Source organism: Pleurodeles waltl, chromosome 3_1 (assembly GCF_031143425.1).
Source record: "Pleurodeles waltl isolate 20211129_DDA chromosome 3_1, aPleWal1.hap1.20221129, whole genome shotgun sequence".
Lineage (NCBI taxonomy): Eukaryota > Metazoa > Chordata > Amphibia > Caudata > Salamandridae > Pleurodeles > Pleurodeles waltl.
This window is the reverse complement of record NC_090440.1, coordinates 751606060-751678148: the sequence shown is the minus strand read 5'-3', so window position 1 is coordinate 751678148 and position 72089 is coordinate 751606060.

The following is a 72089-nucleotide window of genomic DNA, read 5'->3' as shown; positions in this document are numbered from 1 at the left end:
ACTGTGTCCCTGTTGTCAATGTCTTCTTCCTCTGCTTCCTCCTCATCACTGTCCACAGGCTCCACAGCTGCCACAACACTGTCATCTGGACCATCCTCTTGCAGAAAAGGCACCTGTCGTCGCAAAGCCAAGTTGTGAAGCATACAGCAGGCCACGATGATCTGGCACACCTTCTTTGGTGAGTAGAATAGGGATCCACCTGTCATATGGAGGCACCTGAACCTGGCCTTCAGGAGGCCGAAGGTCCGTTTGATCACCCTCCTAGTCCTCCCATGTGCCTCATTGTAGCGTTCCTCTGCCCTTGTCCTGGGATTCCTCACTGGGATCAGTAGCCATGACAGGTTGGGGTAACCAGAGTCCCCTTATAGCCACACCCGGTGCCTCTGGAGTTGACCCATCACATAAGGGATGCTGCTATTCCGCAGGATGTAGGCGTCATGCACTGAGCCAGGGAACATAGCATTTACCTGGGAGATGTACTGGTCTGCCAAACATACCATCTGTACATTCATCGAATGATAACTCTTCCGGTTCCTGTACACCTGTTCACTCCTGTGGGGGGGACCAGAGCTACATGGGTCCCATCAATGGCAGCGATGATGTTGGGGATATGTCCAAGGGCATAGAAGTCACCTTTAACTGTAGCCAAATCCTCCACTTGAGGGAAAACGATGTAGCTCTGCATGTGTTTCAGAAGGGCAGACAACACTCTGGACAACACGTTGGAAAACATAGGCTGGGACATCCCTGATGCCATGGCCACTGTTGTTTGAAATGACCCACTTGCAAGGAAATGGAGCACTGATAGCACCTGCACTTGAGGGGGGATCCCTGTGGGATGGCGGATTGCTGACATCAGGTCAGGCTCCAACTGGGCACACAGTTACTGGATTGTGGCACGGTCAAACCTGTAGGTGATGATCAAATGTCTTTCCTCCATTGTCGACAGGTCCACCAGCGGTCGGTACACCGGAGGATTCCGCCATCTCCTCACATGTCCCAGCAGACGGTGCCTAGGAATGACAACAGCGACCACAGAGTCAAACAACTCAGAGGTATGTACCCACAGTCTACACAGAACACCATTCATACACAAAATGTGGCCTGAATTTGTGTTGTGCGACAAGGCCTAGGTCTGTGTGACGCAGTTGGTAATTAGGGCATGTGGGCCCCTGAAATGGCGGCTGCCTGACCTCTAAAGTGGGACAATAGGATGTGAGGTAACTGCGCTGACGTTGTACACTGTCGCGGTAGGCGGTCGAAGACCGCGGCGCAATGCTGCATTGGTTAACATTGGACCCTATGGGTCCCAGGAGCCAATGACGAAGTACGCCGGCGGTGATGTTACGCACCGCAGCGGACGTGACCGCCGCGGATGTGACTGCCATTTTCTATCTGTTGAATCACTCGATACCTGATCTTCGACAGGAGAGGACCTACACTGCAAGTGCTGCTGTGACCTCGGTCTGGAAGAGACTATGGCTCGTGCGTCTGGGGAAAGGGCCCCTGCCTTCACTGCAGAGGAGTTGGAGAAGCCCATCGACGGGGTCCTCCCCCAGTACACGCTACTCTACGGTCCTCCAGACCAACAGGTAAGTACACAGGGAGCATGTTGTATGGGCTATGCCTGTGTGGAGAGGGCTGGTTGTAAGAATGAAGGGGGCACAGTTCTGCTTGCATGATGGACTGTGAATGCATGAGCCACATGGCAAGGGTAGGGATGTGGGCCACTCACTTAGACGGTGCAGTTGTTAATTACTTCTCTTCTTCCCCTGTACATGTCAAGTAGGTCAGCGCCCACCAGAAGAAGGATATTTGGCGTGCCATTGCCAAGGACGTCCGGACCCTGGGGGTCCACCACAGACGGAGCACCTACTGCCGGAAAAGATGGGAGGACATTCGCCGCTGAAGCAAGAAGACGGCGGAGGCTCAGCTGGGGATGGCCTCCCAACGTGGGAGGGGTGCCCGTCAAACCATGACCCCCTGATGTTCCGGATCCTGGCGGTCGCCTACCCTGAGTTGGATGGGCGCTTGAGGGCATCACAGCAGACACAAGGGGGTGAGTGCAACATCATTCTGCTGACTTTGCGCGCAGTGGAGGTGTCTGGGTGGGGGAGGAGGGCTGTGGGTTTCCCTAGGCCAGGGCGAGTTCCGTAGGCTAGGCCCCTCCGTAATGCAGGCCATGTGGCACCCCACCCCACCTCTGTAGAGTGCCAAGTACAGGTATTCATGCCCCTGTGTCATCTATGTGTGCAGATGTCGTCCATAGCCTTGTAGGCCATATCCCAGGAATTGCATCTGTAGAGCCCAACAGCGCGACGTAGTGCAGGGGGCTGCTGTGTCTGTATTGTCCGCAAACGGTAGCGGTAAGCCATGCACTCAACCTGTCTTTCTTCTGTCGTCCCCCCCCTTTGTTTGGTCTCCCTGTTCTTGTGTGCATCAGCATCATCAGGCGGAGGTACAGTGGCACCGGAGCACGAGGGAGCTGCATCCCACATGGCCATTGAGGGCCACACCACGGACTCAGAATACACCAGTGGGACGGAGGGCGAGGGGAGCACCATGGCGGTCACAGGATCTGCAACCAGCGACACGGACTCGTCCTCCGATGGGAGCTCCCTTGTGGTGGCGGCAAAATCTGTGCCCCCCACTTCTACATGTACAGCCACCACCCCCCCTACCAGCACCGCCCTCCCAGCAGCCCCTCAGCGTGTGCCCCGTGCCCGCTCACCCAGGAGGGTGGGCATCACCTTCGCCCCAGGCACCTCAGCCCCTGCCCCTGTCACCTCTGCTGCCCTCAGTGAGGAGGCCATTGACCTCCTCAGGTCACTCACTGTTGGGCAGTCTACCATTTTGAATGCCATCCAGGGTGTAGAAAGGGAATTGCAACACACTAATGCATTCCTGGAGGGCATTCATTCTGGTCAGGCTGCCCTTCATCTAACCCTGCAAACTCTGGCCTCAGCACTGATGGCAGCCATTGTCCCTGTGTCTAGCCTCCCCCCTCCAACTTCCTCCACTTCGACCCAATCCCCTGTACCTCTGCCTATCCCAAGCACACCATCAGACCAGCCTGCACACACCTACCACACAAGGGAAGCTCAGGCAAACATAAGCACCACACATCCCACAGGCACTCACGCAAGCATCACACACATAAGGACACACCAACATCCACTGCCTCCACTGTGTTCCCCTCCTCGTCGTCTCCCTCCTCCCTCCCAGTCTCATCTACACTCACACCTGCATGCACTACCACTACAGCCACTACGTCCCACACCAGCACACCCACCACCACACCCCGCTCACGTGCACTCACCACCCCACTACCATTTACACGTTCCCTGTGTCCTCTCCCAGTGTGTCTGTGACGCCCCCTCCGAAGATACACAAACGCACCCACCCAACAGCCATCCACCTCACGACAGCCTCCAGCCCATGCACCTGCACCCAAATCCACAAAACTTACACCTCCTACAACCACCACCTCTTCCTCCACTCCCAAACCCCCTCCATCTACCCATCCCAGTGTCTCCCAAAAACTTTTCCTGGCCCCCCTTAGCCTATTTCCCACCACCACCCCCCCTCCAACTCATAGGTCCCGTACTAGCACCTCAGCCAAACAATCTCCGGGACCAGTGGTGCCTGTTGTTACAGGTATGTGGAGTGCACCGGCCACCAGGACAGCCAGTGTGGCACGGAGCCACAGCACAGCCAGTCCCCTCCCCTGTGAAGCACCAGAAGTTGGACAGTGCCCGGCGGGAGAGGGGGAAGACTCCAGCCAGCAAAGCCGCTCACAAGGGTCCCGTGGGGAGTGTCGACTCAGCTGTGACTCCTCCCAAGGTGGGGAAGGGGCTGAAGAAATCTCCAAAGTCTGGGAGGAGCAGCACGGCGGAGAGGACCGCCATCATCCCCGCTGCCCAGGAGGCCACCGCCAGCCCCATCGTCACTGGCCAGGAGGCTACCGCCAGAGTCACTGTCCAGGAGGCTAGCCCCATCGTCACTGGCCAGGAGGCCAGAGTCACTGCCCAGGAGGCCAGCCCCATCGTCACTGGCCAGGAGGCCACTGCCAGAGTCACTGCCCAGGAGGCCAGCCCCATCGTCACTGCCCAGGAGGCCACCGCCAGCCCCAGAGACACTGGCCAGGAGGCCACCGCCAGCCACAGCCCAGTTGACCCATGAAGGACCGCCAGCCACAACCCAGCTGGGCAATGAAGGACTGCCTTGGCAAGCACCGCTGAACAGGCCAGGGACCGCTGTACAGGGCAAAGACCGCCATGGAATGCACCGCTGAACAGGTCTGACACTGGCAACGCAAGCACCGCTGAATAGGCCAGGGACCGCTGAACAGGGCAAAGACCGCCATGGAATGCACTGCTAGCCCATTTGCAGCAGGGGCAGTGACGCAATTGGGACCATCACGGGGTGAGAGCTGCACTCTGGGCACCAGTCCCCCTCCAGCACCAGTGGAGACTGTTATCCACTTGAGAGACTGTGGCTTTGCACTCCCCAGGATATGGCTGTGGGCAACCCCCCCACTGTAGAGACTTGAGAGACTGTGGCTTTGCACTCCCCAGGATATGGCAGTGGGCAACCCACCCACTGTAGAGACTTGAGAGACTGTGGCTTTGCACTCCCCAGAATGGTCCAGTGGGCAACCCACCCACTGTAGAGACTTGAGAGACTGTGGCTTTGCACTCCCCAGGATACATCAATGGGCATGGAGCCCCCTTGTGGATCTGGCGTGGTGCACTCATCCGGCTGAGGTGCCCCCCCCCTTCCCTTCCCCCTGAGGTGCCTGTTGTATTTCTATCAGATGCCCCAGCAGTGTTCTCTCCGTTTTGATCAGGTATCTTGTTTGGGCCTCGCCCATGCATTTTGGGCCCAGTGGTCCACGGACAATGAATGGTGCATTACCTGCACTACTAATCGTGGTGTATTTTTTGTTTAATGTGTTTCCTGTATTTTGATATATTACAATGGTTCAACTCATTTCCTTTTGTCTTTGCATTCTTCCGGGGGCGTTGGGGGTTGTTACTGTAATGTATAGATATGCATTGGTGTGTGTGTTGTAGTGTGTTGTAGTGGGTGAGGATCGGTGGGGGTTGGGATGTTGGATGTGTGTGTCCCTGTGTTTTTGCCTCCCCCCTCCCCTATGTCGTAGGTGCAGTACTCACTGGGCTCTTCGCCGCCGGCGTTGATGATCCTTGTATAGGAGCAGGAAGACTATCGCTGGCAGAAAATGGAGTTCCGGCTCCATGTTGTCCTGCTTCCTCGTGGGATGTGTGGAGGTGAGCGTTTTCCCCTTGAAATGGCTGTTTCCGGCGTGTTTTTATCTGCAGTGAATCCGCCCCGGAAAAGGTGGCGGATTGGTAGGTTGTGATACTGTGGGCGGTATATTGTCTTCCGCCTGTCTGTTGGCGGTGACCGCCGCGCTGTTTGTCTGTACCGCCGTGGCGGTCGGAGTGTTAAAGTGGCTGTCTTTGTTGGCGGTTTCCGCCACGGTCATAATTCCAAATTTTTTACCGGCGGCCTGTTGGCGGTCTTACCGCCGCTTTAACACCGTCCGCCAGGGTTGTAATGACCACCTATGTGTGCATTGGCACTGCTATTCGTTGCCACAGGGCTTGTGTTCTAACCCTAAAGGATATTGGTAACATTGGTTTTAACTATCCTGTAACACCAGTGTAGATGGTGCAAAAAAAGCCCTGTGGCATGGAAATTAAAAAACATACTCACAATTGCAGTGTGTATTTACACCACCTGAGGGATAATATGTTCTGCTCATCTAATCTGCCGGGATTTTTTGCTTTTTGATTTCCTGGTTTTTGACCTTTTTGACCTTGAACTGTGGACTGCACAAGTTTACAGCAAGTCTACCTTTTAAGGTAAGGCAGCTGTGATGCATCAAGGGTAAGGGGTACTTGGCTGGTTACACATTAAGAGCTGCATGTGTGAGACTCCTGTCATGTCTTGCCCTGTAACTCTGCACAGGTTGCCTTATGCAACGGAAACGCTGCAGGATTGGATATTGACCTGAGCAAGGCATCATAATGTTTGTGTACACTCATAGGTAAAGTCCGTGTGGTTTACTGTCTTGTCTGCAGTAACATTCCATTGTACACCTAAGAAGAAGACTGTTTTAGAGGGTGGCTTTGCTTCCTTTTGGCCTACAGAGACCCATGACATATGTAATTGGGGTGGAATCTGTATGCAAAAAGCCAAATATGACAGTTCCAATAAGATATCTGTACACCTTATGGGTCATTCAGGATTGCCATACTTCTCTTGCTCAGCTCAGGATCAGAACCCATGCCTTTTATCACCCTGATGTGCCAGGTTAATTACATTTCTCTCTAGTAGCAGGAACAAACACCTAGCCATAAAAAAGAAGCAATTAACAGTGCTTCACTCAGATCCTGAGGAGGAAAGGGGTGGGGAAGAATGATCGGCATCAATCAATCAGCAGTCATACTGTACCAGGGATGAACAAGATCAAGTCCACTGCACAAATGAGGGTGCCCAGACCTCTGGAGCCAACACATGAGGGGACACCCTTTGAAGATTTGGTGGGGATGGTCCTGGCAGTGATGTCAGTGAGGTAGAGAGCTGAGGCCCTCAGTACATATGTGACAAGTGACTCCTGGGTGATTCCGTTTTGAAATCTGCCAGCGGGCTGTGCAAGAGGGTTGTGGCACCCCAGGATGGGCCAGAGGTGCCTAGTTTCTGGAACTTTCCACCCCCATTTGAAAGATCCTGCTGTAGAGGGAAAGCTCTCTCTTAGTTGTGTTTTTCTGCTGGACACTAGGACTGGAGGAAGCAGCCATGGGCAGATGGATGTCATCTGGAAGAAGGACTCTAATGTCAATTTACCCTCAGACCAGTGGGTCTCTTCCCAGGACCAGGGAAGTTGGCCTCCTTATGCCACTTGAGGACTAGTAGAGGGAAAGACTGGGCTTCTACACATAGGAGCTCAAGAGAAATCCAAGGACAACAGCTTGTACAGGTAGTCAGTGGAACTATCTTCCTACAAAATATGACACCTGGGAGGCTTGAAGATCTCAGGAAAGCCATCAGAAATAAAACTAAAAGTGAGCTCAAGATGGAAAAAAACAGCCCACCCAGGCCCAAGATATGTGCTGGAGAAATAGTTGACCTTTAATGCCCCAGAGATTGGAGTGCATGGAGCTCCACTGCCAGCTTATAAAATCCTTTGGGGTGGGCCAGAGCCAGTGGGTTGCCACAAATTTTCAGCTCTGGGAGGGGGCATGCATGGTCCCACCCGCTCTTCAGAGACCTGGAGGCCCGGGCATCCTAACCCCCAGGGCATGCTACAGACAGTGGGTATGGGCCCAATATCTGGACCCCCACCACCAGAGGAAATCAGATGAGCGCCATCATATCTCACATGAATGAAGGAGAAGGGGCCCAGGACTCCATCCCTGGGCCTGCCACCATTCAGGGAGTGTCACCACACTCTGCCCAGTAGTGGCAGGTCTGCTTTCCTCCCTGTGCCCATGTCCAGGAGAAGCAAACATTCATCGCAATGATCAGTGTCCTGCTCACAGGAGCGGGCAGGACAGAAGGAGTTGCCAAGTCCTGTGGCAACAGGGAGGAGCGAAACTTGCTTTGGAGCTGGTAAGACAGTGAAGGGTGGGCTCCCTTGACTTCCCCTTGACTTCCCCCGATGTCTTGCAGTAAGGGGGTGCCCGGGTAGGACCTGACAGCCTTCCCAGATAAAAAAGGAAAAGCCATGTGGCTCAAGAAGAAAAAAAAGAAACAACATAAAGGAAGACAGCCGCTCATCAATATGACCTTTCCCAGGGGAGCACTCCATAATGCCCTTGAGGCTTTACCTTGCCAAGCCATTTCTGTTATCTGTAGTTGCCTCAGGACAGTGGGGACATCACCAATGATGTAACAACGGTGCAGAGGAGCTACAAGAGCATCTCAGCTCCCCCAAAAGAACTGAGAGAGAAGGAACTGGAAGAGTTGACCATAACTGTGAAGGGTCAAAGGAATTGTGACCAACCCAGGTTTGCCTTCCAATTTCTAGCACCCCGCAGGCTGAAGCTCTGCAGCTGGGAGTGCAGCATCCACTAGCAGCTAAGCCTATGGCTACAGGTTTTGTGGCCTAAAGGTTGTAATAAAAGTTCTCAGAGATATAATTCATATTGAAAACACTTTCCTCAGAATTTTCTTCTTGACAGTCTTCAAAGTATTATCTACCTTGAGTTAAAATGCTTTATTAATACTGGCAGTGATTCAGGTGCTGCAAAGTGTTACTAATGGTGATGCAAGCACCTCAATGCAATTCCCAATTACTCATGATAAGTGATTTAGGGAGTGTCTACTACTGGTAATGCAGGGATGTCATGCATTATTTCTGATAATGTGGACTCATGGTTGCAATGCTTGATTAGTCACAATAGGTACACAGACATTATGGTTACTAGAGTCAGTGTTGTAATGAGATGTTTCCTCAATATGTGATCCTAATCTTGTGATGTGACAACATTGACCTACTGAGAACTGGCACCCCCTTATAGTTAGGCATCATGTGGATCCTGAATGGGGTGCACTGTGAATGTTGGGGTCATGAGCCATTTAGGGGTCAAATGTAACATTGCCAGAGGTATTTCCATCAGCCTTGTGTACATATTTGTAAATTATTGCGTAGTATTGAGTAGTGTGTATGGAATGAATCGACTTTTCCTTTTACAAATGACAAAGCACAGACTGGACAATTACATATTGAGGGTTATCATTGCATGTCAGTGAATGGTGATTACTAGCCCACACCACCTCCGTTGAGTAGGCCTTAGTCTTTTCTGCTCCACTGCCCTGAAAGAGTCAAGATCTACAATTGGGTGTTTAGTTTGGTGGAAGGCAAATATGGACCTATTTCATGCGCAGGCCACATAACTAATGGCCAGTTTCCTTACACCACGCACATATATTACAAAAATGTATGCCTGCCAGGTGTTGGGCTGCAGTTTAAATGGTGTGCAGTGACACATGGACCAGAAATGGGCCTTTGCAATTTAGGGAAAGCTTATTTTTATATTCATCTGTCTCCATTAAGCAGGGTTTATCCAAACTGTGGGTTACATCCCACTGCCGCGTGCTTGTGAGCCGATTTTTGGTCGGTTGTGAAAGTTCAAGCAATAAATAAAGATGTCTTTTAATTCTGTGATAATCGTGTCACAGTTTCTCTGTTTCGAAGACAGAGGTTACATGTCAGGCTATGTCTTCAGGCAAATTGCTGCTTATATTTTAACATGGGGATTGGTGGTTACAAACTCCGCTCAATTTGCGATCAGAGAAAGGCAGGTAAAGTTGAGTCAGTCTTGCAGAGTTACAGAGTATGTGAAAGGGCTGCAGGTGGTTATTTTTTTATAACAAACGACAACATGTAAATACCTGTAAAAGGAACTAGACACATTCAGCAGTTAGAAAAGCAAAAATAAAGGACTTTTTTTTTGTAATTCTGAAGGGTGATGGAAACAAAGATTGTATTAGGATCGAAACAAGTTAAGAAATTTTACTTGGTGCACAAATGATAAATATTCAGTGAAACCTGAATTCTATAAATAATCATTTGTGTGCAATAGAGTTTTATCAGTAAAACTGTATGTCTGTGCTAATTTAGTGGCCATTTCAAGGAAAATGTGCTGTCCATAAATGACAGAGTGCTACAACATGATGCACAAATTACAGTGAAAAATTACCTACCTTGTAATCATTAAAGCTAAGTGGGATGCAGAAGTTTGGTGTTCTCAAAATAGCGCCATGGTTCTAGAAAATTTGGGAACCACTTTTGTGAGCCCAAAGGGCCTAATTTGACAATTCCTTCATGTAGTAGGACAAATAATATAGCAGGTATTGCTGAGCTCTTTACTCTGAAATATATAAGCAAATGGATATAAGCCTAGAACTCTTTGAGGACAAGATTTCGTTAAGAAAATGATGCATTGATAGTATGGTTTGCAATTGGAGCATCACCATAGGAGAACTAAACACATTCCAAAAATGGATAGCTAATCAAACCAATGTCATAAAGTTTTCCCTACAAAGTCAATATCCTGGAATTAAGAAATAGGCATGAAGTCAGAAACATGTTCAAACCCCAAAGATAGGGACACCTTAGTCCGTTTCTGAATCTACCATCGTAATAGCCTATTGGAAAATCTGTCATGTCAATTTCTTCACATTCATAGGAACTGCACAAAGGGAGATGCCTATTTCAAAAAAGCAGAGGAACAGTTTCAGAATATATAAAAAATAAGCTGTGGCAAGTCTTTTCCTGTTATAATCATCATACAATCAAAAATATACTTTATTTTGTATGTGTTACAACTTTTTAGGAGGTGCCTAATTATTGACACATTCTTAACACATTTGCATAAACACAGCAGAAATACATCTTTGATCTGACAAGACAAAAGAGCCTCAGGAAAGTCTTACTAAGAGCACAATAGGACAGAAAAAAACATCAACAGCTGGGTCTGACAATGGTCTTATCAACAAAATCAAAAGAGTAGTGGCCCTAAGGATAGCCAGACACCACACCCCTAATATATTACTCTTCCAAGAGACTAATTTGGCTAATTATTTTGTTCTGATCTTGTGCCCAGAGTCCTAAAACCAGTAACAGTGGGTCAGAAAAAAATAGGAAGGAGGCAAAAAGTTTGGGGATGACCCAAATAGGGCCAAGTTCAACAGCCACTTCTCAAGTAATAGTAAAAAGAAGGTAAAAGAGAGGGTGGAGCAGTAATATTCAGCATTTTTTAATTAAAGATGAAACACATCAAAAAACTGAAAGATTAAAGTAATTAATACCCCAATCAGAAAGACTGAGCAAGGAACACAGTTAGCAAGAAAATGCACCACGCTTTTCCAGAGAAATGAGTCAATACGAGGAGTGCATGAGATAATGCGAACACAATATCACACCCACATCCATAGCAGTATGATCACCAGAACACTGCCGTTTGGTGTGATACGCACCTGTCTAGTGTGCGTATCACTGTTTTTTATAGAACAACACAATACACCGATGCAGTTTCTGTAATACACATATATAGTGTGCTACACATGTTTAGCATGGTTATCACTGTTTTGGAGAAGAGCAATAAATGTGATGCGATGTCTTGCTGCAGTTTCAAAAGGGTACGTATCACTGTTGTAAAGTAAAGTGGCTGTGTCACGGTGTACAGATAGTAAAGACACACTCCTAGTACATAGGTGAGCATATCGCTGCAAGATAAAACATCTGTGATATAACAAACATAAAGTTTAAGAAATTGCCTCCAAGTGCGCATTTCACTTTGCAAAGATGGCAAAGACACGCACTGTTAAAACATTTCCGGCAAGAGAGCGTGTCACTGTAGAAAATCGAAGGCCATACTTCTTTAGTATGAGTGAGCGCCTCACTGTCGGATAAACGTCTGCGCTCTGGCCGTTCTTTAGCAAAGGAAAATAAAGTTACTCATAGTAACCTAGACTTAGACTGCATGTTGAATTATATTCGGGATTTTCACGAAGGCAGTCAATGAATATGCTTAAACCATAGATAAGGGCATTTAGAGGGCATCGGCTCAAGGTATGGGGGAATAGAATGGCACACATGAGGTGGGTTGTGGCAATGGGTCCAGTGTGCATGAGAGTAAGTTGCAGGTCATATTGTTGTTGGTCGAGACCTTGGATGGCAGGACATTGACGACCATGACTCTCATATCGAGGGTTACTGTGCATAGGAGAAAAATATGCAAGTGACGTCAAGAGAAGAGGAGGGCAGTAATGTATACATAGAGAGTTATGCTGCGTATGGATGCCTGAGAAGTAAAATGGGTGAGGCCTGGCAACGAACATCACGTTTGTGCTTATGACAAGATCTTTTACATGATTATTGGGAACTGTCAGGGAAAGATACACCAAGAGCGGACAATTTGAGTGTCACTGTGCTGAAACAAACAGCACACGCAAGATATTGAAGGAGCTAGTATAAAGGAATCGAAGCACAACACACACATTGTGCACACAATATTAGCAATATAACATTATTGCTTGTAACCATGGAATGTATAACACTAAACATCAGCATGTTGGACTGAGCTCACAGGGAATAAAGGAATGCATAGTTACTAGGCTCATAGATAGAGATTCTATCACAGTAATAGAGACAGCGCAAGAACTCAGCAGTCAGATTTTGAGTTTGTTCCATCCTCATATTTGTGTTGGAGCAAGCATCTCCAAAGGTGTGCCTACATGAAGTGTGCATTCCAAATCTGCTTCATTGCTTGTCCTTGATGCCCGAGCAATGCTACACTACCTCTGAATGCCCTGGATGCAGTTTGTTACAGCAGCTCTAGCAAGAAAAATAAAGAAACTATAATCTGTGGGTAGAGGCACAGCCATAATTGTGCATCAGATGCCAAAAGCCTAGACACCTTTAAGAGTTCCCAGTACAGCTACTACAGTCCTAAATTTCTGTTAAAGGGGACATAAGCCATGTTACCCATTTATAATGCTTTAGAACTCACAAGGCCTAGGTGTAACACACAACAGCGAAACCAGCCTAATTTTTACACTGGTTTGCCCCTAAAGGGACAAGAGATCCACTTCACAGAATAGGCAAATGTAAATTCTTCCTATGGTAAAAGACTGATTGTTAATAAAAGTTCAAGATTTCAATAATTAGTCAAGGAAAAAGCTGCATATATCAATTAATCCACGCTCTGTTATAATATGTATTAAATATCTTAATAAATGGTGAAAATAGACTATTGTTAAACACTTTGCAAATATTATTGTATAAAAACTGATTTGTCTCTGCACATGAGTCTGTACATTAATTAACTCAGCTCTAGTTTGCTCCATCATTATTCCACTAAGGCTAAACAGCACATTAATAAGATGTTAAAAGCTTTATGTGGGAGACCAAAATTGTAAGAAAGTGGAATATTAATTGGTGTATATATGAGTACGCACAAAAATAAAAGCACAAACCTATGAGGATAAAGCACAATTTTGATAATTTAAGCTTCAGCTCAACCCCCTAGTAGCTATGCCACAGAGCAAACAGGTTTAACTTAGGACAATGCATAAAGTATTTTGCAGTAACAACTAAAAAGTCAAAACACAATACAATAAAAAATCCCACAACTAATTTAGAAAAATAGTGGAAAGAAATTAATGAGTAAAATGACATCACAACGACCCAAATTCTAGAAAGAGGAAACTGACATATGATTTTTTTCAAAACAAATGTAAGGCAAAAAGCTCCATGAAAATCAAAGCGACAATCAGTAGTCACTGTACTGCACCTGTGGCTGATCAGACCCTAGGTACAATTTAATTGCGTGTTGTATACACCAAGTTAGTTAGTGCCGGTCAAAAAAGTTACCTTCTGACTAAAGACCTGATTACAAGAACTGCTGTCTGACCGCCAGACATTTAGAATGGCTGTCGGACCACAACAAGACTGCCACAACCACCAGGATCACAGATCCCATGGTTGCAGCGGTGCGGAAATCCATGGTCAATCACAGTGGTGATGGCGTCGGCAACGCTGTGCTGCTCATGACTTGCCCTTCAGATGACCTTTCCATGGTAGAGACAACGCCATGAAAAGATTGGCAGAACGGCAGAGACGGGGCCACAGGGAGGCCCCTGCACAGTCCATGCCCATGTTGGGGGCAGTGCAGTGCTCCCACTGTCAGTACAGTCAGAATGCCCACTGTCTGCACTGGCAACCGTGCTCATTCTGGCTGTGTTGGTGGTGCAGACAGTGTGGCGGCATTGGCCTCAGCTCTCCCTTAGAGCCTAAACCAATGGCAGCACATGGTCTGCGCCATCCAGCCCAGCGAGGAACATCATAATATGGCAGTCAGCAGGCCGCCGGCTTGGCAGCGTCCTCCCAGCTGCCATATTGGTGGTCGGATTGCCAAAATCGTAATCAGCCCCTTAGTCTCTCAAATGAAAGTTTAAATCCTCCAGCCAGCAAGGTTGCAGGCTACATCTGTTGAAGTCATCTCAAAGCTGGATCGCATTGGATGGAGTCCTACTAAAGAAGTTGGTTTTGGCAGAGAAAACTGTGAGAAGGAGAAACTCAGATTTTACAGCCGTCAAATTCCTGATGACAGGCAGAAACCTGTCACGTCTTAGCCGGTCCAGATTTCTACTTTTGGCCTTATTCTGTTTTATGGAGCTCAAAATCCTCCATTGGGGGAAACTGAAGCTGTATGTGATAAAGTAGCTTTGAAATCAGACACATTTGCTGTCGGGTCCAGCTGATGCGCTGGAATTCATGTAGCAGCTCCTCTTGGCCACTAATTGGCTCCTGGGACATCAGGGGCCACACACATTGGCAAATTTTCACCCAAGCAGAGATGTAGTTCTGCTGAGAATTTCAGAAAAAAAGGCTTCTGCCGACTTTTTTGTGTACTGTAGATACACAGGAGGTCAGGCAGCTAACTCTTGAAGTCCATTACTTAGTCCTGGGTACATGTGGGAGCAGGCCCAGCCCTTCAGGTCTCCACACATGACTAAAACAGCTGGTGCAGTCCTCTTTAGTTTTTCTATAGGGTCAACAAGTGTTCTAATGAGCTGAGTTCAGGTGCCAGCTTTCTAGGTTTTACTAGCCAATGAGAATTAAGTTCCCAATGGCACTCTTGCCACTTTTGCAGCACTTCTTGTTTATCTTACAGTGAACTATCCCATAGTGCAGTATTATGAGGTAAAACCAACATGAGAGAATCTTTTGCCCCTGAAAGGAGCTGGTGTGTCAGCCAGGGGTATGTTTAGGGAAATGAGCAGTCCTCTCCTCTTCAGCGACAAAACAGGTTTTGTGACCAGCTTCCCCTTCCACTAGGATAGTGCCAAACTGGCAACAGTTAGCCTATGGAAAAAGGCTTCTCTTCCCCAGGCCTCCCTTAACACTTAACTATTAATGGACAGGCCTCACACTGGTGACTTTCAAGTTAATGAAGTTCCTGAACTATCACCATTGTCCTGCAAGAACTGATATCTGCTGCATACTTCACACTCAGGTCTTTCAGCAAAAAAAAGGCTATGTAGATGTGTGTGATATTTCTATAATTTGCTTTCATGTAATTACAAGAAATTATGGCAACGTGGGAAATTAGAAGTAATTGCATGAAAAGTAATAGACCTGGCATCCTTAGGGTGGTCATCCTCAACTTTGTGCCTGCCTCCCTCCACTTTTCTAATGCTGTTTTTGCTAGTTTTAGGACTCTGCACGCTTTATCACTGCTAACAAGTGCTAAAGTGCATATGATCTCTTCCTACAAACATGGTAACATTGTTGGTTCATACATATTTGATTTCCTTCTAAGTCCCTAGTAAAGCGCACTACATGTGCTCAGGGCCTGTAAATGGAATGCTACTAGTAGGCCTGCAGCACTGGTTGTGCCACCCACATAAGCAACCCCTTCACTATGCATCAGGCCTACCATTGCAAGGCCTGTGTGTGCAGTTTCACTGCCACTTTGACTTGGCATTTAAATGTACTTGCCAAGTCCTAACCTCCCCTTTTTCTACATATAAGTCACCCTAAGGTAGGCCCTAGGTAACCCATAGGGCAGGGTGCTATGTAGTTAAAAGGCAGGACATGTACATGGGTGGTTTATATATCCTGTTAGTGGAAAAGTCCTAAATTGGTTTTCCACTACTGTTTGGGCTGCTCCTGTCAGAGGATAGCATTATGGCTACCCTCATATACTGTTTGAGTGGTACATTCTGATCATAATAGGTTAACCATGTCATATTTAGTTTTACTAGAATGGTAAGGAAAAATCATGCTTATTGGTGAGGTTGGATTTTATATTGGTATTTTAGAAATGCCACTTTTAGAAAGCGAGCATTTCTCTGCACTTAAAATCCATCTGTGCTTTACAGCCTGTATCCAATCCACGTCTGGGCTGGTTGACAGCTCCCTTGTGCATTTCACCCAGACAACCACAAACACAGGATGCTTAGTCACACCTGCACTCATCTGCATACTGAATGAGTCTTCCTGGGATGGGAGGGTGGAGGGCCTGACACTTACATTTCAAAGGCTTGTAGCCTGCTCTCAGACAATGGACTGCCAACTGGGACCCTGACAGACAGATCTGTACTGAAAGGGGACATTGTGCACTTCAAAACCACTCTTTGAAGTCTCCCCCACTTCAAAGGCATTTTTAGGTATATAAACTTGGTCTCTGACCCCACCAACTCAGGCACATTTAAGGACCTGAACCTGCAACCTGTCAAGAGGAACTGCCTGGCTGCCCAAAGGTTTCATCTGGACTGCTTTGCCGAGAAGGACTGCTGCCTGCTGTTTCCCTGCTTGCCTGCTACCCTCTGACTTTGCGGAGAAGTGCTCTCTAAGTGCTTGGGTTAAGCTTTCCTCCTGTTTTCTGAAGCCTCAGGGCCAAAAAGACTTCATCTCTTCAAGAAATTCCTTGTGCAGCGAAAATCGACGCGCAGCCTTCTGTAAATGACATACAGTTGTGGTGCGACTGAGAAATCGCTGCACAGCTGAAACGGAACAACACAGTCCAACGTACTGAATGAATATTCGACACAGCGTTTGCCTTACGACTGGAAATTCAATGCCCAGTCCTACCTGATCGATGCACAGCCGAACCGCAATGATGCAGCCTGACTTCCAGAGTGAAGAATCAAAGCAGCACCTGTTGTGCGACAGAAAATTTGACACATCGCCATACCGGATCGACGCAACATCTGTGACTTCGTCCCACACACCCAGGATATCCACACATCGTCCCTGGGTGTCAAAAATATCCTCTCATCGCAGTGAGGAACCAAGACTGCGTGCTGGAAATCTACGCAAATCCCCTGGCAGCATGGGAAGAAATGATGCATTGTCTCTGCCTTGCCGGAAATTCTGAAGCACACCCTATTTTTCTACGCATCTCCTCCTCCTAATTAAGTGAAAAAGGCAAACTTTGGGGAATTTCATGTAACGAGCATAACATGAAGTTCCCAATTTTAATCAGTTCCACCAGTGCAAGTTAAATTTCACAAAGGTCGAGGCTAGGTCATTGTTTCTGTGCTGGGAGCCATTTCCACACCTCATTAAGTAGAAGCGTTTGTTGGCCATCTGCCAGCAGGCTAACTCTCTCTTGCCACCTGGAGGTTCCGACAGGTAAAGTGTGACTTTTTAAATGACACTTTTTAAAAATATTTACTATCTAATGAATGGGTTTGTTAATAAATATTAAACATAGTGGTTTGCCTCTGTAGTTCATCTCATTCCGAAGTTAGCAGACTTGTTATTTTATCTGAATGTTTGTGTATCTCATAGGACAGTTACAGCCCTAACTGTGAAAATAGCTCCTGGGGCTATTTACTGTAGGTACATGTCAACATTAAATTACATATGTATAACTTTTAAATAATAGGAACACTACCTTGTGGGCTACAAGTCATTCTTAGGGGTGACATATTTAATATTTGAAAGTAGAGTTCTTCGCTATGCAGTGCTATTTACCCCAAATATTACATCACTTGTGACATCATTTATAACATCATTAAAAATATCAATGTAACATAAGCAGTCAAATTACTGATGAGAAAACTATCCATGGCGGGGGTGCAAGTTATTATTACCTTAGGGCACAAGTTATAATTACTTGAAATAACTCTAACAGCTGAATTTCTATGGTTTTGTACAGTGAAAATGTGAGTATAATGTCCCTGTTACCTTTGGTTTTTCAAGTGAATTTCTGTGGTTTTTAATTCTGTTTCCTAAGTATAACATCCCTGTAACTTTTGTTTTTTAAGCATATATATATATATATATGTATATATATATATATAGATATATAGATAGATATATAAATAACCAAATAATTCAAAATAAAAAAATAAACAAATAATAATAACAGATACATTTAAACAATAATAGGAAAAGACTAACAATAATATATTACTATTCCCACTCCACAGTGTAGATTAGGGAAAACACTGGACTTTGGAGGGGCAAGATTTACTATTTCCACTCCTGTCTCTGCAACAGTAGGGAAAACACTGGACTTCAGAGGGGTAAAATTTACTATTCCCACTCCAGTCTGTACAACAGTGGGGAAAGTATGAGACAGTGGAGGAATTAGCTTTACTATTCCCCCTCCAGTCTATGCAACAGTAGGGAAAGCATTGGACTACCGAAAAGTACAATTTACTATTCCTACTCCAGTTCATGCAACAGTAGGGAAAGCGTTGGACCTCCGAAGAGTACAATTTACTATTCCCACTCCAGTCAGTCCAGCATTTAGGAAATGGTTTAGACTTCGGAGGTGTAACATTTTCTATTCCCACTCCAGTCTGTGTAATAGTAGGGAAATCGTTGGACCTCGGAAGGGTAGAATGTACTGTTCCCACTACAGTTTGTGCAACAGTAGGGAAAACGTTGGACTTTGGAGGGGTTAAATTTACTATTCCCACTCTAGTCTGTGCAAGGGTAGGGAAAGCGTTAGACCTCCGAAGTGTACAATTTACTGTTCTCACTTCAGTTTGTGCAACAGTAGGGTAAGCGTTGAACCTCTGAAGGGTAAAATTTACTATTCCCATTACAGTTTGTGCAACAGTAGGTAAAACACTGGACTTTGGAGGGGTTACCTTTACTATTCCCATTTCAGTCTGTGCAGCAGTAGGGAAAAAGTAGGGAGAGTATAGCACCTCAGAAGGGTACAATTTACTATTCCCACTCCAGTTTATGCAACAGTAGGGAAAGTACTGGACCTCCCAGTTGGGGTGGAGAACTTTGTACATAAAAAGGATACAACACCCCCATCTTTTTATGTGCAGAGTGTGCCACCCCGACACAAAGACCTCACACTTGTAAACTTATGATTAAAATGCAGTTCTGTGAATTTCAAAAATGTAAACGTACACAACAGTGTAAGTTTACCTTTGTCAATCAGGCCCCAATGATTTAAGTGGTTGTGGGACGACTGAATTTATGAACATGTATTATGAGGCATAAAGTACTGTGCATTATTAGGATATTGCTAGTTACCTTTGAGTTCAATGACCTTATAAAGAAATTCACCCTATGACATCATTGCTCTACATGGAACTAATTAGTGATTTGCAATATCATTATAATGAGCGGCCGGAGCTACTTTATCTAATGCATGAAACTGATTTTCGATCTTCACCTCAGCAGAGGCTCTGAGCATGCCATTATCATGGATGGAAAATGTATCAGCCAACCTTGCTGTAAGTCTTCTACAAATGGTGGCCTTTGCCGCAGAAATATGATTATATTTCTTTAATGAACACACCCACCCTTTGCTCCTAGTCTAGGCAAGAAGAAAAATAAAGAAACAACATAAAGTAAGACAGTGGCTCTCCACAGAGCAGCGGAAGAGCTGCTCATCACTATGACCATTCCAAGAGGAGCACCCTATAATGCCCTGTGGGACCTTTCGTTGCCAAGCCATTTCTGTTAGCTGTGGTGGCCTCAGGAAAGCGGGGACACCACCAATGATGTAGCAATGGTGCAGAGATGGTACAAGAGCATCACAACTCCCCTGAAGGAACCCAGAGAGAAGCTACTGGAAGAAGTGACCCTATGTTTGAAGGGTCAAAGGTATTTGGGACCAACCCAGGACTGCCTTCCAATTTCTAGCACTTCCCAGGATGAAGGTCTACAGCTGGGAGTGCAGCACCCTCTAGATGATAAGGCTATGGCTACAGGTTCTGTGGACTAAAGGTTGTGATGAATGTTCCTACAGAAATAATTCGTATTGAAAACACTTTGCTCTGAAATGTTCTTCCTGACAGTCTTCAAAGTATTATCTACCTTGAGTTACAATGCTTTATTAATACTGATAGTGATTCAGATGCTAAATGTATTATAAATGATGATGCAAGCACCTCATTGCAATGCCCGATTACTCATGATAAGTGCTTTAGGGGATGTCTTGTCTTACTACTGGTAAAGCAGGGATGTCATGCATTATTATTGATAATGTGGACTCATGGTTGCAATGCTTGATTAGTCACAATAGCAGAAGGAGTATGGTTACTAGAGTCAGTGATGTAATGACATGTGTCCTTAATATATGATCCGAATCTTAGAATGTGACAACATTGACCTACTGAGAACTGGCACCCCCATATAGTTAGGTATCAAATGGTACCTGAATGGGCCATTGCAATTTAGGGAAAGCTTATTTTTATATTCATACATCTCCCATAAAGCAGGGTTTATCCAAACTGTGGGTTAAAATCCACTGGTGCGTCATGAGCTGATTTTTGGTGGGTTGTGAAAGTCCAAGCAATAAATAAAAATGCCTTTAAATTATGTAATTATCTTGTCACATTTTCTATGCTTCAAAGACTGAGGTTAAATGTCAGACAAATTGCTGCTTATATTTTCACATGGGATTGGTGGTTACTAACTCCTCTCACTCTGCAGTCAGGGAAAGGCAAGTAAAGTGAAGTCAATCTTGTAGGGGTACAGAGTATGTGAAAGGGCTGTATGAGGTGATTTTTGTGTAACAAACAACATGTAAACACCTGTAAAGTGAACTGTACATATTCAGCAGTTAGGAAAGCAAAAATAAAGGACATTTTCCTGTAATTCTGAAGTGTGATGGAAACAAAGATGTTAATTGGTTTGAAACAAGTTAAGACATTTCATTTGTTGGTGCACAATTGATAAATATCTAGTGAAACCCAACTTCCATACATAATCATTTGTGTGCAATATAGTTTTATCAGTAAAACTGTCTAATTTAGTGGCCATTTCAAGGAAAATGTGCTGTTGGTAAATGACGGTGTGCTCCCACACGATGCATTAACTACAGTAAAAAATCACCCACCTAGTATCCAGTAAATGTAGGTGGTGCGAAAATGTTGGGTGTTCTTAAAATTGTGCCATGGTTCTAGAAAGTTTGGGAAGCACTGCTCTATAGTGTCCATTGTGAGCCCAAAGGGCCTCATTTGACAATTCCTTCACGTGCTAAGACAAATAATACAACAGGTATTGCTGAGCTCTTTATGGTGAAATATATAAGCAAATTGATATTTTCCTAGAACTCTTGAAGGACAAGATTGTGTTCAGAAAATGGTGCACTGATAGTATGGTTTGCAATTGGATTGTCACCATAGAAGAAATAAACACATTCCAAGAATGGATAGATTGTCAAACCAATGACATACAATGTTCCTTACAAACAAAGTCAATATCCTGGAATTAAGAAGAAGGCATGAAGACAGAAACATGTTGAAACCCCACAGATAGGGACACCTTACTCAGATCCTCAATCCACAATCGTATTAGCCTGTAGGAAAATGTTTTCACATTCATAGGAACTGCAAAAAGGAGATGCCTATTTAAAAAATGCACAGGAACAGTTTCAGAATCTATGAAAAAGAAGCTATGTCAAGTCTGTTCCTGTTGTAATCATCATACAATCAAAAAGATACTTAATTTTGTATGTGTCACAACTTTTGAGGAACTCTCTAATTATTGACAAATTCTTAACACACTTGACACTCCACAGCAGAGACACATCTTTGATCTGAAAAGACAAAAGAGCCTCAGGAAAGTCTTACTAAGAGCACAAGAGGACACAAAAACACATCAACAGCTGGATCTGACAATGGTGTTTTCAACAAAATCAAAAGAGGAGTGGTCCTAAAGATAGCCAGACACCACACCCCTAATATATTATTCCTTCAAGAGACTAATTTGGCTAATTCTTTTGATCTGATCTTTAGTCATCATTATATGCTAACCAATATGATTCACTGAGTTTTTCAAAAAGATTCAGAGGAATTGTTTGCCCCCTAAGTAGTTCTCCATCTTCTGGATACCAGTCAATACGTGCAACATCAAGCTGATCATTTGTGGTCTCAAGATCCCTACTGAAGCACCTATCACATATTTAAATGTTGACTCTCCACTTCTAGCTTCTGCAGCCATCCTATTGATCCTTGGTCACACTGTTACTAGATTTAAATTAGTAGTAATATGGTGTATGTTACATCTTGCTTCTAATGTCCATACCTTTTTCTCAAGGTCAGATTTGATCTTCTACATGTAGTGTACTTCCACCTGGGATCAGAAGTAGAGATTCTTATCCTTGGCATTGATTACCAGCCTCCAATAATGCCATCTTTTCAATCTCAAGTGACCCTAGGAGGTGGATCAGGAAGCTAAATGCATGATGAATATTAACTGATAACTTTGCCCCATACATCCTGGAGAGAACTAAGGGGCAGATTTAAAAGCCCCTAGGGCCACCTTAGCACCGCCATAACATCAATTTTATGACGCTAAGGTGGCACTGAAGTGGAATTTTTCCCACACCATATTTACAAAGTGGCACAATGCATACATTGTACCACTTTCTAAACCCTTGTGCCCCATTACACCTGTGCCAGGTATAATGTATGCTAGAGGGAGTTCCCCTGTTGGGGGGGGGGTCAAAAATGGCCCAAAGAAACATAAGAGATTCCATTATTTATAATGGGTACCCTATGTACTCTGCAGGAGTAGCTGCAAGATTCTGGTGCTACTCCTGCAGAGTACATCAATAGTAGCAAATAAATTGCACTGTTGCCTCCTACCCTGCACCATGGTGTGCCGTATTTTAAATACACCGCACACATGATGATGGTAGGGGGGTGCTAAGGGACACAAGGAAATGGCGCTGCACAAGGTACAGCACACTTTTCTTAAGTCTGCCCCGAGTGAGAGAAAATAGTAAACATGGAACCACATCTACTGGCATTACAGGCAATAGAACAAATACTTTGCAGGCAGTAGAACAAGATACTTTTCTAGCACTAGAAGTGGCCCAAATCTCACTGCATCTGAACCAAAGAGTTTGACATCAATGGTTTCTGTCCCAGAACTGAGTAGATGAATGCAGAGAGAAGGGAAGTAGGCACCTTCATTGACAGTGCAATTTGGAAGATGTTTTTCATCACAAAAGAGAAATTAATTCTACAAACATGGTTCTCCTTGTCAACTGACATGAGGTAATTGAGGAATTCACTTCCTTTTACAAACACTTCCAAAGACAACAAAACATACTGAATCACATTAAATAGGCAGCAGTTCTTGAGAAATTCTACAGATCACATTGACAAGATGAGCTGTGTGGGGGAGGCTGTTAAGGCCATCTTCCAACTGTCATCGAAATAAACCCTCAGTCCAAATGGCCTGCACATTGAAATTTGTAAAAGCCTAACATCTAAGTTGCTTGTTTCTTGAGAGGGATCCTTATGAAGGTAACAAAGAAACAGAACATATCTCATATGGGAGAGAAGTATTTTTCAGTGGACTTCTAACGTCCACTAATCCGGTAGAGTAATTTGTCTCCTATAGGCTTATATCCCTAATGGAAAAAAAGATAAGATTCTTGGTAAATTTGTGTGCAAGCATTTTCTTTCTTATATTTAGTCCCTTATGCATACAGACCAAAGTGGATTCATGCCCGTTTGCTTCACTTGACATAATATGAGGCATTTATGCAATGCAGTTGTGAAGTCAAGTCACTTGATGGGCTATTGGCACTTCTTTTATTTGATTTGATTGTATAGTTTGGAAATATGTTGTAGTGGGTCTCGTGGAGTAGACCTTCAATGTTATCATATGTTCATCTACTTTAAATGCAACCAGTTGCAAGGATACTGGTTGATAACACCTTGCCCTTTCCTTCCCCAGAGAGATTGGCTCTAGAGAGGGTTGTTATTTCCTCCCTTTGTTACTTGTCTTAGCCATATAGCCTCTGGACGTAGAGCCTCTTGATAAGTTGCTGAAGGAACATGATGACATTTCAGACTTTTAATGGACAACAGGGTGGAGAATCATGTTGCTTTGTATGCTGATATCCACTGGCATCAGCCTTGCTTTGGCCAACTTTCAGACCTACAAATTATTTGGTCCAAATTGGTCATTTTCTCATTTTCCCAGTCTTGGCTCAACAACGATCTGACCTGGGATCCCAAGCTCAAGGTCGAACTCAAGGCTTCATTTCATTTAACTAGGCCTTTATTAAGCATGTCTTCCTTGTCCTTCCTCTAATATATTCTTTTAGGAGAAACTGTGAACTATTGGTTCTCATCTTCCTTGTCCTGGGGGATATCATGGGGATGCTTTCATGAGAAATGTCGGATATTGGACTGCTCGCCCTCTATCCGTAAGAGGGTGGGAACATGATTAGAAAATGTTCAGTCTAAAGCAGAATTTGAGCTCTTTAGTCTTATCTAATGATGATTTATGTCATCCACATATATAACAAGACCTTAAGAATGCACAATATAACCTTCCATAAAGTCAGACCATAGTTTAACACATTTACAAACAGAAGGCAGACATCATCAGAGCAAAATAAATGTTGAGTCAAAGAGAAGGTTATGCTTTTGCAGCAGTTGTATAGGTATTTTTGTTTTTAATTTCGAGTTGACATAATGTATCAAAATGTGTGGGAATCCAGCAGTCAGCAGGATGCAGCCCTGTAGCACGGGGGTTTCTTTTTGTTTCACAACAGGAAAATCCCAAAACAGGATTTTCTTTTTTTTCTTTTTGTAAAGAAAAACAGTAATGCTCCCCTCTCCATTACAGAATTCAACCATGATGGGGGGACCATTATTATGATTTTGCTGTCCCTCACCACAAGGTTTTGCTTGGCAAATGAAAGACAGTTTAAATGGCTATATGTCAGTCCATCTAATTTGGGTAGGGGTCATGTAGCCAATTGCTCCCTGGGCTGTTGGAGAAATACGTCCATGGCAGAGTAGCCTCCGACAAACTGTTAATCTCATGCAATACAATATGAGAAATAAACTAAGTCTAAATGCAGGGGTCAGTCCCAAGGGAAATCCGAAGATTTTGGAAAAGAGGGCCCACACACCATGTATTGTTGCATGCTTACTCATCAGTGCCTATCAGCACCATGATATGGTAGCACCATCATGGAAGACTCAAACAAAATAAGGAGTTCTTAAATAATAAATACTACTGAATTTGTAGGAGGGATTAAAGAGAGCAAAAATATCTTAGCATATACCTAAGGAGATTATCTATTGTGTGAGCACTTTAGACATGATTATAAAGCTGTGTTGGGTATATTTGAGCAACAACGACTCAATTACCATTAAAGAGCCAACATGTTTCAGCCTTTGTCTAATGCTTATGGAGTCTGAGACCTTCTTCAGGACTGTTAGCATCCCTGCCTATCTACTCGATCATGCCATGCATAAAAAAATGATGAAATGAGGCATGATGCTCTTACCTAATGAAAATTCCTTCTAGTTGATAAACTTGATTTCAGGTGGTTCAGGAATCATGTGAGGCAAAGAGGAGGCATTCCCATGTAGTCACACATTTATCAAGGTGGTAATGCCTGCAACTCAAACCTAGCTTCTTCAGCAGCAGCAGTCAAACTGGGAAGAAGATAGGTTTAATAGATTTGCATTTCCCATAATTATGCATAATTTAACCATAATTTCACACAATTACATGAAAGCAAATTATAGGAATTGAAAACATGCTTACATTTTACTAACTCCAACCACTCTATGTCAGTTCCTTTTTCTTTGATAAAGATCCTATGGGGACAAGGTTGTCTGACAACTTAACAATTTTGATACATTGATTATGTACTCTTTGAGCAGTGGGATCTAACCGCAGGGCATGGGGGTGTTGACTTGAAGGACTTAATTTAGTCTAACAATTAAAAAACGTTTCTCCACTGTACTGGATCTCAAGCACTTTTGCCCTAGTCTGGATCCTTGCTCTGATAAAATCTTTTGGTAAATTTAATACATCTATATTATCTTTCTGCAGGTAAAAACGTTTTTGTAGGTGATCCATTTGCCCTGTTTCTTTACTAACATTGGCCTACTTAAAATGTAATCAGATTGAGCATGTGATGTTCGAGTGACAGAATTATCAGATATATTCTGTTGAAGTGAGATCTTCCGCAGGACACATCACTGCAGATGTGCATGAGTTAATCTGTTTTAATCTAGTAGCCATTATAATTAAATGACCTATATATGACTTCAAAACATCGTTATTTGTTACTACAGCCTCAAATGTTCTGTGGAAGATGTTTTGCATTAGGATTAAAATGTCTAACATTTAATAAATTGAAGTTGCTGAGACATCTAAATCTAAATTCAGAAATTGATTATTTAAATTTGTTTTATCCAACCATGAAGCATTATTCTCTGCTTCTTTACCTACCTCCCAACTATGTATATTAGTCAGTGACATTCTGGAATCATATCAATCAAATCACACTTCTGCTACTACTACTTTCTCTGAGCATAAGGGGAAATACAGATGGGGTGAGGAAGATAAGCATGGGCTGGAATGTATCTATGAAGACTATTCATGGCTCATCATGAACTACATCCTTCTGTGACGTACAAGTTATTAGTCCATCACCTGTCTTTGAAATCAAACTGTGTGACTAAACTTCCAAATCTTAATTTTTCCTCAGATTAAAATGCTTCCCCACAAGGTCTTTGGTTGAATTTACTGAATTTCAAGGAACCAACAATGAAGGGGAATGTATCATGGTAGTCTCTTTAAAGAGAGAGAGGCACCCCGTCAGGTACACAGTGACCCAGGCAATCTGGGTGCTATGCCTGGTGCGAGTTAGGGCTCTGCACCAGACAGTCTGGTCTCCAGGCACAGGTCATAGTGTCCCGCTCATGCTGTGCTACCAGTTGGGATTCAGCAGATGGTGTGGGTACTCATGTGGGCACTGCTCTCCAGGTAAGACAAGTAGTCGGTGTGGGTCCCTCACAGGAGGTCTTTGATGTCCCTGAGACTTCCACAAGAGAACAGGGGGCAAGCCAACAAGCTCTTGGAGAGCACACTTCAGGATGCCACACAGCTGTAGGTAGTGAGCTCAGGCCAGCAATCTTCCTTGTGCACAACAGATTTCTCTGGCAGTGTGCACCGCGTGGACCATCTTCTCTGGTCCCACGTCCCCACAAGTGTATCTCTGCCCTGCTGAAGTATGGCACCATTAAGTTATACTGTATTGTGCCTTGGAAGATGATGATGATTCGGAGGTTCTCCCTTTCAACCACTGATGTCTACCCTAAATTTCAGTCCTGTCTCCCATGCGGCCATGGAATGCAGATCTTAACCTTTAGTGGGGCCATGATCTGGCTCCCAGAGGCCAATGTGCATTAGAGCCAAATAGAAAGGGCCACAACAAATTTTAGAGTCACAAATCCAGAAGTGGCATTTCTAAGCTAGTAATGACAAAACCACCTTTACCATGGGAAGGGGTTTGCCATTGCAAATCCACTGATAGGAAACATTATGAAGTTACTCCACTGCAATCCGCCTTTGTAGTTTGGAGAGATTTCAAAAAGGTCCCTCATGTTAGTCCTATGGGAACAGCAACTGTCAGAGGTAGGGAAAACACAAATGGGAATTCTTCACTCCTTGGGCAGAAAACACCTCTGTGTACCTGCCCTGACTTTTACCCATCACTCGCCTCACCCCTTCATAACTTACCCTAGGGGTGCCCTATTGGTAGTGGAAGGTCTGTTCCGGGTTGGCTGTGGATTTAGAAAAGCCAACATGTGCAATGGTGCTCACATGGGCCTACAATGGCAGGCTGGACCCATGTTCACAACATCATGGTGCAATTGTGCATACTCAGGCCTGCAGGACACATTTGAAAACAATCTTGGTGCAAGTGCACACACACTGCTAAGCGCCACTTCCTAACATGTGTAGGTAGGGTGTGCACACTTTTACTCTGTACTTCCAGTGGAACGTGCCTAGAGCCCTAAAACCACTAAAGAGGATCAGCAAAACCTAAGGGGAAAAATGTTTGGGGAAACACAGTCTCAAGCATGTCAGGTCTGACAGAAGCCTCTCATATGGTTTGAATCCTTTCTGAAAAACTGAATTTAGGCAGTTTAGATGGTAATCCCATGATTTTTGCTTATCATTGATAGACAATGTTGTCGTATTCCTCAAGGATCTTCTCTCATTTCCACTCTTGTTAATATATATGTTGCCCCCCTCTTTTGTCTTTTAATTTTATGGGTATGCATTTGACACCCAATTAATCATCTCTCAACTCCAGAAGAAATTCAAAGACTGTTCGATCAAGGTTGCTAGCTGGACAAATGGCAACTGTCTCTGACTAATCAACTGTATTTGACTAAATTGATATGGTATATCCTCTCTCTGGTCCTCTATATGGTGGCCCCAATCATTAGGAGAATGTCCAGGATCAGCACCCACTGCCCGTAATTTATAAGTGCTATTTGATATCAAACTCTCATTTCAATATCAGATTAATAATTCAATGTCTCTGTGTTTCCTGCTAATGAAACAATTAAAGAAGACACCCCTTTGATTCCTTAACATTCTCAACAACTACTAGGGAGAGCTCGGATTTTAAGCAGACTGGACTACTGTGATGATCTCAATGTTGGCTTTCCAGATTACTTCATAAAGAGGTTACAACTTATACAGAATGCAGCAGCTAGGTTGATTTTTGCAAGGAGTAAGCTTTGACAGTGCCTCATCTTTCTTTGGCAGTTACACTGGTTCCCTGCTGATATGAGCTGGCAGTTCTAGGCCCTTTGTATGGTTCATAAATCCCATTACCCAGTAGCATGGTCCTCATATCTCTGATATGTTTAAAAGATACAGTCCTCCCACACTGCTTCACTTGACCTCTTCCTGTATAATCATGGCACCTAAATGCCGGAGAGCAAGACTGAGAGGATGGGCTTTTTCTGTGGTCACAGCTCAGGCATGGAACAGACTGCTTTCTGAGTTGCATCTACAGCTGAATATTTTAAAAGTTTGCAGGGTTCTAAAAACAATTCATTTAGATAGGTTTGCCTGGATCCATTAGGTGTGCAATTTGGTTTTTCAGTAATTGCGCTCTCCATAAAACTAAAAGATAAATGAATAAATCCTCATCTACACTGGTTACAACATCAGACACATAGACTGAATTCACAAGACGGAAGATAAACTCACATCATCCATTAGTTCTCCTAATCCTCCACTTTCATTAGCCAACCAAGGATCTTAATAGTCAACTCGCTCTGCCTCCTTTTTTTTGATCTACAGATCTCCGTTGATCAATAATTTCAGAACAGAAATTTCAGTCCTCATCACCATTGACAGCATTTAACACTCCCATTTCTTTCTCCTTAGAGACTATCCAGTAACTAAGCAGCATAACAATAAAGAAATGCCATGTCACATTCCCTCAACAATCTGGACATCCAGCAACATATGATCAAAAGCACATACTTTTACCTCATCAAGGTAGTCTTAATCACAATTTCAATTAAGTCCACAATGTACTGAACAGATCACTATGACACCCCTTTCTGCTTTTACCTTTCTTAACTGGTATATAATAATCTATTTATTAGAGAGAAACAGACCCTCCATAGCTTTACTTTGGACACCCTTCAAAAGGACTTCATTGATATATGGAGCGCAACCTGGTATTCTTAAAATGTAAATACTCAGACTATACATCGCAGTCCAATGAATGTGTTTGGAACTCAATGTACTGCTTAAACTCTTCAAAGCAAAACCTCAGTGCTGCATTCACATCTGCATATATTTTTAACATCTACAATCCAATACTCTGTAAGCTATTTACCATTGGGAAAATTAAACTCCAACAATTAGTTAATGACATGCAACTTTATCTGGAAACTTGGTCGGTGGATGACACTCATCAACTTAGCACTTTCACTGCTAGGGTCTGTGCACCTGTTTGTCAAGGTTTTTTTTCTCACAAAATCAACATCAAGTTGTTCAAGGGCATGTATCTTGTTTGTCTCTTTGTGCACCTATATGAACATTATGTTTTTGCTACCTTCAAGGATATGTACTTGTGCAAACTCTTCATCAATTTGTCAATGCCACCTGAAAATATTTTGAGAACAGAGTAAATCCCAAAACACTAACCAAGGAAATGCTGCTCTTGATGTCTAGTGTCAGGCAATACCAAATATATTTAGGTTTTCTTTAGGCCTGGCAAAATTTAGATTATGCTACAGTAATTTGTATAAATTTGGCAATTTCACATTACAATTGTTAGACAAAATTTCAGAAATGACACCATTACTTCACCTCATCTATTAATAGGACATTTGCAGTAAAGTTTTACTGTGATCGCTTTAGATCAAAGCAAACAGCCAGAACGTGTGGTTTTTGGGCACTTTTTCTGCAAAATGCATCCTTGTGCCAAAAATGCAAGCGAGGATGTATTTTGTACTACAATATAACATTAGATCTGATACATGAATTTTGTTAAAATTTCACATAATGTTACTGACATTCTACATAATAACACCAGCTCAAATTAAGTGAATTTTGCATTTTTGAACACCCCTAGCTTTCTTAGAAAATGTAGACTGCACAATCAATTATACAATAGCGCAGATGATGAAATATTGGAAAACCACTGTTTCTGGATGACAAATTTCAAGCTTAGGACTATATGAAAAATATAAAAAAATAAATATTTTCTAATTCAGTTCAACTACGGAAATCTATTGTGTGAGTTTGACTACCCTTGACCTGACTTGGTGGCCAGTAGAATACTTTGAAAATTAAATTTGTCAGATTTGTTTTGCATTTTATTCCAAACAAATGTTAACTCCTTCCATTTTCGCTACTGGATGAACACGTTTTTAACAAGGCTGACCCCTACATTTTTCTGATTTCTGGGTTACCTGATTGTGGGGACCAGGCCTTTATGGGGTTTCTGTGAGTAAAGGCTGCTCACAGGAAATATACTGGGTGCTGTGCATTTTGAAAATTTGAAAAGCAGTTGTAAGGGCAATACTGTCTTTTTGTCGCTGACATCACCCCTGGACTATATGTAACATATCACAACCTAATATGTTTAACCTCTGCACATCATATAGTTCCTGTTGCTGAGTACTAGACCTCTTTCATCCTAATTGGCTGGCCAGGAGATCATGCTGAAGATGAAGTTTAGCAAATGTATTGCATTTCTTTCCAAAACATGGTTATTCCTTTCAGTCTCCAACAAGCAGGAACCTCTCCTTGCCCAGACCTGACCCATCTTTGTTTTTCTGTGTCTCCTGAATGTGGAGGAACCATAAATGTATTTGATTTCAGTAGACTCAGGGTTCCCACATTGCAAAAACTGGGTGTAGGACATTTTGGACATTTCAAAAGCAACTTCAAGTGAAATCCTGGTTTAGGGTACTTGTCTTTTGGTCATATCTATGTATCATAAGAGTTAGATTTTTTGGGTTTCCAAACCACTTTTGTCTGACTGGCTGTCCTGGATAACAAACTGAATGAGAACATCTGTTAGATTTTGAGAATTTTTACCAAACAAACTGTTGTTTCCTGCAGTTTTAATACAGGAACACATCCATCCCAAGGCATGACACACATTTTCACTTTTTTTCACTTTCTTACATCTTCTGAGTGTGACATTATCAGACCTAGGTGGATTTTTCATGGGTTTAAGCAAGGATCAACACACTAGACACCATGAAATCTTTGTGGTTTTGAGAGATTCCACTGGGGATGCCTGCAGAATTTGGACATAAGCTAGGGTGGTATGTAAAGGGAACCTACCAATCCAAGACATGCCTGATAACTAGAGGCCCAGAGGAATCCACAGTGATGTGGCTTGTATAGAATCTCAACATGTTTGTATCACCCAGAATCCCCTGCAAATGTCAAAGTATGGTTACAAAAATACAATTTCCTCCTTTGTCTGTGACAGAAAACTCCAAAACCTCAAAACACCACAAGAGCCATACCATCTAATGTTCCCAAACTTAATACAAAAATAACACTATTCCATCCCAGGTGTGGGGCTGTTGCATGGGACAACAATATGCAGAAACTGTGACCATTTCTAGAAAACATTGAAACTATATTGACTTCACACAATCACATATTAGGCACGTTCCTATCACTTCTGAGAGTCCTACACATATAAACAAGGTGGTATTTTATTGGGAAACATGTGGATGCAATGGATGGTGGATTGTGTTCCCTACACATTCTGAAAATTTCTGACACAGAAATGTGAGGAAATCATTTTTATATCCAAAAGATGACCTGTGCAGAGATGCCTGAATAAGAAAAAGTTGTGGCATTGATGCAAGCCAACTCACCCAGGATTTGTCCAGGTGACCAATGTTCAGAAATGTCTGATGCTGGTATGCTTCCCTAGGTGCCCAATGCACCCAGTCGTAGATGTATGCTTGTGACCCCCTGTGAGGAGCTGGGGTCCTGTTTGTATTTTATCTTGGAAAAATAAAAAAATAAAACAGCACCTGGGCTCCTCGCTGATGTGGAGACATGTTTATATCTACACCCCATCAAGGAGCCAGGCAAGGTTTGGCCTTTGTTCTTGAAATACAAAAAAATGCAAACAGCGTCAAGCTCCTTCCACCGATCAAAACTATAGATATGGCATAGCAGTGCCCCAGAAGGAGTCAGACAGTGTTTGTATTGTTTTAGGTGAAGGAATATTCAAATATCGACTGGTTCCTTGCTGGGGCACTAACCTAAAACTGTTTCCTCTTCTAGTGATTCTCTTAGATAGAGAACCACTAGGAGAGGAACACACTGTCTGACACTGAAAGTGGAAATGAAGATTGGAAAGTAAGTGACTAGAAACAATCTTTCCAATCTCCACCTCCTGTCTCGTTTCTTCGATTGGTGGAGTGATAGCATGCTACTCCCATGCTCTCTCCCATTTCCCTCCAACTAACAGTAAACAGTGATGTAATCGGATGGATATGTCTAGGGAGTATCTGAGAGCATTATTAGCTGCCCTCAACTCTTCCAGTAGCCTTACCCATCAGTTTGGTCCCTTGAAGAAATTCCACTTAAGTCTGCCCAATATGTCAGAAGATCATTAAGGCCTCCATGCACCTATTAATGAGGAGGATTGAATTGAGCACTCAGTCTGGGGATTGCTGGTGCCCAGAAAGGGTCAGGCACCAGCAAACTCATTGCTCCATACCCCGAGGCCAAGAAAGAGTATGTCGCACACAAAGGGGACAATATGCTTTTTAAGAATTGCTGCACATGAAGGGAAATGGCCCTGTTCGACTATTCACAGACATAAAAATCCCTAAATCTTTGTCACCTAGATAAACTGTAAACTTTGCACTTGTATAGCGCACTATTCACCCGTTAGGGTCTCAAGGCGCTGTACTCATACCGCTATGGAACCCCTCTTGGCTTTTCCCTGTGAGGTGCCCACTCCTGGGCACCCCCAGGGTGAAGCCAGGCATCCAAGCACTGGTGGGGCCGTTGTGGAGATTAAGCAAGCTATTGCCCAGAGTTGCAGAGTGGGACCCATTAATTAGATTCAGCACCGAGGCAAGAATGATCTGGTCCAAGGGAAATTGAGCCCAAGACCTGCCGAAACGGGACTTGAACCCTGGTCTTGAGCCAGATCTCTTCTTCAGAGTCTGCCGCTCTAACCATTGTGCCACACTTCTCCACCTAGATGAAAGTAATGTTCTCCTCAGTGACTCCTTCAAAGGCATCCTACACTGAGTAGTTCATCTAATCAAGAGGCTCAATAAATTCTACTAGCTGCCTCTTCTGACCCACATTGTCTTCAACATCAACTGCATCACCTACATAACTATAAAAATACAGCACCCCAACCTACTTGACTAAGATACCAGTTATCTCTCATGAACAGTACAACATAATGTACCAACGCACTGACAGATATGAAATGCAGAAATGAGGAAAGGAAAATGCCAGAAAGCAAGCACTGTCAGTTTGGGCACACACTCAGGATCTGGAACATCCCACTTTCATAATAAATGTTCCTACCCTCCTGCAGATTAAAACAGATGGCATATCTCTTCTTAGAACATCAACCAATTTATCTTCTAGGTACTCATGCTTTCCTCTTTCACTGTAAATATCTTAAAGATTTGCTGGGCTTCTATATGCATGCATACATACATACATAGATACATACATACACATACATTGAAATCATTTCGGGGCCATAAGCCATGGGATGTCTAGTTCATGTGAAAGACAGACAGCAACCATTTGCAAAGAGTAATTATCAATATTTGACAGTTTACACTCGACTTATGCAGGCTGCAGACATTGGGAGGGGCAGACCGTGATCCCCCAAGGACCCTTTGTTGAATCCAGAATATGCCACTACTTGTGACCTTTACTTTTAAGGGGATCACTGTGCAGGAACATTGTGAACGTGAGTGTTGGGATGGGGATCTGCAGTTCCATATGTAGGTCTCCAATGCAGCATCAACTAGTTTTAACAAAGAGCTGCAATTTGATTTTTGCTCATGTTGTGAACAGCTTGCAACTTTTTGCAAAAGTGCTTATTCCAGTGCAGTGGCTTTGAACCTGCGTTGAACTGGGTTTGGCCTCTTTTGTGCATGATGCCCCATGTGTTTGAATAGTTTGCTCTACGTTAAGTCCCATGCATAAAATCCCAGAAGAACGCCTGGTCAGATTGATATCACTGATGCTTGATATTTGGCACCATATGTACAAAATATAGGGATTTTGATTTCCTAATTGCGATTCTTACAAAATCACAATTAGGAAATCACAATTCCTAATAAAAGAAAATGTACAATTGTGAAATACTGATTCCCAGTGGTCACAAATTGACCCACCACATGAATATTTATGAGGTAGGTTGCAGTTTGCAACTCATTAGGAATTGCAGACATCACAGGGATGGAGGGCTGCTGGGGTCAGCAGACCGCCATATCTGTGTTTGCTTTTTAATAAAGCAATTTTTTTTAAGGCAGCTTGTTTTCCTTAAAGGAAAATGGTATGCGTTTTAAAAAAAATGAAATATTTAAATTTCATTTTTTAAGAGCAGCAGTGGCCTGTGGGAACACTGCCTTTTCCTAAAAAATATTTGTTTCAATATTCACAAAAGGGAAGGAGTCCCTTGACCACCTCCTTTGAGAAGTCCATATGATATGTGTTCTGTGACCATAATGTGGGTGCAAAACATAGCACGGAGATTCTGTATTTGAAAGGGATGCCCTAAACGCTTTCCCTTCGAAACGCTAAACACAAATTGTAATTCAGTAACATTTCACTCAATCTCAGTTCTTGCTGTGTACGTATGAAAGTGCATTTTGGCGGTCGGAAACGGAAAAGTGTTTTGAACATATGTCTCACTGTTCCTTACACACGTTTGAGTATTGAGTGAAAATTACTCATGCCGCCATAAGGCATCATGAATTATGCAATATGAGTTCAAATATATCTATTTAGTCATCAGTGAATAATGATGTTGATCTATGAATTTGGTTATTATTTTGTATCCCATGTCCGATTTTAAATTACAAAACAGAAATATAAAAGCAGGTCATCGTCTCTATGTTCTTTTGTGCATACATCCAATTTAATTAATCCAATTCAAAGCTTTGGAAAGTAGTTCAACAGGAAGAGGCAGTGCAGCAAATGAATCCGAACAAAGGAAGTTAGCATACTAATCGTAGATCACAATGATAGCCAGGCAGAGCACGAATTCTTCTCTGAGGGTCTCATTATTTCGTTATTTCAGAAAATCCCTGCATACCTTAGTAAGCCTGCCTTCCAATGAATGCAGAACTCGAAGAGACGTTTGCAGCAACATGATAAGAGAAGCAGTGGAGAAGCTGATATTGGGAAATATAAATGATTCTTTTCTATCCTAAGAAAATAAACTTACTGGAAACAAAACATCAACTCTGTTTGCAGTACAGGAGATATTTCTAGTAACTGTAAACAGTCCTCTGAAACATTGATTGAAGCAATGAATTATTTTTCAAGATAGCCAAGTGCCTTTTTCAGCAGGGAACTTTTATTTAAATGTTTTGACAGGAAAATATAATTTCTCTTCACACTATACGATGACTATTTTATGATTGTTTTCTTACTTTGTGTTTATTACAAATAAGTTTATGCTGTCTGCCCATTTTTAAGTGTTCAAGCTACCTCCTCCTTTCAGCCCTTGAGTGGAATGACATTTACATAACACTGAGAGCTGCATTCGGTGCACAAAACTGTTGCCACTTTATGAAAGCATCTTTCTGGGCGTCGAATTTTGCGGCGAGATAGCTTGTACGAATTTGTTGTATGGCCTTTTGTTGTGGCCGGGTTGCGTTGATATTTGAACTGTTGTGTTTTTGTGCAATGTGATGTGTTGTGATGTGGCTGTTGTGCTGCTTGCTGTTTTGACTCTTTTTCTCTGTTGTGCTCTTTTGTGTTTTGTGTTGACCTTATTTTGCTTTGGAGAGTTCAATGTAAGTATAGGTCAGTTCTTAAAGATCTGGGAGTGGGTCGTAATCTGACTTACCGCATGAATATTAATTAGGTAGGTCACAAAATGAAATTCTGTTTGGTGGATATCACAGGGATGGTGCTCTGCTAGGGTCAGCAGACTGACACATCTGTTATCGCCTTTCATTAGATTGATTTGAATTTGAAAAAGAAACCTTATTTTTTTTAAGTTTGAGAGAAGCCAGTGGTTCATTGGACGGCTATCTACTCTTCAACAACATTGTTGTAGGATTCACAAATGTTTGCAAATGGCTGATAACCTCAAAACAGGAGAAAATTGTTCAAGGCTAACCGTTTGACGATTTGAACACCGAGATGTAAGAAGTGAGCACCAAACATGGGTAAGGCATTTATAATTGTTTGCGGCCAGGGACATGAGTAGACAATTTTTCTTGGCCAACACCTTTCGAAAATTGTATACACTTATACTTTGTTGTCCACATACTTGAATGTATATAATACATTAGTGTGCAGCACAGAAGACATGAGTGGAGGATATGGTTGAGATTTGGGCCACTGTTGAGTTGTGCCTGTAAGATTTTACATTGTGTAGAACATGAGGGGCACATGTGGACTGTATCTGTGGCTCTTCACAATGTAGGAGTGTACTAAGCGAGAAATAAAGAACTACTGAGACCATGCCAGGTAAAAATTATCTTGGGAGGGAATGAATACTAGTGACTAGAATGTAAGTCTTGTTTAGGGAACATCCAATTTATGGAAATTGTTCTCTCAGTTTCCTTTTGGCAAGATCGATATCTAATGGATGTTGAGTATGGGAGTGGATCACATTGTGTTTGGGGTATACGATGTATTTACCTGTATGAGATTAGGGATTTGAGGTAATTGTGATCATTATCTCTTTCAAGGTCATACATAAAAAGGGATTATGCAAGTTAGGGCATTTATTTTGTTCCCTTCATGATAACAGGGGGAGTCCCCATGACGCGCCAACACAATAAGAATAAATATAGAAAGTGAATGAGGGAATATATAATCAGTCTACCTGGAAATAATTTATTTCTAAAATGAGATAATACTAATACTAGAGCTTTGTTGTTGATTATTGGAACCCTTATGACTATAGACCAAATGTAACTGATTCATTATATTATGTTGGTCATTATGGTGACAGTTACTGTAGGTTTGGACAGAAAAGTGCCAGGGAGTAGGCCTAATTGCAGCTGCTAATCCCTAGGGTAGGTACCCTCTGGTTCTTCCTCAGTGCTGCACAACATGGGTGAGGGTGCCAGCAGCTGGTGAAGCTCCCTCTCTCAGCTGCCTGATCTCCCCCATGGGGCACCCTTTTCAGCAGCAGAAATAGCAGGGGCCAGTGCAACATAGATGGTGGGTGGGACTGCATGCCCAGCCCTTGCTCGGGCCCACACTACTACAGGCCACAGGGTGTCTATGACATCTGTGGATAGGGCCTGGTGCACACCCTTGTTGCCCCCTTGTGGTTGGTGACACCGCTGCTTTCTTCCACCGGGCCATGCCCCCTTTCTGAGCGCTGATGGCAAAGGTGACGAGGGCAGGAGATCTGCAGTGTGGGAGAGGTCTCACGGGAGATTAACTACAAATTCAGGGCCTTCCTGGCCATCCACCCTGCCCTGTGCAAATGGGACATCAAATGTGACCTTCTGGAACCGGCGTTGGTGTGGATCACAATGGACAGCCACTCCAAGCACTTCCTGGACCCCGATGATCTAAAAGCCTTCCTTGACACCTTGCAGGATTCGGGCATAGACATGACACCACCCACTCCCCTCTCCTCACCGCCGAGTGAGGGCCCGACTCCTCCCAGGGCGACAAATCAGCAGCAGCACCACCAAGGTAAATTACAGAAGCGATTCTTCCCCGTACCCTCACAAACTGGCAAGAGTAGGGCCATCAAGGCAGTGTTGGAGATCACGTAGCTGTCCAACAAAGACTGTTGTAGGACTCTCAGAAGACCTAGACTGCTTGATTACGGACAGCAGCACCATTGAGCGTGGGAGACTAAGTCTGATCCCACATCGTGAGACAGCTTTTGGCCTAACCTATTTGGCTAGCTAGCAGCACCTAACCAGAACCCGAGGGTAAAGGTGGTTTGTGGCAGCCTATTGCATGACACTCTAAGACTCCTCAGGGAAGTCGTGGTGGAAGAGATCTTAAATCTTTCTCTCAGTTATACACGTCTCAAACATGCAAAGACAAACATAAGTAGGATTTGGTTCAAAACGTTTATTGAAGTAACTGCATTCTATGTAAAAAGGCATGAATTATGATTATAAGGCTAATGAAACACAATACGATTAGATTGGTGGGTAGAAAACTAAAAATAAGAGAATAAAAGTCCCATCATACTGTCACAACAGTGATTCTAAAATTCCTACCTGCACAACTAGGATCCTACATGAGAGCAATAGCAGTGTTAACCTCAATCTGCCCATCATCTAGTCCCTGGAAGGAAACCCAATCCCCATACCTGGGCTATAGGTAGAGAAGTGGTCTGTTGTTCTGTTGGGAGTCCTCCCACATGGATGAAGAGAAGATGAAGAGTTTCAGCAGAAACCGCGACGACAACATGCAACCCAGTAAACTATTGTGTGCAGCCTTGGCTTGAGCACACAATGAAAATGTTGTGCAAAGAAACGAATAACAAAGTCTGTGTGGAAGGGCAACTAATAAAAATAATAAAACATCTCCACTAAAATGAAGCTTTGCTAAAATAATAAGAGGAATAAAAATGAAATTTAACTAGATGAAAGGGCACAGGCCCAGACTTACAAATATGTGCCCTTACAAATGCTAAAATAACCTCACAACACCCTTGCCATTGACTATTCAAAGTGTAGCGGTCTACAATAAAACCTAGCATTAAAATCATCATTCCTACTTTAACTAGTAAAGCAAGCTAAAATACACATAAAAGAGATACAAATGTGCACACTGACAAGCAGGACAGACCAAAGTTGAGCCAAATTAAAAAGGGTAAATTTATAATTTCACAAAAACTTCAATACAAAGTAAGGTCAAATAGCATATGATCAACAATAATTGTGATCCTTTACAAAATCACCAATGTCATCAATTGCTATTGAAGGACCCCACTTCTGCAGGTGTTAAAGTAACCAAATCATTGACAAGGAAAGTGAGGGGAGCACTCATGTTCCTTTGCCTTAGCTATAGCTCTGGCTGAGGCGACAGCAACCTGTGCAGTGCCAGGTGTTGTAGCACCAGGAACCACTTGATACACAAGAGGCAGCTCATAGGAAGCTTCTCGTAGCACTTGCAATCTCATTGTGCACGCCTGGTAACAAGCCCTCCTAGAGAACACCAACAGACTTGCGTCCAAAGAAGGTATGTGCTGCATAGCAAGACACATTTCCAGTGCATGCTCAAATGGGCACCACAAGCAGCGAGAGATGGGCTACATGCAATTCAGAACCGGTCTAAATGAAGAAGACCAGTTTAACTCCAGTTCATCCAGGAGTGGTGCTCCAAAATACTGCATCTTGCATCCATGACACAGTGGGGCTGGTGGAAACAATGTCAGTCCTCCTTGTTGAGATGGGGCAGCCATCGGAATGAAAAGCAGCAACAACAAAATGCCAACAATGAATGAGAAAGTAAAAGGGAATCCACCAAAAACACTCCACAAATTGAGTGTCTGTCTAAAGGTTTTATGGCAAAGATAGAAGAGAAGGCACTGACAAAACCAGAACCAAGAGCCCTAAAGAAATGTACAATCCCACTGGTAAAAGGCATGTTGAAAACACAACTTATACGTTCACATAATGTTTTGTAAAGATGGTATTTAAAAGGGACTGCATCTCAGCGGATGACCTTGCCACTTGGAGAGCAAAGGTCTTGCGCATAGATGTGAGTGCCACATGTTTTTGAAACAAAAGAGCCTTCAGTCTGCTCAGCTTGCCAAAACTTACATTCAAAGTAGCAATATGAGGCCAAATTACTGCAACTTTTGTCTCTCGCAAGGAGGGGAAAATCACGTTCCCGCAACAAGTCACAATTGGGGAGACTGAAACTGCATAGGCAATTATGCTTCGCATCTCACAACAGCTTTCTTCATTTAGCATCACATAACTCCCATTGGAGAGCACCTGGAATGCTGGACAAATGAAAGGGACAGGAACACCCTTCAGATAAAAGGCTAAATTCGCAGCTGAAGCATTACATGCTTCATGCAAAGACAGCTGTATGCAAATCATTGAATGCTCACAGAAATCTCACATTTGCTTCCGCTAAGAAAGACCTTTTCATGCCATTGAAACATTTGTGCGTAAACGGTAGCTCCCACACCTCATAGATGTAACTATCTCCTCAAGTCTGCCTACAGGAATGTGCTTCAAGCAAGAGGTAAATTGAAGTGTTGAAATGGGCAGATTAATAACCCTGTGTATTAACCAAACTGCGGATGGTATTTCTGCCACAGTGAAAGGCAACTTCTCTTACTTATCGGTGTTAAGCATAGTATAATTTACTTCTTTTTTAGCCATTATCTGTTGTTTTTGCATCAAGTTAAATGCAGCAAATAGGTTCCTGGAGCTGATGTGTTGCCAGGGCATGCAACCACTTTTCAGAACTTGTAACATCCAAACTAATTGCATAATGGACCCAAGTCGACTCTGCCCATGGTGTAAAAATTACACTTCGTTTTGTATGATGTCAATTGCAGATGAAACAATTTTGTTAAGTGTGTATATGTGATTGGACAGTGTTCATACCATTATCTACAATGGCTAAAGCTTTCTATAAGTTTTCCTGATCTATCTGCCTCAACCTGGCGACTGCTTCCATTTGGAATAATTTCAAAATTTCACTATATATTGCATACAAGAAGCGCTTTGTGCATTGGTTTCTGGGGCCTAAAAGAAAATCTTGCAAGTCTGTATTTTCTGGAAGGAGACTAAGTTATTCCCTCATCGCTGTTAATTTTGAAGATTTCAACCATTGTTGACATAGTTAGTTTCCCCATGCTATATGTTGTAATGGTATCAGCGTGTTGTAAGATGTAACAAGGGTCAGGTCGGCTCGCTCTTAAACCCCCTGTGGAGTTTACAAAATGTGCATGATAACCATTTGTGTCCACTGGCCACAATAACTACCAAATGGGACATGAAACTGTTGTATTAAATGTTCCATTTTGGACCCACCCTGTTGGACTTGGCCCTTTTTGCAGGGTCATCCCCAATCTTTTTGCCTCATTCCTCCAATTTTTTCTGACCTTTTTTTGTTGGCTTTAGGACTCTGGGCACTTTACCACTGCTAACCAGTGCTAAAGTGCATGTGCTCTCTGTGTAAATTGTAATGTTGATTGACTTATCCTGGATTGACATATTTGGTTTACTAATAAGTCCCTAGTAAAGTGCACCTGAGGTGCCCAGAGCCTGTAAATCAAATGCTACTTGTGGGCCTGCAGCACTGGTTGTGCTACCCACATGAGTAGTCCTGTAGACATGTCTCAGACCTGCAACTGCAGTGTCTGTGTGTGCAGTTTAAACTGCCAATTCGACTTGTCAAGTGTACCCACTTCCCAGGCCTAAACCTTCCCCTTTCATTCAGTTAGGGCACCCCTAAGGTAGGACCTATGTAACCCTATGGGCAGGGTGCAGGGTATGGTAAAGGTGGGACATGTACTGATGTGTTTTACATGTCCTAACAGTGAAATTCTGCCAAATTCGGTTTTCACTATTGCAAGTCCTATCCCTCTCATATGTTAACATGGAGGCTGCCTTTAATATATCCTTAAAATGCAGTTTCCCTTTGAGAGCAAATGGACATGTGGAGTTTGGGGTCTCTGAACTCACAATCTAAAAATACATACTTTAGTGAAGTTGGTTTTTAGATAAATTGTTTGAAAATGCCACTTTTAGAAAGTAGGCATTTCCTTGCTTAAACAGTTCTGTGACTCTGCCTGTTTGTGGATTCCCTATCTGGGTTTTATATGTCCTGACAGCAAAATACTGGCAAATTCGGTTTTTCACTGTTGCAAGGCCTATCTCTCTCATAGGTTAACATGGGGGCTGCCTTTAAATATCCTTAAAGCACAGATTCCCTTTGGGAGCAGATAGAAATTTGGGGTTTAGTGTCTCTGAACTCACAATTTAAAACTTTGGGCTGAAGGGGAGCGTAGGAGTGGTCACTTACAACTGAAAGGGCTGTGCCTGCCCTCACACAATGCAGTCTCCAACCTCCTGGTCTGTGTCTGGGTTCTGGCCTGGGCAAGGCAGGATCTTGAAAACAACAGAGATTTCTCTTTGAAGGAGACCTACTTCAAAGGCAGAAAGGGGAATAGGAAGAAGGTGCAAAACCCCTGAAAATCAGATTACTTCTGGAACCAAGAGGAACCTCTGCCCGGTGGAAGAGCTGGAGAAGCTGGAGGAGGAGAACTGCCCCTTTGCTTGTGACTATGCTTTGCTGGTTTGGCCTGCATTAGCTGCTTCTATCTGAGAGAGGACAAAGACTAACTTTTGTGTGGCTTTCCACTGGTGAAGAACCTCCAAGGGCTTGGACTGAGCTTGCCTCCTGTTGTTGAAGTCTCAGGGACAACAAAGACTTCTCTCTGTCAGCACCTGGGTTTTCTGCTGAGAGTCCTGCCTGCCAAGTGGTGCCCTAACCTGTCTCTGGGCCCTTGAAAGGTGCAGCTGGTGGAAAAGGACAGAAATCCATGCAAAGACTTCTGTGCTGGGAAACTTTTGATACACCACCCACCCCGTGGCTGATAAATGATGCGCTGCTAGCCTTGCAGCTAAAATCAACACTGCACCTGCATCGCTGCTAGGAGAAGGACACAACGCAGCTGGAGAAATGATGCACAACCCCAGCAATGGCTGCTGTTAACGACGCAAGCCCCCACACAGCAGGGTTTGTTAATACCGTGCGGCCAGATTTCAACACATCATAACTGGGTACGGAAAAACAACACAAAGCCTGCTCTGGCCGAGGTGCCCGTCTGTAATTGACACATCGCTCTCCTGCGGGAGAGAAGAAATGACGCAGAGGAGAAAAGATGCACGGTCTCACTTGTGAGTGAGAAATCGATGCGTTGCTGGCCTCTTTCGACTCACACTCACCTGTGCGGCTTTATTTTGAAGCTACCCAGGTGCTTTTTTGCAGTAACAGCGTTCTCCCTGTTTTTTTAAGGATTAAGGCCCTCATTACAACCCTGGTGGTAAATGCCACCTACCGCCGTGCTGACAGCCACCAACATACCGTGACCGCAGCGGTAAACCGCCACGGTATTATGACCCACACAGAGAATACCACCACAATACAGACACCCACATAAGTCCGCCACACCAAAGGTCAGTGATAAACTGGCGATAGCAAAACCCACACCGTCACGCCAACTGGAACACACCCACAGTATCACGAATCAACGCAGCGGTCTTTCAACAGCGGTAAACTATTGTCAGTACACACCACCGCACTCAAAATACACAACCACATTGGACAAATCAAAATACACACACCTGATACACATACACACACCACATCCACACACCCACACCACTATAAAACACACACCCACATTACCCACAACCCCTTACAACTGAAAAAATAGAACAAGCAGAGAGAGACAACCAAAGAGCACACCTTCGCTCAGAGGCACAGAACACCATCACTCATACACTATCCACGCACATCACATAATACATCACAACACGTCACCAAACCCATCACCTCACACATATCACCCACACCACATCATGGCACCTCAAAGACACCCCAGGTTTTCTGAGGAGGAGCTAAGGGTCATGGTGGAGGAAATCATCCGGGTGGAGCCACAGATATTCGGATCACAGGTGCAGCAGACGTCCATTGCATGGAAGATGGAGCAATGGCGGAGGATCGTCGACAGGGTCAACGCTGTGGAACAGCATCCAAGAACCAGGGATGGCATCAGGAAGAGGTGGAACGACCTACGGGGGAAGGTGTGTTCCGTCGTATCAAGACACCAGATAGCAGTACAGAGAACTGGAGGTGGACCGCCACCTCCTTTCCCACAACTAACAACAAGGGAGGAGCAAGTCTTGGCAATTATGCATCCTGAGGGCCTCGCAGGAGTAGCAGGAGGGCTGGACTCTGGTAAGGCAAATTTTTACTACTTTATACCCCCCACCCTACCTGTATGCCATCACTAACTCCTATCCCTACCCTCACCCCATCACTCAAGACCTCACATATACCCCACTATCACAACCCACCCATCCCAATACTGAGCCCTGGATGCTCCACCAATGCATAGACCCCCATCACAGACCTGCATGGACAACCATCATCACAGCATGCACACTAGAGAGACTCACCCACCCCACACAATCTGCAATCACACAAGGCCAAGGCGACAGGGAAAGCACAATACTGTAAGGGAAACACACCCATTGCACAAGATGGCACACACAGATACAATAACAATGCATTTACATCCCAACAGTACCCCTACCCAACGTCACCGGACAGGAGGTGCCAGCTACATCCAGTCCCCCACAGAAGAAGCCCTCAGTTTTGACAGCAGCTCTGCACTCCTGGATTACGATGACCAGCCTGGCCAATCTGGGACCTCTGGACAGACGGTTCCCATGCCACAGTCCCAACCCACCACAGAGCCTCCCCTCTCAGGAAACACCAGCACAGCACCCACCCAGCGGGCCCATGCCACTGTCCCTAGGACACGTCAATCAGCAGTGTGTCCACCCCTACAGGGACCCCAGGCAAACCCACTAACCCAGGACGATCAGGGACCTGGGGTCGGTGGGCAAACGGTTCAGGGGACAGAGGCACAGGACAACAGGGAAGCTGGGAGGACTGATGTGCGACAGGGGGAGGACAGGCCCAGGGAACCGACCCTCGATGACGCACTCACCAACATCATGGGAGCGTACTAACATTCCCAGGAGACCATGGGCATGGTACTGGCAAAGTTTCAGGAGACCCAGCGGCTGCAGGAGGGCCAGTACATGGGGATCAGGGATGACCTCACCAAAATCTACACCATCCTGGTCACCATAGCAGGGGTGCTGGCTGACATGGGCAAGACCATGAGTGAGGCAGTGGCTCAACAAAGGGCCCCTGACACTAGCCAAACTGAGGAACAGCCTTCCACTGCACTGCCACATGACCAACAGGCCACCAGCACCCCACCCCCTGCAGAAGGAGAACCACCCTGCAAACGGTCCCTGCAATCCAGGCAGAAGCCAGAGAACATTGCCAAGACCCCCACCAGTAAATCGGACCCTCCTGATTGTCACCCTTCTGTCCCACTCTGTTACACTGTCCACCTTGAACTGACATTGCTCCACTTCCTATGCCCCCTTGGACAATGCACCTGTGATGCCATGAGACTGGACTCTACAATGGACCTTCCTTCACCATCACCCCAGCTCCTTGCACATACCCCTATACTCATTAGCACCTAAATAAACACCCTTTATTCAAATACCAATCTGGAGTTAGTTTGATGATTCACAAATGTATTACTACAACATTAGTAAAGCAGTGCAAGGTAAATGTTCTTTTACTCATACCAGTGTATGACAGTTGTTGGGCAGCAGTACACATAGCAGAAGCCAGAATGGGATACACAGATCTGAAAAAAGGAAATCCAAAGGGAACAGTCAGTGGCCATAGACAGAGGTTAAGAGGCTGCCACGTACAATGTCCTAAACTAAACTGTAATGTGAAGAGGAGTTACAGTGTCTTACCTGTGTGTCACTGGAAGTACTGCAGGATAATGTTTGTCCTGTTGTCGATATCTTCTTCCTCTGCCTCCTCTTTCCCACTGTCCACAGGCTCCACCGCTGCCACAAACCAGGCACATCCTCCAGCAGAAAAGGCACCTGGCGTCTCAATGCAAGGTTGTGCAACATCCAGCATGCCACGATGATCTGGCACACCTTCTTCGGTGAGTAGTACAGGGAGCCACCTGTGAGATGGTGGCACCGGAATCAGGCTTTCAGGCGGCCGAATGTCCTCTTAATAATCCGCCTAGTTCGCCCATGTGCCTCATTGTAGCATTCCTCTGCCCTTGTCCTGGGATTCCTCACTGGGGTCAGTAGCCATGAGAGGTTGGGGTAACCAGAGTCACCTGCAAATATCGAGGGACAATTGTGAGACACACACTAACCCTTAGGAACAACCCCATACCCAGACACCTACTCATACTGTATGGGGACCTTGGGCTCACCTATTAGCCACACCCGGTGCCTCTGGAGTTGGCCCATCACATAAGGGATACTGCTATTGTGCAAGATATAGGCGTCATGCACAGAGTCAGGATACTTGGCATTCACATGGGAGATGTACTGGTCCGCCAAACACACCATTTGCACATTCATCGAATGGTAGCTTTTTCTATTTCTGAACACTTGTTCATTTCTCCGTGGGGGGACAAATGCTACATGGGTACCATCAATGGCACCACTGATGTTGGGGATATGTCCCAGGGCATAGAAGTCAGTTTTCACTGTGGCTAAATCCTCCACCTGGGGGAACACGATGTAGCTGCACATATGTTTCAGCAGGGCAGACAATACCCTGCTCAACACGTTAGAGAACATTGGCTGAGACATCCCTGATGCCATGGCCGCTGTAGTTTGGAAAGAGCCACTTGCCAGGAAATGGAGCACTGACAGGACCTGCACAAGAGGAGGGATACCTGTGGGCTGGTGGATGGCTGACATCAGGTCTGGCTCCAATTGGGCACACAGTTCTTGGATTGTGGCACGAGCAAGTCTGTTTGTGAGTATAATGTGTCTGTCCTCTATTGTCGACAGGTCCACCAGGGGTCTGTACACCGGAGGATGCCGCTATCTCATATGCTGCTGAAGCGGTTGCAGCCTATGGAGGAGAACGGTGAGTAGAAGGTCATTTACCACATAGATAGCACAACTGTGTCTTAATTAATGTTACAGAAGCCGTGTGTTAAATTGTGAGTCAGTAGAAATGCCAATATGTGTTGTGACGTAGTTAGGTGCCATGCCATGTGCTCCCCTGAAATGGCAGCTGCCTGACTTGTGAGGAGGGACAAGGGGAAATGAGGTAACTGCACTGGCGTTGTGCAGCGTGGCAGTAGGCGGTCGAAGACCACTGCACAACTCCTCATTGGTTATCATTGGGCCCTATGGGTTCTAGGAGCAAATGGCGATGTACGCCGGCAGTGACGGTACGCACCGCCATGGACGTCACCACCATTTTCTACCCATTCACTCACTTGATACCTGACCATCAACAGGAGAGGACCTACACTGCAAGTGCTGCTGTGACCTGAGTCTGGAAGCGACAATGGCTACAGTGTCTGGTGAAAGGGCCCCTGACTTCACTGCGGAGGAGTTGGAGAAACTGGTGAATGGGGTCCTCTCCCAGTACACGCTACTCTACGGTCCTCCAGACAAACAGGTGAGTACACTGTGAGCATGATGCGTGGGTAATGCCTGTTTGGAGTGGTGTGGATGTAAGCCACATGTTGGGGGGTGCCTGAGTGCTGCATGTGAGGTGGTCAGTGTATGTGCGTCAGGGCATGGCTGGGAACTGGTGGGCAATGAGAATGATGGTCTGGACGGGTGAGTAATTGAACTTTTCCACTCTGTTTACCCTTTAGGTCAGCGCCTACCAGAAGAAGGGAATTTGGCGCGCCATCGCCAAGGAGGTGCGGACCCGGGGGGGTCAATCACAGGCGAAGCACCCACTTCCGCAAGAGATGGCAGGACCTGTGCCGCTGGAGCAAGAAGACGGCGGAGGCCCAGCTGGGGCTGGCCTCCCAACGTGGAAGGGGTGCCCGTCGCACCATGAACCCCCTGATGTTCCGCATCCTGGCGGTGGCCTATCCGGAGTTGGATGGGCGCTTGAGGGCATCACAGTAGCCACAAGGGGGGGTACAGTTTCAGAAAGCTAACTTTGTGCGCTTTAGGAACTAGCTGGGTGGGGGATGTGGACTGTGGGTGCCTCTAGGCCAGGGCAATCATGCCAGGGTAGGTCCCTTGTTTGCAGGCTCAGAAGCACCCCTACCCCAATGGTACAATTGGGCAACTACCAGTGTGCAAGATCCTGTGGGTGTCAGGTGTGCAGGTGCTGGCGTTAGGCATTCTACCGCATGGGCTGGTGACTACCATAGTGAGTGGTTGGGCAAGGCCTAGTGCATAGGGCAGCTCAGTGTGTGTTGTGTCTGCCAACGGAAGTGGTGTTGCTGGCATTGACCATGTGTGTCCTCTGTCTTCCCCCCTTCTTGTTTTGTCACCCTATCCATGTGTGCATTAGCATCATCTGGCGGAGGAGCAGAGGCACTGGCAACGGAGGAAGCTGCATCCCACATGGCCCATGAGGGTGACGGAGGGTGAAGCCACCAGTGGTACGGAGGGCGAGGGGAGTTCCACGACGGGGACAGGAGGGGAGACCAGTGACAACGACTCCTCCTCTGATGGAAGCTCCCTGGAGGTGGCGGACACCTCTGTGCCAACCCCAACAACAGGTACACCCGCCACCCCCCCTACCAGCACCACCCTCCCAGCAGCCCCTCAGCATGTTTCACGTGCCCACCCACCCAGGAGGGTGGGCATCTCCTTTGCCCCAGGCACCTCAGGCCCTGCCCCAGTCAGCCATGCTGCCCTCAGTGAGGAGGCTATTGACCTCCTGAGATGCTTCACTGTTGGGCAGTCAACCATTCTGAATGCAATCCAGGGTGTCGAGAGGCATTTGCAACAAACATTCTGGCATGGCGGCCCAACAGAAAGCATTTCAGTCCCTGGCCTCAGCACTGATGGCAGCCATTGTACCATGTCCAGCCTCCCCCCTCCAACTTCCACTACCCCGAACCAATCCCCTCTACCTCAGCCTATCCCAAGCACACCTTCAGACCAGCATGCACACACATCAACACACAAAAGTGGCTCAGGAAAACATAAGCACCACACATCATCACACAGGCACTCACACAAGCACCATACCCATGCACACATACCAACATCTACTTCCTCCACTGTGTCCCCCTCCTCCACGTCCTCCTCCTCCCTCCCAGTTGCGTCTCTACTCACACCTGCATGCACCACATCTTCAGCCACTGCCTCCATCATCAGCACACCCATCACGGCACACCGCTCACGAGCAGTCACCACCCCCACAACCATTCACACGTCCCCTGTGCCCTCTCCCAGTGTGTCTGTGAGCCCTCCTCCCAAAGCACACAAACGCAGGCACACACCCACTCAACAGCCATCCACCTCACAACAGCCTCCAGCCCATGCACCTTCACCCAAACTCAGCAGACGTACACCTCCTACAACCACAACCTCTTCCTCCACTCCCATCCCAGTGTGTCAAAAAACTTTTCCTAGCTAACATTAACCTCTTCCCTACACCTCCCCCCCTGTCCTTCCCCTAGGGCCAGGATGTCTAGATCCCAGCCCAGCACCTCAGCCACCAAATCTGTGTCCGCTGTGGTCCCTGCAAGTCAGGGAGGATTGAAGAGGACACCTGTCAGAGCTGCCAGTGTGCCACCTACAGATGGGAAGGCCCACCCGATTCTGCCACCTGCCAAGGTCAAGAAGGTGCCGGCATGCAACAGGGGAAAGTCACACGGCCCACCCAGCAAGGCCTCATCCAAACCCAAGAGGACAGTGCCAAGGTCCCAGCAGCAACTACCAAGGTGGAGAAGGGACACAAAACAAAGGCCAAGTCACCGAAGGGCAAGAAGCCTCCTGGTGAGGGGCTGGTGACCCCCATTTCCCCAGAGATGGCAACGACCTGTACCACGGTTACCACCGCCACAACGACCGCCACCTGCACCGCCACCTGCACCACCACTTGCACTGCCACCTACACCGCCACCTGCACCGCTGCTGCCACAACGTCAGTCAGCATCATCCTCCCCAGTGATCAGCCGTCCGAGGCTGCCGGAGATGGTCTGGTGTGTCTCTCTCCACCACTACAGACACCTGCACCACAGGCGGCACCGGCAACATCTCAGCCGCAGCCACCGCCACATGCACCACCATCTCCACCGCCACGTGCCCAGCCGGTGCCACTGCATCGGACGTCAGCAGCATCCCCAGTGGGCAGCCGTCCGAGGCTGCAGGTGACGTCCTGGACCCTGGACACAGCACATGAGGCACCACCACCATCACTGGCACTACCAGCTGTGTGCAGCCTAAGTCGCAGATGGATGGAGTGTGGTTCTGCCTCCGTGGAGTATCATGCTACCTGTTCCATGCACATCCCATGGCTCAGACACCCAGGTGAGAGAATGTGAACTATCACACCCCAGGTGCAGCATCACTGGGCACAATGCCCCCTCCAGAACCAGTGGAGAAAGGCATCCACTCCCCCAATCCTTGGCAGGATGAAGCAGACTGGGCACAATGCCCCCTCCAGAACCAGTGGAGAAAGGCATCCATTTGAGAGACTGTGGCTTTGCACTCCCCAGGAGCAAGCAGTGGGCAAACAGCCAACTTGAGAGACTTGAGAAACTTGGCTTTGCACTCCCCAGGACCATGTAGTGTGCAAACCACCCACTTGAAAGACTGTGGCTTTGAACTCCCCAGGACCACGCAGTGGGCAAACCACCCACTTGAGAGAGTGTGGCTTTGAACTCCCCAGGACCAGGCAGTGGGCATGGTGCCCCCTCGAAGGGGCAGTGGCGTAGTACCATCTCCTGGCTGAGGTGGCCCCCCTCCCCTTCCCCCTGAGGTGCCTGTGTTTTTTTGACCTGATGCCCCTGCAGTGTTCTCTCCGTTTTGAGGCAGGTGTCATGTGTGAGCTTCGCCCATGCTTTTTGGATCCACTGGTCCACGGACATTTACAAGGGACAGTGCACGGCCTTGTGTACATAATGTTAATATTTGTATATACTGATTATTTAAAATTGTATTGCTATATCTGAATGTTCCAATATAACACTGGTTAAACTCAGAACAGAATCCACAGATAACTTCATGGGCAAATTAGATAGTTAAATAAATTTAAGCCAATTGAATAGCTTACGTGTTCCTAATACAGGTACAACTGAAGGCGCTGAAGAATTTTAAAAGGAGTTGTTGATGTCAGCAAAATACCTAGAAGCAGTTCGTGAAAGGACTGGAGCCAATGTAGGAGAAGGAGATGGGGCAGATGTATCCCTTGGTGGTCCATTGTAAACAATTCCATCTGTTTGTGTAGAATTGGGATAACATAGCTCCAAACTTCGGATGATTCTTGGCATAGATGTAGTGACGGGTACTAATGAAAGTTCACTTTCCACCCTCCTCAGCTCGGGCAAGTTTCATCACTGTTGCTTAAAATTTGTAGAGGTACAACATGATTGGCAGTGAGAGGGGTGCTGGAACTACCCAGGAGTCCTCATGGTCTACTGTGAAGAACTGACCACATGGTGTAACTTGACATCGTCAATTGAAACAAAGCGTTTTTCTTTGGAACTAGGCAGTGGCGGTAGGACAACAGTTCTGGTTCCGTTTATTCCCAGGAATTGAGCCGGTGCTTTATATGTTAGGCCAAATTCCTCTTTACAGCAATCTTTTCTTGCATTAGATCCCCAACTTTTGGAATCCAGCCTGTTGGTGTTGTTGGTGAATCCCTCAAGTTGGCAGCACACGCAGATGGGTTTTCATCATGGAACTGTTGTAATTCCTGCAAGACAGTGACACGTTCATTCATGTCAAAAGGTGTGCCCGCCACCACCGCCCCAGAGCCATCAAGATCCGGGAAATTCCTAAGTATGTCCAACAGTACCTCATATGGGGTACCCCCTCCCAAAGACCTTCTGAGCAGATTATTTTGTGCTCTCTGGTCTCCATACATGTGGCTAAGCCAACTTGGACCAGTACCTAATTCTTTTGCTGTTAAGGATTGCTTTAAGCCTCTGTTTTTCCACCCCACAACTGCACTTCCCTCAGGATGGTAGAAAGACAAGAAGTGGCGTTGGACACCCATCATCACCATGGTGTCCATCAATGCCCTAGAGGCAAAGGCAGGGCCCTGGTCTGAATGGAATGCCACAACTTCATATGTCCCAAGAAAGACTTGTAAATCTTTAAAACATTTCGAGTATCACCTGATCATTGTGGCCATACCCATAGAAATCTGGAGCAAGAATCAGCAGTGACTGATATGTATTTGTATGCACCATCACGTTAAGGAACCACAATGATCCAGGTACACACATTGTAATGGTTAGTTTGAAATTAGGAGGGGTGTCTGTGGTGGTTGCTTGATGGTAGACTCTCTTATATGTTGACAGATGTCTCAACAAAGGACATACTGTTTGGTTTGATTGTATATACATGGCCATCAGTAGCAATTTTGGAGTAAGGAAGTAGTAGCCACCACACCTGCATGGGCAGAAGCAACCCCCTCATGCACTGCTTTTATGAGACCTAGGGCCATATTTATACTTTTTGACTCAAAACTGCACCAACACAGTTTTGCGCCAAAAAGTTTAACGCCGGCTAACGACATTTCTTTGCGCCACCCGGGCGTCAAATTTATACTTTGACGCTCCGTGGCGCAAAACGCGTGTTAGAGTCATTTATTTTTACTCTAACCATTGCGCCACGTCGTAAAGCAAAACGACGTTAACGTGGAGAAAATAACTCTAATCCAGTTTACGACATCGCAAACCGGATATGTGCCATTATTCCCCGCAATAGCGTCAAAAACCAGCACAAACACAGCAAAATGTGCTAAGGAGCCCCTAAATGGATCCCAGATGCCAGGAGAGACCCCAGGGAGACCCCAATTGACCAGGAACCTGCCAGGAGGACCCAGACGAAGAGAAGAAGAAAAGGAAGTGTCATTCCAGTGCAGAGGAGCAGGAAATACTGGTCAGAGAGGTGACGGAACACCAGCATCAACTTTCTGTCACCTCAAAATTGCCAATTGGAAGGAGAGAGGCAATTTGGCAACAAATTGTGGACAAGATAAACAGTGTGGCAGAAGTATGGAGAACAGTCACTGAGTGCAAGAAACGCTGGCATGACTGCAAGTGCAGGACCAAGGAAAAAATGGCAAGGAAGGCAGCACTGCAGACTGGAAGTGGGAGTCCAGCACTGCAGGAGGCCCAGGACCAGATGGAGGAGATGGTGGCAGCCGTCATCCCAGAGGAGATCATCACAGGAATTCAAGGACAGGACAGCGCATACTAGCAGGAAACAACACAGATGCAGGGTAAGTTGCATGGGGACAAAAATGCCTAAATGTTAACTGCAAGCAGGGGGACATACATACCTACTACACAATGCATGTCAGACATGAAAATCAGACAGTGGAAAGGGCAAAGGGGCATGTCACGGGTGCATGGTCTGTGCAGGGGAAACCAGGGGCATAGCACAACACTACACCAACAACCTATGCATGGGGGTACTCTGCCATGCCAAGGCTGTTGGAAAGGCAAAACCAGTCCAGGAGGGTAGGGTAGAACGTAAAACTGGTCTGCTATCACAGGATAGCTGGTATTGTCACAACATGAACTAGGTCTCAATTTCCAGTCTCAGGCCATATCCGCAAGTGGCATGTACCATTGACAACAGTTGCCACTACCACCTGTGCTGTGTGTGCTGGTCAAGTAGCAAATGGTAGTTAGGTGCCCATCGATCAAACACACCCAAAATAGAGAGTTCAAGATGATGACGTTATCAATCCCCTGTAATTCCTACCAAAGTGTAAATCCTGTCAAATGCTCATGTCTATAAGCACAATAAACATCAGGTATTGTTACTTACATTATGAAGTACACAGCAGTAATGTCATAGCCATGTTGCCCATTCCAGGGTCCACCCCGTGCCTGTGTTAAAATAGCTGCAATGCCACCTTGCAACATCCCAACTGTCATACTGCTAAGACAACAGCATTGAGGGGGAGGACATATGTGTCTAGCTAGTTAAACACACCCGCACAGTCATAAGGGTAAATAGAACACTGCCAGGCACATCAGTGCAATCCAATGTAGCACACATTCGCTAACATCAACATGACACACTACCAATGCTGACACCTGTATCGTGCCATGCCAATGCTATACATAGTATGTGCTTGTTCTCAGCAATGTATAGGTGTATGTGAAATATCAGAGACTGGGTCAGTCCCATATTGTTAAGTGTGGTGCAAGTGGCATCAGAACCCCCACAGCCATTGCAAGGCCTCACCATGCTAATGGAAGTAGAGGGAGGGTTGAGTAGGACAAGAAGGTGGCAACATACAATTTGGACAGAACCTACACCTAGAGGCTGTGATGCAGACAATTCTCCAAACTGCCCACATTACATGTGACATGCAGGTGGGGCATAGGCCTGTGAGAATGCTAATATTAATGACAGGAAAAATGAACAGGAACCAAGATTACAATGTCTCACTAATAGGAAGTCAGTGACGTCACTTTACAAGTGCCACAACACAGAGACACTAATTGTACAATATCTCATTGCAGAAGACGATGGCTCTCCTGTATATATGCCTGTCCTGGACTTCCCTGATGACATGGATGATGAGCTGACAAACATTAGCCAGCAGACCCTCGAAGATGTCCTTGGAACCCTCCAGACCCCACCTTCAGTCGCAAGGAGGAGTACAGATGCAGCAGCCATCACAGAGGACCCACCCACCACCCCAATAGTATGACCTGCCAGCTCCAACCCAGCTGAGGACTCTGAGGACACTGGTACCACCTTTGAGAGGACAGTAGTGGGAGTACAGCGGGAGGTGGCTAAGGAGGTGCAGGTGGGGATGGAAAATATGACAGCCAGCCTTGAGGGGATGCACATGTGCATGATGTCATCTGCAGAACAATCAGCAGCCATGCAAGCGCTACAATCCCTCCTGCAAGGACTACAACAATGAGTGAGGGATTTCACCATAGCAGTTAGGGACTTGCCACAACACCTTGCATCCCAAACCTTTCACTGTGTGCACGAATGCAATTATGACCCCCTCAGGGCTGACCTGGCTGACTACCACAGTGATGTAGCTGCTATACTCAAGAACCAGCAGCTCCTCCTTGCTGCAGTAATGCCCTTAATAGCCCCCAGTTGGCAGCTACCGGGAATTCTGACTCCACGTCTTCAAACACTGAAGTGTGTGTTGCCCCTTCAAACCCACCAACACCAAGGGCAGAGGAGACGACACACACATCAGAAGATGAAGACGTGGAACAGATCACCTTCACCCGTAGGAGTACCCGGTAGCACAAGTCCATGCCACATGGACACTGATTTCCTAGGTCCTGTGCTTGTTAACATACCAGTCTTGTTACAGTTGGTAACATGCACTGTTCTCCAGCACACTGTTTACCTTACCACTATGCACTGTAATTGTCTCTCACTACCTCATAGGCAATTCATGTTCCTCTGCACTTAATGACACTTAACCACAGAATGTCTAAGACATGTCCCTCACCATTGCACTTGTGTTGCATCACAATAGAAGGCATCACACTAATGGACTTACAATCCTGGACTATGTGAATATTGCACTACAGCACTTTAAAATAAATAGCATTTACACAACCACTTTGTTTCTGTGTAATGTGACACATCAACTTTGTAGGAGATTTATGATTATGTAACATGTCAATGGCCACAGAATGTCAATACAACAGTGTAGAAAGAATGATGGGCTGAAATCTATGCACTGGTGTCTGGATTTTATCATCATCTGTGTTTCCTTAGGCTTACTTCTGAAGTTAAAAGATCACAAACAGTATAATGCTGTGTAGAACTGAAAATGTCAGCTCCAAAGTATGTACAAGATGAAACTCAATGTGGCCAACATTCCCTTCAAGACAATCTTTATGTATGTTACATCTGACTAAAAACTTTAATCACACACACACACCATACAGCAGGAATGGATGTGTACGAGTGTATGGACAATTATGTAACCTATTTAGTCACTTAAATTGTATAATGGAAGCAGTCAGTGGTCCATTGCACAACATCATGCTAATAAATAGTTTGTGACCATGCATTCACAAAGAGCAGGGATCCCATGATAAGTCATTTACTTTACTAAATTGTTTGGCTATATAGTAACACAGATGGTAACTGCACCAGCTTTGTACCAGCAAGGTCCTGCTCTCGGGCCACCAGGTCAGCCCAGCGATGTTTCAATTGGTGGTCGTTGCACTGGCTGTTGAATATTCTTCTTAGGTGGAACAGCACCTTTGCCCACCTGAGCCTCCTTGCCTCCGTGATACCCCTGTATCACCCAGCCCCCCGCCTCCAACATCAGGGGGATGAAGTGGCACACCAGCCACACAAAAGCCCCTAGCTCCTCCTCACCCATTCGTCCCAGACGTGGCCTTCCCAACATCTCAACCAAAATAGGATAGGGAAAGGAGGTGTGAAAAGGAAACTTAACTAACCCACAGACAGCCCAACAATACCCCAACTAACAATACCCACCAACACACTCCCAACAGTCCAGAGGCAAATCTAATCCCAATAAATAATAAAAAACACTTACACAGATTAACACAGACACTCACAAAACACCAAAATACAATAGCAATAGCACACAGGAGACAAAATCACAATATTCACAGAGACAACTCAAGACACAACCACACAGTCTAGAATAATCACAGACTGCAAAGTGAAAGTGAAAGTACACCCACTGTACCATTCCTGCAAACAGGATGTCCTATTATATCACTTCCTGTCTCAATTGCGGGCCGTTTTTTTTGTGTTGCGTGTAATTTTATGATGCTTACAAGGTTTGAGACAATATTTTTTTATGCATATGCATGAAAATTTCCCAGCATTCAAGGATCAATATATTTTAAATGGATAACTGATTTCCTGGGGTGCGGTGTTGGAATTAACACTAGGGACCAATTGATGTATAATGTGTGTGAGCGTCATTTTTTAAAGCATATGTGTTATATTTTTACGCATATGTGTCTTTTTTGACACATTTGCATCAAAAAATCTGTCTTAAACTGTGTTTGTGTGATTTTTCAAATTTTAACATGAATGCAACCTATAACTAGACAAAGATAGGATGGTATGACCTGCAGTGTGTGTTCTAGTGTTTGGGCACATGTGGCAGACAAAACTACTGCAGCCCATAATACTCATGTTGTTGTGCCAGATTAGCTTTCTTAACTGACGCAACAGCAACACAAACTTTTGAAATAAAATTGGTATTTCCTAGTTTGAGCAGGTATTGCATCAATAGAGGACAGCAAGGCTACGCAACTAAACAAATAGACTCATGGCCTGTGTGTTAATGTCTGTGAATTGGCTCTTCAAATTGTTGTGCCTCTGTGGGAACGTCATGAGAAATATTTGGCGTAATGCGCATTTATGAACGTGTTATAAATGTGTATAACCATTAGATGCCATTCATTGAGGTATATCAGTCATGATATGTGTTTGTTATATCTGTTGTATCTTATGCTGTGTGTACTTCCTTGACTTTGGGGACCAAACATTTCCCATGACGAACTATACACAGGATAGATAGAGGACGATTGATAATGGCTATGTCAGATATGTTACCTATCACATGTAATGAAATGTTGGATACCACTTCATGGGCACTTGTGTGTATACTAGCCATGAGTCCATCATTTGAACATGCTAGGTAGGTACAGTGTTTGTGACACGGATTCTCAAATCCAATCCTAAAATTGTTATGTACACCACAGTTTGAGTCATGTAAATGACCTATGTTTCTCCTGTGGCAGTGGAGGACCAGCAAACCATGCTGCATGTGTTCACATATTTTCAGTGGTTCATTGCACAAAGGTGTCCAGTTCAAGTGTGTGGCCATGTGTACCCTGTGTCAGTATTGGCCTCCATGTAGTCACAGTTACGTACAGGTCTAGTCATGCGTCTGTGGAGCCAACCCTTGAATTAACAGAGTATCCTTCAAAGCAGAATTGACCAAAGGCCAAAGATCAACTAAAGACACACATGGGGATAACTATGGCACTGCAGAACATTTATAAGGCTGATGACGAGGCATCCTTGGTGTGCTCAAATACGTTATGGATCATTAATAGGAAACAGGCAGGTTTCATCACAACATTTGTACATAGGGTGCCCTTCAAATGTGAAATAGACAGGATATATGTCATTAACACTGTGTGATGTTTGCTGTACATTCATTCCCATCAAATGTGATGTGGCTTTTTCAATATGCAAATTTGTATTTCTGCAATGCTCCATGAGGCTAAACTCTGATTATGATTCCTAGGGATCGTATGATGCATAAACAATTACCCAGAGCATGATTGAGTGATGAAGTGAGGTGTTTAATTACATATGATAACAAAGTGGTGATGGTGACTATAGTTAGAAGAAGTTTTGTACGATGTGTTGTCTCTGACACAATCCTGCAGCTGTGTTTGGATGTTTTCCCTCATTTTCTCGGACAGCATCCCCCTCTTCCTCCTCTTCAGGCATTTGTTGATCCGGTTCATAGAGGGGAATGTTCCTCCTCAGGATGGCACAGGTCAAAAGGATCTTGCAGACCATTTCAGAGGAATATAGGAGGCTGCCTCTGGTGATGTCCAGGCACCTGAATCTGGACTTCAGGATGCCGAAAGTCCTCTCAACTATGGTGCATATCCTACAATATGCCCCATTATAGGCACGCTCTGCTGCTGTGCTTGGGTTGGCAATTGGGGTCAAGATCCATGGCTGGATCCCGTAACTATGATCAGCTGAAAGAGAAAATGAGGGTAAGTATTTTGTTGTTGTTTGCACCAGGAATGTCACTTTGCATGGCAGTTGTTATCTTGTGTTGTCTGTGACTCATCTCTGTTAGTGGTATTGTGTGGGATCCTATGCTTCTGTGATGTTCTTTATGCATTGGGTTGTTTGACTATCAAAACTGGTGTTTGGCTGATTGACATTGGTATATTTATAAACTTGCTGTTCAGTGTGTATCTCCCATGCGTTATGCAATATGAAAGAAGTGTCTGTGTGCCTTCACTGGAGGTGGCATGATAGTTCCACACACACAATCGATTCCAGTGTGGTTGTAACATGGTTGCACTATATGGGCTGAACATCCCATCCAATTCGACATATATAATTGCAGGTGAAATGCAACAGTGAGGCCCGTTGATTTGACTAGGTGACAATGCACAACACATCTCCATAGGTTGGCAGCACTGAAGTGTTCACAATTGACAATGCACAATTATCCCATGTGTGACAAGTTCTATGCAAACCTAATTTTGTGCCCTCACCGAGTTGGCTCATGTGCAAACGTGTACCTACACTACTGAACTTGCTCCAGGTAAGCTGGCTAACTTGGTTGTGGGGGTGAAGGTTTTAGTGTCGGAAGGTCCAACTTCCTGTACATCTGTTATGTATATGGGGAATTGTCTCAATCCGTATGTGTAGCAGTGTGCAATTTGCATTAGCTTCACATCCACATGTTTTCATAGCACAGTCCAATTCCTTATTGCTAGCTGACAATGTCACCCCAGGAGTGATGTGAGATGTTGGTACTGCCTCAATGATTCCATGTCACCTTCATTAGAGTCAGCGTTATCATGCTATGTGTCACATGGTGTTTGACCTGCAGCAACACACAATACACACCCCTTACAAAGGATGAATTGCTTGGAAGGGTGTGGGATTGAGTGTTATTGATGTGATTTTGAAAGGTTAATCTTCCAAGTTGTACTGCCAGTTAAGGCCATGTCATTGTCACTGTGTGGTTTTAAATTGGTCCCGTGTGGCTCTAGAGTGGTATCTCTTGTTATCTTCATCTGTCATTTGTCCACAGGTGTGTATCCCATTGGGTCAGGATATCAAACGTGACTACCAGTGTCTCACCTCAGTGTCTTCCTGGCCACGTGTCAATGTAGTTGTGTATGTGTTGGGTGTCCTACAGGGTTGTTGTGCTGTGTGTAAATTACTAGGTTTCTGTACTTACCAACAAGTAGGCCATTGCTATAGCGTCCATCCTGGAAGTGTCGATTGATTGTGCTGTGGCGGAAGATGAATGAATCATGTACACTCCCACAAAACTTTGCTATGATGTTAGTGAACACTCCCCAGTGATCCACAATGACCTGCACATTGATGGAGTGTGTGTGCTTCCTGTTGCCGTATAGGTGCTCGGTTGCAGCAAGTGGCACAATCTGGACATGTGTGCAGTCAATGGCACCAAGCACATGCGGGAAGCCATGAATTTGATAAAACCCCTGTTTGGTCTCCTGCAGCTTCTGCTGTGTGCTGGGGAAGCTGATGTGGTGGAGTGTGAGGGAGATGATGGCATCAAGTACCTTGGGAAGGAAGGCAGAGAATGAGGGCTTTGAGATCCCGGCAACCAGGGCACCAGTGGTTTGAAAAGAGCCACTTGCCAACATGTGCAGGAGAGTTAACAGCTTGGTCTCCAGTGGAATGATGTTGGGTGTCTGCAAGCTTCGTGCCAACTGTGGCTTAATGTGGTGCAGCAGCTGCTGTATGGCTTGTCAGTTTAGTCTGTACCTCTGGATGATGTCATGTTCCCTGGGGCCCTGAAGGGTTGTCCTGGTCCTGAATTCCCTCTCCTGCCTTCTGCGTTGCCTTTGGGGTCCCTGTTGGTGTGGTGGCAGCTACTGCTGTGGCTCCTGTGCTCTGCATCTTCATGCATGCTGCATGAGTATCACCTCCATGTCTTCCTTTTTGAGCTATGATGTTGCTTGTGTGAGTTTTCCCTAGGTAGTGGTGTGTTTGCCCCATTTTAATGCCTGAGCTGACCCAGGCGTTAAATTTTGGCGCAAATCAGGATTTGCGCCATTTCCTGCTCCGCCTACCAGACGTACGCCACTTTTTGCGCGGTTGGATAAATATGGCGCACGGGTGTTTAAGGCATTTTTTGGATGGGAACGTCTACCTTGCATCTCATTGATGCAAGGCAGTTTTACACATCCAGAAAATGGTGCACACTAGGATATTTTGACGTTAGACGGGTCTAGCGTCAAAGTATAAGTATGGTGTTAAATTTGCGCCGAATTAGTGTAAAAAAAATGAAGCTAATCCGGTGCAAAGCGAGTATAAATATGGACCCTAATCTTTGTTCTTGGTTGGGAACCACACAATCTCCCACCCCTGGAGTGGTTGCAAAAGCAACATTTTGGGCACTTAGGTGGTAGGAATATTTGGCAAGTGATGCCTTTAGTAAAGGTTTACCATCAGCCAAAGCTTTCACAGCAGCCAGTGTTTCATCATCCAACCATGTACAACAATGAGTAATTTCAGCAAAAGAAGTAGTAGTAGTAGTGTTTCCTGCAACGTGTACTCCCACATGTTGATGGCCCACAGTATGCACTACATGGGCATTTGGTAGTATTTCCTTCAGGTCTGCTACCTTCCCTCACAGGAATCTGTTTTTGATGGTATTCCCTTTTAAATCTCTGAACCCGTTTTGGTGCCAGTAATGCAGATATGTATTGAAGGACTGGATGCAATATTACTATGTTCCAATGCCAATATTAGAGCCTTAAGCTCTGCCACTTGTGCAGTGCAGTCACCTAAGGTGTGCATGTATGTGTTTTGAGGGTTGAACATACCATCTCTAAAGAAACCGCTCACACCCACGCAAGCGGCATAGTATTGTTGTTTAGTTCCTACCACTGGTTGTGCTGAACCATCAGTATAAATGATCATTTGGTACTGATCAAGAGGCAGAATTTTTGTAGGTATTGAGTATTCAAGGTCATATTGAAGGAAATCTTGATGCTGAAGTTTGGATCACAAAACATAATTAACATCAGTGGCAGTCAGAGAGATGGCCCATTGGATCCAACATGGATGTAATGCGTTTGCGTTTGGAACACTGGCTTTTTGAACAGCCTCTTAATGCTGGAATTGAGGTCACAACATTAATGTGTTTCCCTTGGACCAAAGGTCTCTCTTTTATGGCAGCCGTCTAAAAAGCAGCCAGACGTTTTTCAGTTGGAACACAGTGTTATTCAGCTGCGGAATACAAATGTGATTTGTATGCTATTGGAACAGTGCCACCTTCATTGAATATTACATAGGTGAATCCGATGGCACCAGCAATTACTCTGATAACCAAATTTGTTTTGTTATCACATGTGTGTAAGAGTTTTGCTTCGAGCACGTCCTGCTGCACTGCTCTAAGAATGAGTGTGTGTTCAGCTGTCCAATATTGACTTGAAAAGTGTGGACGTATCAAATCACAGAGAGGTTTAATGGATTGTGCATAATCTGGAATGTGTTTTCTGCCAAAACTGAAAAAACCTAACAGTGATTGAAACGTTTTGGTAGTATTAGGTGGTTGCAGCTGTGTGCACTTGTATCCTAGAAACAGGACACGAGAAAAAAAAAAATGTTTTCTTGAAATTAAATTTAAAACCTAATTCAGCTAGTCCCGCAACAATGCAGTATACCAATCTTTGGTGTTTGACCAGGTCGTCATCTATTAGATAGATATCATCTACGTAGGACAATGCCTCTTGGTCAATATCATGTAATATTGATGTTACACTTTCTGAGAACAGTCCAGGACTGTTCATATACCCTTGTGGGAGTCGACAAAATGTTCCTTGAGAGGCGATCACACTCAATGCGATTAGATCTCTACTTTCAGGCACTAGATTTTGGTAGAAAAACCCATTGGAAATATCCAAGTGTGTTATGTGCATTTTGGATAGCAAATGTGCTTGTATAACTGTTTAAACGTCTGTAATCTAAGACTATTCTATATGATTGATCTGGCTTAGCTACGGAGAACAAAGGGTTGCGGTGATGTGCAGGGTTTTATTACACCCCGGTATTCAAGTTGTGTGTGTATTTCCCTCACTGGTGCTTTATCCTAATGTTTGATGGGGTATTGTGGTTGAGGCTGTGGTATAGATCTAATTGGTATCATATGGTGGGGGAGTCTTTATCCCATCTACATGATTGTGTACAATGCCAGGGCTTGTGCCAATGCCCAATCTACGGCGTACGCCTTTCTTAATTCTTCAGGAACAGGGACCAAGAAAGATGACATTTTCCCATAGTAGGAGATTATGGACAAATTCTGTTGGCCAATCTTTTTCTGCCTAGAGGATATCATAACTTGATGTTAATCTTCCCCAAAATATTACTTTAATTGTACGCTTTATTTCTCCCTCCATTTGAATTTTCACTTTGTAAACACTGTCCGAGGGGGGAGATGTGCCTGTCCACAGTTTTGACTTCTACAAAGTCATCAGTTGCTATCACATCCAGAAGCTCTTGAAGATTCCAGTGAACTATTGTGACCACTGCTGCGCTGTCTAGCATGGTCATTCTTAGCCAAATTTGATGCCACCTTTTTCTTTTTGAATTGTGCTCTCTGTTGGGGTAGTTTATCTTCCTTTTTTAGGGAAGCTTCAGGTGAGAGTTGTGAATCTTTTCTCTGTTTCACATACTTGTTTCATTGTTCTGAACGCCCTCCTCTCTTATTGCATTTATCTGGTGAGCACTGAAAGGAATGATTGGTTTGTGTAACTCTATTGGTATCTATCAGGAATGTTTAAAGTGCCCCTATTTCTAAAATCATAGTGTTTCTCACAGGTATCCAAACATGCAGAATCTCCTCTTTGTTTTACACTATCTTTATTTTGTTTTTGCTTATCCCAGCATTTATTAGAACCCTCTGCTATTTGATTGGAGGAATCCTTATTGGATTTACCTTGAAGTTGTGGTTTACCTGGTCTGGCTCCCAGACCATCCTGACCTATACTAGAATAAGTCTTGGCAATAATCTTTGGCAGCTCAGGTTCTTGAGTGTGTGCATGAACATCCTGGAGCCACTGGTGTACTGCCAATGTCACTGCCTCCCCTTTAAGGTTACCTAATATTATAGAGGATACTGTGGAAAAATTGTCCATTGATTGTATCCCCAAGTTTAGGGCCCGGGGCAGCCCATATTCATCTTGAATCTGCTTTCACACTTCTAGAAGATTCATAAGTGTTGTTGTGCCTTGTGCAGGGGGGTAGAGTGCAGCAAACACTGCACCCTAAGTGGTGCAGTGGGCCACTGAGATAACCATTGCAAATGGCAAGCACATTGTTAGAATTCTATGTTCATCTTAGGGTCCTGTATGGAGAAACACTGCCTCCAAAGAACTTATTTTTTGAGCGAACCAAAACTGAATTTTTTCACGTTTGGTAGGTACTTTATCCATAATTAAATGCACAGTAGCAGGGATAATGCCCACTGTAGCCACATGTGGTTGCTCTAAGACAGCCTTTGCTAGGGGGGTGTTTAAAGTTTGCATTACAAATTGTATTACGCGTCTGTATATTTCTACTAAATTAGTGTATAAGGGTGTACTTCTGCTACCTTCATTGTACCTCCATTGAGGTGTGGTGGATAGGTAGCCAATTCTGATCATCATTATTTAGAGAACCTAATCTAACATGCTGTGAAATGTGTGGTAGGGCGCCATAAAGCCACTTTTGGTGTTCTTGATAAGATAGTTGTATTTCTAAATATGCATATGGCTATATTGTGTGAGTGCATTTGCTGGAGTGTAGTGGTGAAATGTGCATGTGGTCCCATCTGCTGCTGGAAAGGTGACCAAAGAGTAGACAATTTCAGTTCTATATGCTGGGTGAGCATCAACAACAAAGGTAACTTCTCCTCACTCGTCTGTGAGGCCATTATTTCTTAAATGTGTTGTGAGAGGAAGTCTCATAATTGCTGCAATTAGGACCTGTTGTCGGTCCACCATATTTAAGGTAGTATTGTTCAACGATACAAAAAAACAATTGGGAAAATCCTTTTAAGAGTTCTAGCTTGAACAACCAACAGCATCAAATAGATGGTACCTATCTAGCTGAAATATTCACTAATGACACGGAAATCTCCCTATAAGGTAATTAGTGTGCCTTTTGCATGTAACTAGACAGAGAAACCTGGGAGATCCGTAAAGTTAGTGCCTAACCAATATTGGTGGCACCAGGTCCTAGAACTCTCATCGTAAGAATGAGACTACTAGATTTTTGGGCGGCAGCACCATTAAGCGTGGGGGACTTAGCCTGATCCCACAACGTGTGACAGCTGTCGGCCAAACCCTTTTGGCTAGCTAGCAGCACCTCACCAGAACCCAATGGTAACGATGATGTGTGGCAGCCTATCACATGATATACACATCTCATACATACACAACAAAGAGAAGCAGGATTTGGTGTAATACATTTATTGAAGCAACTGCATTCTATGTAAAAAAGCATGAATTACGATTATTAGGATAATGAAACAGAACACCATTAGAGGAGTACAAGAAAAGTAAAACAGAGGAAAAGTCATTTCATACTGTCACAACAGTGATTCTAAAATCCCTACCTGCACTACTAGGACTCTACATGAGAGCAATAGAAGTGTTAGTCCCAATCTGTCTTTCTAGTCCCTGGAAGGAAACTCCTTCCCCATACCTGGGCTTTAGGTAGAGAAAAGGTCTGTTGGTCTGCTGAGAGTTTTCCCACAAGGAAGGAGACACAGAGTTTCAGCAGCAATTGTGATGACAATGTGCAACCTGAGATGGCAAGCTGGCTGGAATATCACCTCTAAGGTGGTAGGGCATTGTGGTGTTTTATAATAAAACATCTGATAGTCGAAGAACTGTCCAGGTGTGACAACATGTATTTTTCAATGTAGGGTAGATATCGTACTCTTTGTACTGGCAATATCCGGTATACTATTGGGTGCAGCCTTGAGTTGAGCACAGGATGAAAATGTTGTGCAAAGAAATGAATAACAAAGTCTGCATGGAAGGACAACTGACCAAATAATAAAACATCTCCACTAAAATGAAGCTTTGCTAAAATAATAAGAGGAATAAAAATGAAACTAGGTGAAAGGGCACAGGTCGCATGCCCAGAGCTAAAATAATGTGCCCTTATAAATGTTAGAATAACCTCACAACAAGAGAAATCCCACTCACAATTGAAGGCTGCGGACACCACTGATCTGGTGGAGAGGATGATGGTGAGGGGAGGCGGTTTACCCACCCATGCAGATGACTGGATGAGTACTGTAATTGTTATGCTTTGCTAGCCTCTGCTGTTGAGCCTGTGGGAGCCTGTGGTAGCTGTGACGCTCTTCTACCTGTAGTGGCTGCTATTAATATTCTAGAGGGCTCACTGTAAAATCATTCTCTGATCTCTTTCTCGCTCAACTTTCATGTGGTGCTCCCAATCCAGAAAACCTGGAGATTCAATACTTCCTTTTACCACTTGCCCAAGTGAAAGAAGTTTCTGCAGCCCCACTTCTCTATATATATATGGATGACAATAAAGGCTCAGTGGAGTTCACGCAGACCATCTGGGCCATGGGGAAGGCTACCCTCAGGAAACAGCTTATGTCTGACGTGGTGCTCCATAACAGAAGTCGGGTGGAACAACAGGCCTCCCAGGCGAAATCCATATGTGATCTGACTCTATATTAAACAAATCAGCCCTCTGATTCTATTCATAGGAGGTTAGAGACAGCACAGCTGGCAGTGCGACTGGCCCTCAACAACGTATTCTTTAATCAGGTGCTCTCCTGATCAATTTCACTCTGAATGCGGATTACAAGACCAAGTGGGGGAAGAGTGAAGTTATACCTCTTTCCTTATTCACAATGGCAGCGGCAATTCAGGGGTACAAATTTCACTGGATGCCAGCCCGCCTCAAGTATTTAGGGATGTTGGTGAGCCGCAGGATGGAAATCATGACAAAAGCCAACCTTGACCCGTGATGGAGAGCACAAAAGCTGACTTCACCAAATGGATGCATCTTAAGCTCTCCCTGTAGGGATGCACGCAAGTGGTCAAGATGGTCACTCCCCAGGTTCAGGTATGTGCTGGGAATGCTACCCTTTCAGGTCCGAATCACCCTCCTCCACTCTGTAGATCGACTCAAGAGCTTTCTATGGGGCTATGCGTGCCCACGTGGCTACCTCCAAGTTGATAGCACAAAGAATGTATGGTGGCCTAAGCCACCCTTAGGTGGAACAGTATGCACGTGTGTTCCAGATGGTTCAGCTCACGTACCTGCAACGTGATGTAGTGGACCACCCTATGGGTACGGATTGAAAGCAGCCTGTTGACGATCCCGTTCAGGTTCTCTCTATTGTATGCATCCAGTGCCCTAAAGGCATGCACCACTAACCCCATGGTCCATGCAGTGGCTAATGCATACCTACCGTCTTCTCTCCATGGACCATAGTCTCCACGCCAAGTTCCCACTATGGTGGAATGCTTCTCTTTGCATTCGTGGTTCACCACTGGACTGGCCCGAATGGAAGCAAGTTGGCATTGAAACTCTATCTGAAACTTAATGACGGATGGGTCCCTAAAGATGTTCTAGGCCTTCCACTAGGATTTCCAACTGCCTAAGAGGGAGTACTGGCAGTATCTGCAGCTCTGCCATTTTCCCTATAGCTGGCTCGGGCACAAGTGTGGATCCTGTTGTCCTCCCCTATCATTGCCTACTTTCGGGTGTGGGGCACTACTGAACCATGATTTCCAGTCTCTACAACATCCTGATCTGCCACAAATAATCCACTCTACAATCAGTCTGACTGAGGGCGTGGCGGCAGACCCTTCTCCAGGTGGACTGTGATGAGGGGGACTGGGATGAGCTCCTTGAGGTTCTTGATAAGGGGGTGCGGAAGGCAGGGCTAAAGTTTTGTGTCTTCACACCGTGGTGAATGATTGCCACTGGTCACCTGCGAAACTGGAGCTTGCTGGTCTTCTGCATCACTTGCTCTGCTGGCATTGCAACCTTCACAGCTGCAACATTTCCCATGTTCTGGTCAATTGTCCCAGCCTATGGGGGTTTTGAGCTGAGGTGCAGACTACATTTGCTTTCACAGCAGTCCTCCCCTCCTCGGTACCCTGCACCACCATACTTCTCCATGATATGGCAGTGACACCACATCTGTCGTGACATGAGAGCCGGCTCCTGGTCTCATAACTGACATCGTCCAAGCTGTGCTGTCCTTCACCATTAGTGCTCCCCACATCTCCACACTCATGGGGAATAACTAGCAGAGATGTTCAAGGTCATGTCCTACGAGCAGCTCATATACTCCCTCAATGGTAAACTAGAAACCTATCTTCAGGTGTGGGCTCTGTTCCTCGATGATGAAATAGGTGGAGAAGAGGCCTAAACACTGAGCTAGGTCATTTGCCCGCAATTGCTCATTGGCAACTACAATTACCTGGTCCACATGCCTGAACCAAGTGTCCCCAAAGGGTGGATAAATACATAACTTACATACCCTTGGTCTCCTCTTCTCCTCTTTCTACATTGCCCCATGGCTCCTACTTCGCATGTGCCCATAGCACTGTCCCCTATCAGAAAGTTCCTGTGAGAACCTAGCCTCACCCATGCTGCGGTTCTCTCTTCTCCCCACACCTTGAACTACCTCCCCATTCATCCACCCCCACTTACACTACCCCTCCCCTTCCCAACCCTTCTCCCCTGTTCTGGTTGTGCCCCCCTTCCTCTCTCTTTTCCTCCCTATCCCAGGTCTTGCCTCCTTCCCTAGCTCCTCTTTCACTTTTCTTTACTTTTGGGTCCTCAGGTGTCAGTCCCTCATATGGGGAATGCATTGCAGTGGGATGAGTGGTGCATCTTCTGCTCACCCCACCCACCCTTGTCTCTTGTACACTTATGTTGTAGAATGCTCCTCCCCACCTCACCAGCTGACACCTCTGCATGTAGCTCCTGAGGAGCACCTATTGTGTTATCTCTTGTCTTGCACTGTACTACATTGCACTCTATTGTACTGTTTTCTTTGCAGTTTTGCATTCCATGATTGACAAAGACTTAAAAAATAAGTAAAGTGATGTTTAAGCAAGCACATGCTTGAAGTTCACAAACTGATATATTATCATGTACCTAGTATTGTGTTTTCCACTTAGACATGGCTACATAATGCCATGTCTCCTGTCATCAGCTACACTTTATGAGTATTCTACGCTAAGGGTTTAATATGCTTCTGAAGCTAGAGGTGACCTTACTATCATCAGCATGTCACATAGTTTTAGTTCTTTGACACCGGTACTTTTAGCAGAGATTATTTTGGCTCAGGTAAATATTTCTCTTATTTATAATTTAATGTCTGTCCAGTTTATTGTCTCACGGGATATGTCTTCGATTTTGGCTCATGTTTTATTGACTTTATGGCAGCATTTGTTTAAAGCTTTCTTCTTGTTTTTCTGAGAGACTTCGATATTGGATCTGCTCCTCATAATCACTCAAATATTTTCAGTTTATCCAACACTTATGCCTCCGTAATTGTAACATAACAAATACCCTCATCTGCACATTTTGCTGGTTATACGAGCAGTCTTCTACAAGACATCCTAGGAGCAGTCTTAACACCTACCCCACATCCATCCAACATAAGCGCCACCAGTCAGGTGACCCTGTTAATAAAAGGTACTGGGTGCATGTTCCCTGGTCAGTCGTAGTAACCCTATATCCAGTTTGTGCCATCATTTCTTTAACATGTGGGCCTAGAGCCTATAGCCTTACATACGCGACGAAGATGGTAGTTTCCACTGCGCCCTGACACTGTCCCTTCACCCTTGTTTGCCACCTTCAGCCCACCATTACCCTAAGGGCTGCCATCATGGCTGAGGTGACAGTGCTGTCACCGGAAGGTGGGCTCAAACAACACCCCACCTCGTGAGGTCCTCGTTTGGGGAAAAGGGCTTGCAGTGCTGCATGTAGTGAGGAAAACCACCAGACTCCATCCTAGAGGGAGAGAAAGGTCCTGCTGCGCCCGTGCATATTGACCCATCAAGAAAGATAGGCCGGTAAAGATGTTGACTGAGCTGAATTGACCAACTCCCAAAATGGTGGCAGGATGGAATTGTACTGATCTCCCCACCCGACCCAAGTCCCGGCAGCAGGGTGAGTAGTTTTCTAACATGAAGAAAACGGTCCAGGTGACATCAGTCTACACCGCATGGTTTGTGAGAGCTGCATAGGGTCACTCCACAGCTTTTCAACGCCCTCAGAGAGCCATCCAGGAACTGCAAGGGCCCTGTCATCTACAAGGCCCCTCAAGAGAAGAAGGTGTGCTGCTACAGTGGAACGAGCTTCCTAGGGTACAAAAGCCAGCAGCACTTCCGGCGACCACCTACTAATCAGAAGCACCAAACAATAGCACAGCCACTTGAAAGAAGAGTGCCTCACCCCAGTATGCCCTAGAACAAATGAGCTTCTGATGAGAGCCTATGGACACACCTCGAACACTGGCGTGGTGCCCTCCGGTGGCTGTGTGTGTAATAAACCATGCTAGTGCTTGCTTAGAGCCTCTATTTTAAATGCATGCGTTTAATATAGCATTTCTTTTCTGTCTGTAACATTTTACATGGCTTTTTGTTTATGTTATAATGTACTGAGGAATCATTGTACATGTTGCTTGTTTATAGTAAGTACTGATGTCATCTAGTCTGTATACTCAGACGCTGAGCACACTGAACACAATACTTAAACATTCGGATTATCCTTGGAGACACCTCTGCGATTGTAGGCATATCACAGTGCAGAGCTTGCATATTCTGAGACAGTGTGACATGGACAGTACTGTTTCTGTACCACATGTGATAGAGGAACACTTCCACTGGGCTTATCCTGAGAAATGGCTCTCAGTGCCCCAAATGCACCTTGTCTGACTCTGATCCTGAATCTGACCTCTACCCTTCACAGCACCAACAGCCTGCACTACACCAGACTGGCTTCATGGCTTCCTGTTACATGTCATCAAGGTATGGGAGAGTTTGGGTTTTCCCACTAGATCTGACAGAGGGTGCTCACACTATGCTCTCAGTAGTATAATTAGTTCCAGAAAGGAGTGTAACAACACAATCCCAAAACCTTGATTGAAATGTTCTTCACCATCTTTGTCAGGCTGGTTACCCTGCTTTGTCTTGTATGCCCAATAATCAAAGCTTATGTTTTTATGCAAGAATAAGACTGTTGCAAAAAATGTTCTGAAATACATTTTCACATATTTTCTTGTGTCTAATCTTGCGTCTGAGTGACAATAAAATGGTAGATATGTTTCCACAAAATCTGAGTAGTCAAGTTCAAGGTTCCAAAACCCATCTGGTACCCTGGTGTGTTTCTGGGTTTAGTCTGGGCACTGTGAGCTATCTAGGAATTATGTCACTATTTCCCCATGGCATATGCGGACTGGGTCCCTACACCATGACGTTTGTATTGATAAAATACACAGTCCTACTTAATTCATCGGAACTGAATAACATAGTGCCACCAACGTTCTAGGTCAAGAACTTAATTAATGGGTCTCCTGAGTATCTGTTAAGTGCCCAAGTCTTCCCTTCTCACCTTATGCAGAGGTGAGAGCCCAACACCTGAAGCCGGTGGCCAGACTACAGAAATAGTCGATCACTGAGAGGCCCTGTTGGTTGGTCCTGATGAAGCTGCATTCTGCTGCACCCGGAAGAAGAGTATCGAGCAACAAGAAGTCTAAACATCATCATTGCAAAGGAGATACAGGCTGTAGCACCAAAAAGGAAGAGGAGAAAGAAGTGTAACCTGGCTGTTCACACTGGGAAGTACACCAGTCAACGGTAATCATCATTATAGCACATGCAATGCATGCCAGTCAGCTATAATTACAGACAAATGGAAACATAATGGATTCAGAATTTTTCTTAAGGACATGACTAACTGTAGAAGCTACAATGCCTTTTACCTCATTCTTTACCCTTGTGGTCTTGGATATGTCAGGGAAACAGGCAGAATTTAGAATCTGTTTTGGTGAGCACAGGTCGGCA